The sequence below is a fragment of the Pangasianodon hypophthalmus genome, chromosome 7 (assembly GCF_027358585.1).
Source record: "Pangasianodon hypophthalmus isolate fPanHyp1 chromosome 7, fPanHyp1.pri, whole genome shotgun sequence".
NCBI classification, from domain to species: domain Eukaryota; kingdom Metazoa; phylum Chordata; class Actinopteri; order Siluriformes; family Pangasiidae; genus Pangasianodon; species Pangasianodon hypophthalmus.
Genome location: NC_069716.1, coordinates 4,964,796 through 5,036,884, shown reverse-complemented (window position 1 = coordinate 5,036,884; position 72,089 = coordinate 4,964,796). Strand labels below are relative to the sequence as shown.

Below are 72,089 nucleotides of genomic sequence, written 5' to 3'. Positions count from 1 at the left end.
AACTACATGCTTATACACTGCAAAATACTAAGACGTGTGTAAAAATCACCATAAAACAGGGACGTATTGGCCTCCAGATGCAAGGATAATAATCCAGGATCAGCATTCAGCAGTGCCTGCTCAGAGACACACATGCCTCATTAAAAAATGCCCACATTACATATTATTCTATGTTTATAGTCGACAACTCAGAGAGGCTGACTCGTTTTTTGTGCACTACTGTGGCCAGAGTTGAACATGGTGGAAAAAAACTGCTAGACGTTGCTGTACAAATCACACCCTCCTTCCAGAGAAGGCTATTTATTGAGCTCTAAGCAGGGCTTTATTTAAGGACATGAGCTTCCATGCTGCGTGCTCTCACTTCAGAATCAACAGTTTCAGCTGAGCTGTAATATCATCCACACAAATGCATTTTAAGAATAGGTAAGACTTCTTAAATATTAAAAAATGATACACAGATTCTTTGTTTATTGCACTGATTTAATTATTTTCATTTCATAAAAGCATTGAAGCTAGAAATGTAAATTGTAACCTGTTTATGGCTGTTAACTGAAGTGCAGTTTGATGCATTCTTTGCTGTTGCTAAATAAGCTTTTGCTTTAATTAAGGAAAAGACAACTAGTCGTCTACTGGTCGAGTAGTAAATATTATTAGTCATTTAACCCCTACATTACGTATTATTCTATGCTTGAATGTAACAAATGTAACAGTGTGTAGTTTAATGCCTATATATCTTACTGCATAAGACTAAAATGTGTGGAAAATTGGCATTAAATACGAACTTATTTGTTCATAAATGCAAGCTTGTATTTGTTTTTTTATATCACAGGCCTGTGTGTGTGTGTGTGTGTGTAAAACAAACCACCAAATTAGAAAATTGCTTGCATTTGTCAAGTCTCAGCGGGGAACTTGGCTAAAATCACTGTAAGAATATGTCACTCCTCCACTCCTCTTTCTGTCATTCCATCTCATTTCGTTGAAAACACACAGCCTAGCACATTCCGCATTCTGTGCACTCCTCACACCGTAATTCATAATCACACCCTCATTTATAGATCATTGTGAATTACAGAAAGTTATCCAGGTGTTGCATTACAATTCATAAACTTCATGATTGGTCCAGCAACGCATCATGAGCCATCACGAACACACTCGCACACAAAACAGCAACCAACTTAGCAATTAGTGAGCTTGTCACTCACAGTGCCTGGCGTGGAACATTTAATTTGGTATCTGCATGCACCATCTATCATATTTAAGGCTGACGTCTCTACTGCACTGTAACTCATTTGAGATAAACTCACATTAATTGCTCCTACTGTTAAGTGGCTCGCTTGGTGTGTGGCAGTAGAGCCATCTGCATGCTAATTCACTTCAGATTGAAGTCGTGATGAAAATGCCTGAGGCTTGGCTAATGGTGCTTTTGCACTTAAGATGCCTACATTGCAGTCATTTTATCCTGTTATCCTTAATTTATTTATTTAAATATTTTAAGGTTAATAGGTGTATTATTCTGCAGAGATGTGAAATACGTGAAAGTGCATGCATATGACTCCTGGTCTTTTGTTGATGCAGTGTCTTTTATTTTGTTGTTCGTTTCAGTGTTCTTATATGTTTTATATTTTATACTTCTATACTATCTTGGCATTTATTCTATTTTCTGCCTTTGGTGTCAATAGCATGACATTTGTGCATTTAACATTTGTACTGTAGAATGGATGTTTTTCCACACGCCATTGTTTACGAATGCAGAAGTATAAGTACTAGTGTTTCAAACTTCTGGTGAAATAGTGGACGATGGCAGCAAATACAGCTCGCAATCACTGCAGCGTCCATCAATGCAGAAATAATTAACTCAAACATCTGTACTTGAGAGGTTTCACTCATTTCTCACCGATGCGCTTGTGAAGAAGATTTTTTTTTTTTCTAAGAATTGTACCAAAGCACATTTACACCAGATAAAAAGTGTAAATATTCAACATGGTGACAGATCATAAAGCCTTTAGACTTTGAGAGATATCTCCTCTGTGAGGCTCTTCACCACAGACAAGGTAACAAAGAGGCATACTGTATCTCTAAGCGTTCTTTTCTTTCAAATGGTGAGAGAGCTGAGATACTGATGGGATGTACAGTATATGCATATCTATGTCTTTTTTTACCCTCAGCTGCTTAGCTGTATTTTCTGAGAAATGGAATTCTTGAAAAAGTATTTCTCATAACACTACACAATTTGGGAAAAAAGTGTCATTGATAATAATTAATTAAAAGTGTTGTTTAATAAATAAATTTAAAAAATAACAATCATTGGCAAATTGCTGTGGTATAAAGTGGTATAAAGTGGAATAAAACACTTCAGGATATGCAGTTATTGGAAAATAATTAACTTTTGGGGTGATAATAGTAGTAATTGCATTGCATTATTTTGCATTGCATTATTTTCCTATTCCAGCATCTCCTCAAGTGTTTTATTCCTTGCTTAATAAAAAATAATAGCAATAATGTGTACTAGAGATGAACACAAGTTATTGATCACATACAGAGTTGACAGAACGGCAAAGGAAAGAAACGTAGCAAAACACAGTAAGAGAACAAGATACACTCTCAAGTGCATTCTGAAGAGCTGAAAGCTGAGCTATATTTATTTATTTGTTTAATTTTTTCTTGGAAGTTTGTAAAGGGAATTTGCAGAACGAATGAAGTGGGAAATTGTGGAACCACCAATGAAAAGAGTGTGTTTTTAGACAATACACTGATAAATGATTATGGGTATACACTTGTAGTGCTGTTCCCCCAGACGGCACAACAGAAATCTTCAGGAGAATGCTTTCTTGCTTTTTTCAAAAGGCTTTTATTTCTGGTAGATTTAACACAATTTTCAGATTCAATGTTTCAGAGTCATTTTTACTTATTTACCCACAGTAACTAAATAAAAATGACTCAGAAACATTGATTCTGAAAATTGTGTTAAATCTACCAGCTTGATCTTCATCGTGAACATTTCTTTCCCATGATCCAACTTAAATCTGACATTTTTCAGGCCGAATACCAAATAGCTTCCTCTTCACTTTGTACATAGGATACGACGTAATGGAGATGAACTCCATACCTATAGGTTCAAGGTTCAAGGTTCTTTATTTGTCACATACATTACATACATGTGATGTATTAATGTAGTGAAACCTTTTTCCTTAGTGCCTCATCCCACAGTGCAACAGTGATATATAATAAAAGCTGAATATAATGAATAAAAAAAAAATAGAATCTATTAAGAGAATAGAATCTATTAGACAAAATACAGATGTTATATGTAAAAATGTCTGTGTGTGAGGTAGTAGTATGCAGTATATTGTGTTCTCTCACATATACATTTGAAATTCATCCACAGATGTACAGCTCCTTGTGTTTTTGGGTTTTGGGTAACTCATCTTGTAAAGATTGAACTCCAAATCTCTGTATTTTTATTAAAGATTAAGAAAAACCATGCTGGGTATCATGCTTACAGGCCAGCTCTTATAGAAAAGTCATGATTCACATGTGGGTTTTAGACACTTCGCATGTTATGTTTCACACATCTTTTCACATGTACTGCATTTGTTTTTATTTTCATATGTTATTTTTTTCACCATTTGTTATTTTCACATGTTCATTTTTCACATCTAGGGCACGTAGTTTAGTTTTTCAGATGTGATTTTCTCACATGATCTACTTATTTTCAAACATTGGGCCTCATTTATCAAGGTGGATACAAACGGATTTATTTGTGTGATTGTATTTGTTTGTTAATTGTTCATAGGAGCATTTACACTTGAAATTTGGTATTCATGGAAATCCCATAAATTAAAAAAAAAATGTTCGTATCCTATACATGCTTCTGAGTGTGTGTATATGCATAAGAAGACTAAGGTAAAACTTTAAATTATATAATTTGAGATGAGTTACTGCACTTTTATAGTTAAGTTACATTTTCCAAGTTTAAATAGCTTAATTATTTCACTTGCATGCACAAACTTAATGAAACTTGTGTGAAACCCAGTCATTTCCTATTAATGGCATTAAGTAAAGAAATATAAAATATGAAAAAGAAATGTAAGAAACACAAATCTGTATGATGCTGTATAAAAGGAAGATGGGCTGCAATGGTTCAGTGTATAAGTCAGTTCTGTTTGCCACGGCATTTTCTTTGCTGTGCAACACTTCATTAGAGTCAGCACTAAGTGACTGATAAGTGACTGATCTGGTATGTCTCAAGCTTCAATGTGCCATATACTCCTTAATGTGCCATGTGACTTCCCATGACACCCTTCTGCTTTTCCAACACAGTGTCACACAAGAGTCACTCGAGAAACTTTGCTCTGAATAAGAAAATTTCCCTGTGTGATGTGCTTGGTGTCCACCATCACCTGGATACAGTATATATTGTATTGTTTTTTTTCCATTTTCATGTCAAACTATTTTCTTTTTATCTCTTATGGAGTTTTATGGGTGTCACCAAATGCAAATCAGCTGTGCCATGTACACGCCTGGTAATTTACGTGTGATTGGAAGTCATCAGCATACTCACATGAGTACGAAGAAAATCAGTGTTTACGAAACTTTTCCAAATCCTGCAGAACTTTTTAGTTTGGTTTCTCTTATGCAAACGCTTACACACAACTTTACTAAAAGATTGACAAATGAGGCCCAACCATCCCATATTGTTTTCGTGTTAGGTCAGCATGTTACATAATCTGGATGAAATGCACCTAGATGTTTTTTTTCACATAAGAAAACTTGTGATACACATGTGAAATGTGCTTGATTTTTCCATAAGGAAGGACAATGATAGCCCCGGGTTGATAAAGAAGTGCTTTACTCACAGATCATAGAGCTCAGGATGAATCACATGTTACACATCCTAATGGAGGTGCAGTAGGAGAAGTTCTCACGGTTCTTGAAGTTCACTCTGTAGTTTAGTATCAAGAAATTGAGTAATGTGCATATTTACATTCCCCAATGCCCAGATGGGACAGAGCATATTGGATCATCTGCTGATCATAAAAGAGAAATATTTCCAGTGTAATATATGATTTGCTTGCCATAAACGAAATGTTCACAGATGGAACAAAATCACATGGAATAAATCGCATCAACGATCAAACATCAACAGAAGCCTGACCAACAGTTGGCATTCTGCATATTTCAGTTATATACTTAAAAAAGAAAACTTGAACAGTCTAAAATGATATCCATTTTAAATTATTATTCATTATTTTATCTCTGAAAAATGAAACAGCTGAATGGGTAAAGCCCCCATAGACTACAGTAGGTTGTAAGAAAGGTTTGTCAGTTTGTCTGCCTTTTGCATAGAATTGTATTTTATTTAAAAAAAAAATTATGCATGCCAATGTACAGAGCATAAAATCTATTAACTTACTTAATGCAATCATGAAATTCCATCTATGAAAACATATTGTAAAGGCAGTCTGTGTATGATACATTAGTCTCATGTTTAGTCTCAACTTTAGTAACTTTACTTTACTTTAGGCTATGGTGTTACTCATCCATTGGATAGTTTTTTTTATTTGCTTATTTGATTCTAAACCTTTTACATATTTTTAATCTGAGTGTACTTGACATGTGATTAATGGCTCTAGGTAAGCAGTCTATTTGCATCACAGCAACATATGGCTTATTGCTTTTTGAATAAAGCAACCCTTTAAATATCTCTCTATAACACTCTATGACAGGTACATGACATTTTTTCTATAGTTAAAGTAAAACAAGCAATCTTAATATAATCTTAATATTATAATATCATGTATACAAGACACAAAAATGACATTTTGACTATAAGTGAAATAAAGAAAGCACCTTTTTAACAATCTTGTCACTCTATGACAGGGTACATGACACAATAATGCCATTTTTCCATAGCTAAATTAAAGCAAGCTCCTTTTAACAATCTTAACACTCTATGACAGATACGTGACACAGAAGAGTCACTCGAGAAACTTTGCTTTGAATAAGAAAACTTCCCTGCGTGATGTGCTTGGTGTCCACAGTCACCTGGATACAGTATAAACTGTATTGTTTTTTGTCCATTTTCATGTCAAACTTTTCTTATTATCTTTTATGAAGTTTTGTGGGTGTCAACAAATGCAAATCAGAAAAACAATCTGAGCAGCTGAGAGAGAGAAAAAGAATCAGTCACTGAGAATTCATGAGGATCGGCCAATTACCAGTTTAGTACCAATCCAGTGTCATTGATTATCATAAAGCCTGCTCCTGTGATTGGGGAAATATGTCATTTTTAAAAGTGGAAATAAATACATAAATGAATAAATCAATATTCATTATATTTTGACTACCTTTGTCCTCAATAACTATAGATGACTGAAATATTGTCCTTGATTTGCAGTTTTCTAGAAATACAAAATTCTTTCTTTGAGGGGGGTTGTGTTCTCATTTTCAAAAATAAAACAAGAAAAATCCTTCCATTTTACTATTTCTTGTTCCATGAATTTCTGATTTCCTGTATCTATATATAGTGGGGTCCGAAAGTCTGAGGCGACATGGAAAATCGGGGATTTTTTTTCTTTTTAAACTGGAAATAAACAGAAAGTTTTAGAACAAAAAAAGGGAAATGTGCAACATTTTGACTATTCAGTATTCAAGATATTGCACTATTTCTAGGTCGCTATTTAAACTTAAGCAAATTTGTGATATCGACCATGTTAACTCCTTTGTACAAAAGGCCAGATTTTCCGTGAGTCTCGTCCCTTCCACTGAAGCACGTGTTCAGACGACATGATGGATTTGATCTAATATGGATCGTAAGGTTTTACACAAACTTGTGGAATCCATGCCAGCTCGAGTGTACACTGTCATTAAAGCAAAAAGGGGACATACCAAATACTAAGAAACTCTGAAATTCATGTAAATATTTTTAAGATTCTGTTTTTAACTCAAGTTATTGCTGATGATATCATTTGTAATGAAAACCTTTGTGTTAAATTGAAAAAGATTCCCAAAGAGAAGCATTTTCACTAGAAGCATTTTCATGCTCTCAGACTTTTGGACCCCACTGTATATATAAAAAATGGGATGTCACGAACATAGTCATTGCAGGTTTTAATCTCTGTTACCACATTTTGCCAATTTGTCCAGCTTGTTTATAGAAACGTAATCACATAATGTTGGAACAAGCATAATGTCGGAAAGGGTATGTTTCTGTGCTGTCTTACTTTTCACTTCACCCTACAGGGTCATAAGAGGGAGACAGGAGAACCATGAAACAGCAGAAAAACACACATCTGGAATGCAGAGATTGCTCGGAGGAATAAGACGTTCCTCTGTCTATTGTTCCTTAGCAAAATAACTACTGCATTTCAAACACAGTGTGTTCAATTCCTTCTTTTTTTGTCTATGAAAGTTTTGGAGAAACACACAAAGATCATGACTTATTAATAGAGAATTTGTGTCTTGAGAATTCAAATGCAAACTTAGATTATCACCATCTAACTTGTCACCTCTAGAAAAATGTGCAATCATTTCAATAATATAAACTTTAATTTGATATCAACTTCTGTGGTTCAGTCAGTGTCTTTCATTTTCTACAATATTGAATGGTACTAAAACTAACATTTGTCCAAATACTTATAGACATAAAATGGTTGATGTTAATACTTACAAATCTCTACAAAGCCACTTCATCTTTTAAGGATTAAAAGACATTGATATTAGCTTTCATTTTTGGCATCCACATCAAATTAATTACTTTTAACAAATGTCTTAATGCAAAGTATTTTTCATTATTATTTTTGTGAAACCAAGCAAAACAGCACCACTAATGGTCATGAGAAAAATACCCAGAATGATATGAAGAAGCGAGAAGCTGGTGCTGATTTCTTTCTAGCCCAGGCTGTAGATTCATGACAGTCAAGTCAGGTGATTACACAGAGTGACACGCATCTCGAGGGATATTTTTTTAGCTTACATCACCGACACATCCATAACACATCATCAGGAGTGATTGAGAAGCTGTGATTGTAATCAACACTATCATTACTCCCATCATCTTTGGCCTTCCAAAAATGCTAAGTAAACTTCTCCTCACAGAAATCAACAATTACACACATTTTTTGAAAAAAAATCCATTGACATGGATAGTCCACCATTACATGACCCCGTTTAGGTAGTTGCTATAACATGTTAGAACAAGCACATTTATAAAAATCTGTGATTAGCTAGAAGTTCTCTCAGTGCTGCTTTTATAGAAAATGTATCAACACCTTCTGACCAATCAGATTCAAAAATTTGACACCACTGTGGAACAAAATCTAAGTACTTCCAATTACCACATACTTATTTATAAAATACTAGTGCTGTCAAAACCAGCTTGTTATTCTTCAATCTAACCCTAACCCTAACCCTAACCTTTCCTTTGCTCACCCACAATGCAGTTCTTCCATTTCTGCAGGAATTAGCTTTCACCACAGTGAGACCAAAACAAAACGCCAAGATGCTCCCTCAGTCTCTCTGCTTTAACTTGCTTTTTTTGCTGAATGTACCATGAACATTCAGTGATTCACTGCAACGCGTTTCAGACGCAACAGCCTGGGTGCTAACAAACCATAGAAAGAAGAGCATATTGTATTATTCCCATGAGTAAACTCTCAAATGTCTTCTTCTCCATTCCTACTTTTGAACATGTCTCCTATCTGCCTCTCTATTAGGAGGGAAAACCAAGATAGCACAGAAAGTTCCTACGATCCATTCTCAGTCTCACACCTACTGCTCCCTTATAATTCTGCAAAAGCTCGACCTGTAACCTGAATCAGCAGTCAAGCAAGATTTCATTCCTATAATCCTGTATTTAAAGCTAAAGCTATTGATGTGATTGTTATGTCCTTCTTTATTCCTCCGTTACATCTCAGACTCTTTTTGGACTTTACACTAAGTTGCCATTTTATGCGGTTTTCCAAGTAAGGAATAAAACACTTGGGAGTGCTCTGTTATAGGAATATAAACAACAACAGATCCAAAAGTGTTTTATTATTCTTTACAATAATTTCCAATAATTCCCAATCATTTCCAATAATTACATTTTTTTAAATTTACTAAAGAATGACACATCATACTTTTTATCCATTTATAGTTACATATCAGCTATAAACAGTCATCCTCTCACCAGCCTCTCTTTTTTTTGTCTCTCTTAAGGTTTAATTACAGCTTCAATTCTGACTGTTACAAAGCACATAAGTTTGTTTTTTTTTTTACTTTATTTATTAAATAATGAAATGCATAATGGAATAATTCAATAATTAAATATATACAGTAGTTAAATGTGACAATAAATAAATGATACCAAAGTGAAATTAGGGTATATATAATTAAATGTGGCTCAGTATGTGTGTTTTTTTTCTGTTTATTTATTTAAGTATTTATTTATTTCAGTGCCATGAAAAGCTTATTAAATAAGCAATGAAAACAACCGACATGAAGGTTTGAAAAAACCTCTAAACAAAGTACTGACGCCAGAGGCTCCTTCTAAAAATGCTAAACTCTGTGCACTACTTTGTTTTTTGCTTGAGAAATGCATTCCCAGAATCCAGAAGAAGAACATGACGGACTAATAATGTTGTTTTGTCTCTGTGCTGGGCCTCATTTTTTACTAAAATAATTGAAAGAGCATGTTTTAGTTCGGCTGCTCGTTATTTAACCAGGAAGCTGAAGGATGTGGAAAGAGCCTGACAGACTCCCTCATTTGTCTTCCAGATGTGGATTAACTGCACCAAATTGTAATTTCCAAAAATATATATGTAAATATAGAAGTGTAAAACAGAACACCGACAGGTCAGACTTAACCAAAGCAGTAAGTGAGTTTCTACAGTACATTACATATTTGCAATATTTGTGATGTTTCACAATTCTGGTGCTTGTAGGTTGCTGTTGTATTTTCATTATTCATGTGAGAAAGTAGCGGTTGTGTGTTGGTCTGATGTCACGGACGGCATTGCTAGCACTGTTACCATTGTGTTTCATAGGAGAAAAAATTTCAACAATCTCACAGATAATGGTTTTGCTGTTCTCTCCTAAACACAAAAGTTTTTTTTCTCTTTGAACTAAAAAAGTCAGCTCAGAATTTAATTATAAAACACCAAGGGCTTTCTGTTTTAGTGGCGTACTATAAATGATAGCTGAGTTGAATACTTGATCAGTAAGAGAAAAAAGGTTTTATATTATCTCACTTTCTTTTTGTACATCATTCTGTTCTGTAAAGAGTCATTCCTGACACTACAAAAAGCTTTCAGATTCTTCAGTTAGCACTGACAGAGCTGATAATGGGCCGATTATGGAGAAGCATGTTCCACTTTACAGCAGTATCTATGCTCAAGAGCCTGGCTATTAAAAATAATATTTATATAATTTTTATTTTATATTTTATATTTACATTTATGGCATTTGCCAGATTGTTGTGTTTTATATTTTGTTTTATTTTATATTGTTTTATTTAATATTTTATATTTATATAGTAATGTATATTGTATTATTTCTTGTAGGTTATTAAATAAATAAATAAATAAATAAATAAACCTATTCATGTTGTTCACTTGGTTGTGAACTACTTTTATTCTGGAATCCATTGTAAGCAGTGTTGAAGGGCCTTTATAATCCACATAATATTTCACTCACATTCATAACCTATGCATGCATCTTGTATAAATAAATTTATCAAGGAATGTATAAAAAAATAATTCAAACCTTAATATGTTTTATGCACCATTGTCATTACTTATCTAGGGCTCAAATCTCAGTTGTAGCAGCAGCATTAGCATTTATGATGGTTATTACAGAATAATGTTATAAATTATACATATTGTGCAAATGCAGGCGGAAAAACATTGTCTTCAAGGCTATTTGTTAGCCCATTATTTGTTTTCTGACCAAATGGCTGTCACCTTGGAAATATCATTGCACTTTGTGACAAGGTAAATACATGGTGTTAATGAGTAGCTCTCCTGAAACATGAGTGATGTAATTTTAATCAATTGCCTTTTGTTTCTGCGAGCGGTGATGGGAGAACAGGACGTGGCCTATTAACTAGGCCTGAACACATTCATCTAAAGGGCATTTGGCTTTTTATGGAGTCAGAGAACAATAAATGTGGGGGATATTTTTACACGGACTGGCGCTTATGAACAGAAAACGCTGTAATTGGGCCTCCTTCTTGCTTCCTTTGCAGAATCTCATGATCGTGTTGTGTGAAGAATGAAACATGACATGGTGTGTTGTTAGAGAAAAATAATCAGAGTTACTGTTACCACCCCAATGTTGATTATTTCCAACAAAAGCACATCTCAAAGTGTTTTATTTCTCTTATACTCTGGCATGATTTATTAATGAATGACACATTGTGCTTTTTAATGATTTGTGATGCATTTCTGCTCACCATGGTTGTAAAGAGTGGTTATTTGAGTTACTGTAGGCTTTCTGTCGACTCAAACCATTCTCCTCTGACCTGCCACTGAGGACTGCCACTGGTTGGATGAAACTGTAGAGTAGATACTATAACATATTAAAACAAGCACAAGCATCCAGAGTAAATCACAGTAGATCGGCAGTTTATGAAATACTCAAACCAGTCCGTCTCCAGCAACTATGCCATGGCCAAAGTCACTAAGATAACATTTTTTCCCTATTCCCAGGTTACATTTGAACACTAACTGAAGCTGCTGACATGGTTTTATGTGTTGCATTACTGTCGAATGAAAGGAGCGGGGAATCAGTTGAATGCAAACCTAGTTGTTTGACGTTTTATTCGGTAAACCCACATTTATCCATACACTTCCATAGGCTTACAACTGAGACTGGCCCCTTGCAATATAGTAGATGCATTAGTGACATTAGCAACAGTGGCTAATTAAGCATTTAATGAACATTACCACTAGTTATCTTCACAAAGTCTTGGTTTTACATTGTAATATAAGCAAAACTATTCTTATGTCATTGTACTGCATTGCCTTGAAGCTAGCTGGGGCTTGTTGTGGTTGATTGGTTTCTTTTCCCTGATGGGAAGGAGCGTAACATTGGAATCCAGTACTCAGCTATTTCCATTTACAATACAGCGCAGTCATCCCAATTCCTTTCGAGTCTTTCTCTCTGCAATTGTTTTGGCCAGCTTCCATCTCATTCTGAGCGCTTCAGGGTTTGCAATTTCCTGCTTAACTTCATCAGCGTCTTTTCTGTGTTTTGCAGTATAATCTGCTGTGGATAGCCTGGAGGTGTTTGGCACAGGCTGTAAAACAGTAATAACCATTGTATCACAAGTATTGAAGAATTAATATGTAGTATGAATATATATATATATATATATATATATATATATATATATATATATATATATATATATATATATATATATATATATAGTGGTACTAATAGGATCCTGACTCCCTTCATACAGTATGTGTAGACCTGTGACCACATATTAAATATTTTAATTGATACTCTTACACACTATCCTAGAATTTCATGTGATGTCACACTGTGTAACTGCTACTTTTTTGAGGACTGAATTAGTTGGTTAATTAATTAGTTACGCAACAGAAATATCATGCAATGGAAACACTAAGTGCAGCAAATCAGACAGTTTACATAAGCTTTGCTGAGTGCTAGCATTTTAGCGTTATCAGTGTGCACCATCATGTAAGTGTCTCTATACTACAAAACCAAAACCATTACAAATTCAGCATTCTTGTAATGCTTGCACATTACACTGCTATAAAACCGAAGTTTATTCCTGATGGATTCCCCAAAGAGAACAGGAAAGCTATTTGACATCCTGTAAATAACATTTCTGTTCTCCATCCCCAGTGTCTTTTTTACTGATCTCAGCATGTTTTCCTTTGTACCAGCAAGAGTGAACAGAAGAGAAAGAGCTCTTGATATACAAGCAGACATTCAGAGATGGTTTAAGCCTTTGAGCTCAGACATGTGCATTAGTCATTTCAGAAAATATATTTCACCAAAAGTGAACATGAGCAAAAATACCCTCCAATACAGTATAGTTAAAATACTGTGCTCTGATTTATTTAGGACACTTTTACACTTGGCCCAAATACTCGAGTCTGCTCCAAGGATTGATTCTGGGCTAGTTTGGAGGAGGGGCTCATAATCGCAGGTCCGCTTTCACATAGAAGGATTCCTTCTGAACTGGAAACCCATTACACAATTCCATATGCCACTTTTGTGCATCCAGGTTTGCAACATGGTAGGCACTAGAGTCATACATTTGCTGTTTTTTTTTTTCTCTTTGGTAGCAATGAGGAAGAACAGTGCTTTTTGGATGCATGGCATGTCACCATGCAGGAATACCTACAAACTAGGAGCTGATCTCATATAAGAAGATTTTTAGAAACGCAGCCCCGCATAAGATACACATTTTTCACAATGCTCTCAGGGTGAGCACTCACACCACAAAGGTGAGTAATTACAGCACTCCAGTTATATAAAAAAGTCTTTGTTTAATATATCAGTAAGGAGCTCAGTCTCCTTCATGCCCATAACAACCCTTTCCTCACCTCCACAAAACCTGAAACAGGAAGTAGTATGCCAAGCTGGACCAATCACGTTACTCTGCATGCAGCACTGAGAGCAGATAGCTTCCACACCTCATGTGGACCACACCATGGTTTGGTGGAAGCAAGTGCCAGACCACCATTTTCAAGAGTACCAAGGATCAGGTCCCTGGACTGCTTCTGCAAGTGTGAAAATCACCTTAGGTCTGAAATAATGAGACACAAGATATGGGCAGAGTTGTGTTTATTTATTTTGCTTATTATGGATTTTTTGTGTTCATACTCTGATGTTAAAATGACGAGTACCTTTTTTTAAATTTTATTTTACCTTTCATATATACAACAATCAGCCATAACATTAAAACCACTGACAGGTGAAGTGAATAACATTGATCATCTAGTTGCAGTGGCACATGTCAAGGGGGGGTGGGGGATATATTAGGCAGCAAATGAACAGTCAGTTCTTGAAGTTGATGTGTTGGAAGCAGGAAAAATGGGCAAGAGTAAGGATCTGAGCAACTTTCACAAGAGCCAATATGCACTGGTTAGCAAATACCAAAATTGGTCCAAGGAAGGACAACCGGTGAACCAGCGACAAGGTCATGGGCGTCCACGGCTTATTGATGCGCACAGGGAGTGAAGGCTAGCCCGTCTGGTCTGATCCCACAGAAGAGCTACTGTAGCACAAATTGCTGAAAAAGTACAATTTGATAAAAATGCTAGAAAGGTGTCAGAACACACAGTGCATTTTATTACTGGTGTATTACTGGTATATATATATATATATATATATATATATATATATATATATATATATATATATATATATAAAATGAAAATGGAAATCACACAGATATACAATAGAGTCTGTAATTGACTTAATCTGTCATCAAAAACAAACAGAATTTTGAGTATATTTTCTTCCAAACAAGATTACATAAGTTGCTAATATAAGCAAAAATAGAAGGGTTTGACCTAAACGAGTACGGACAATAATACATAACATACAGAGAATACTAGTGGGTCAATATCATGTATTTACTGTTACTGTTACCTGATACAATACATCCAATACATACAATAAGAAAATGAAAGAGACAGAAAATGTATGTCTTCATTCGTTATGTACTGAATTCTGAGCAGGTAAAAGATTTAGCATGACATGTAGTACTAAGCATTTTGTGTTATCCTTATCATGCCCCCTCTGCTGTTCAGGAGGAAGGAAAAAGCAAGTGCATCGCCTGTACATAATCCATTTACTGTGCTTTGCATATTGAAGATGTTATACCACTTTGCAGGCATTGTCAAGTGTGTTGCTCACTCAGATTACTTTAGCATTATGCAGCAAGAGGAGTGTAGAAAGGAACAAGGATGGAAAAGGCTTAATATGGAAAAGAAAGAAGTAGAAATATAGAAAGAAAGATGGTTTGTTATAGAGACTGTTCAGTTTACACGGATATAAAGTTTACTGAACTTCACAATGCTTTAAAACGTTTCTGAAGAAGAATGTAGATTGACATGTAACGTTAATAATCTTATGAACATTTTCAAAGGTCTAGATAAAATGGAAATGGTGGCTTGCTACTATAGAGCCTTTTGGCATCTGTAAACAAAAAAGAGATGAACATGCAACCTGGCTGCAAAAAGACCTGAGTAGCCTCGCAAGCTGATGCTACTTGGTTATAATCTGACTGAAGAATCGATCAAGAATTCTCATTAGCTAAGATTCACATTAGCTAAAATGCTATCCACTTATTATTATGGATTAGCATTAAAACACAGGGATTGCTATTTGGCTAAAGTAACATTTTCAAATGGTGTAACTCTAAAAGCTCTTTAAGGCTTGGCGTCTTGTCAGTGGTTAAATGATGCTAAGCGGTGGTCTACCCTGCAGCGGCATTCATAAAACCCTGAGCATTTATACTAGAGAGAAACTGAACATTGATGCTTACAACTTTGTTAAAGACATTTAATGATTGCACCATCGAGGACATCGTGGCACTAAAAGTCGAGGTGCTGCCAAGTCAGATGCCTTAAATTCATTTGTTAGCTGAACAAAGTTGCTAGCTAACCACGTCCCAGATTATACACAACTCCTCAATAAGAATGTGACCTAGCTATCTACCGTTAGCTAGCTAGATTCTAGATGTAAATTTTAGGCAAGCTGTTCTTTTTTTATGTAGGTTTGTTAAAGCCATATCAATTAGACATGCTAGCTAACTAGCAAGCTAAGCCTGTTATATTTTTTACTGCTAACTTCACTGATATGACAGTTTGCTATTTAGCAACAAGCTGTTTAACGGCAGCTTTCTAGTGGTAAACCCCATCTCTGATGCTTCTATGCAATAATAATAATAATAATAATAATAATAATAACAATAATAATAACAATAATGATAATAAAAACACTGGCAATCCTGAAGGTGGGAACTACCCACAGGTTATTTGCATAATTTGAATAGGAAACCCAGAAAATTGACTTGACCAGGTGCATAACCTGAGTCTGAATACCAGTAACTTTCCTGATATAAATATTGACATACCTTTTACAAGGAGTGCTATGACTTTCAATTTTCTGCACATTTGCATTGAATTTTATTTCCTGTGTTGGTCGTGATAGTAAGATAATAGTTCCTCTGGCACTAACCTGTGATTGTGTCTGTCACTTGATCTCACTTTGGAATTGAATGTGAAACTTGATGGTAGGGTTGTGTGGAATTCCCACAGCACCACACTCACACCACACTCTAATGTCCATCTGCTGGGGTTGGATGACGCTCCCTTGTGGTCTGGGTCTGAAAGAAAAAATCAATCACACTCCTAATTTCCCCTAAAGAGGAGGTGATGCCAGATTAGTGTTGAGAAGGAAATGAAGGCTACAAATCCTTTGCAAATCCCTACACAATCAATTTCTCTCATATTTTTTTAATCTTTCTTTTATCTATGATCCTCTGATAGATTTGAATGTAGGTGTCATTTGTGGGCTATATTCACCGTAGGGTTTTATTAAGTGGAAATATTTATGTAATGGATTTTTATAAATGAGGTGCTTAGAGATTTTAGAGAGCTGTTTCAGATCAAGAAGCATAAAGAGAGTTATACAATACTGTAAAGCCTATAGGGATTTGTAAAATTCGTGGACGGATTTAACACACACACACACACATACACACACACAGATGACACATCGAGCCTTGTGACATTTTCTTCCAGGTAATAAAAAAATCTTTATTGCCCAAAGGATACATTATACAAGAGTAAGTGTAAATGTCAGTGTAATTGCATCTTCTTTATTGGGAAAGAATGTGCACGAATCTGTTAGCAAGTGCATATCAAAATGTAATGGTATCTGAAATTCAGACATAACATACACAAGGCCTGCACACACACTTCTCTGTGATCATGTGATCCTGTCTGTTCATTATTATCTGCCTGATGCTACTGAACAAAGCCCTGGGTGGAATAAGTGATGGATTTTAATGTGCATTGCTGTCCTTTATTTGTTCGTTCTATAAAAACATCTCACAAATGAGCCAAGTACACAAAATATTGACCTATTCATCCATCCACCCATCCATCCCATCCATCATCCATCCATCATCCATCCACCCAACCAATCCATTCAACCCATCTATCCATCCAACCCATCCAACCCATCCATCCATCATTCATCCATCCACCCAACCAATCCATTCAACCCATCTATCCATCCAACCCATCCAACCCATCCATCCACCCACCCATCCATCCCATCCATCCATCATTCATCCATTCATCCATTCATCCATCCACCCAACCGATCCATTCAACCCATCTATCCATCCAACCCATCCAACCCATCCATCCATCCACCCACCCATCCATCCCATCCATCCATCATTCATCCATTCATCCATCCACCCAACCGATCCATTCAACCCATCTATCCATCCATCCCATCCATCCATCATTCATCCACCCACCCATCCATCCCATCCATCCATCATTCATCCATTCATCCCTCCACCCAACCAATCCATTCAACCCATCTATCCATCCAACCATTTCCACAAAACAAGGCAATGTGTACATACAGACAGTATGTTTTTGAGGTACAGAACCATTTCTACCGTCAGATAAACTACAAAGATATATCTTGCAACAGTGACGTTGTTTCTCAGGCAAAGGCTGCGAAAAAGAAGTCTGTATGTTGTTGACTCTCAGCTTTCTACTATGAGGTTAAAAATTCACTATAGCATAGCCCCTCAGCTTAATTTTGTTTGAGGCTGTTGTTATCAATGTTGTCCTGCCCCACCAAAATCTATGGTCATTACCCAGGGCTGCTCAAGGGTTCTTTATTTGTTCGCTGTTTGAAAGGGTTGCCAAGTACAGCCAAAGCAGCTCAAACAAGCTAAGTAATCAATATATGACCCTTTCGATTTCAAAGTCTTTTCAAAAGAAAAAAGGATGCATATGTGGAACTAAAGGAAAGTGGGTTTTTTTTGTTTTGTTTTTTTCAAAAATTGGACATGATTGCCAAAAGTTGAGTGAATAGGAAAAGAACGTAATGGAAACATCCCAACACTTCAGACAAAATGGCTTCTAAAAATAAATGTAATGTCCTAGTGAATACAAAGAAGTAGATACAGCACTGTGTTTTATTCTCATAAAAACCCATTTCATAAAAGGCCAAGTGCTGTATTTACAGAGCGTATTTAAATGGTGGATAAGAACCATTATTGTGTCATGTAGCAATACAAAGAAACATTGTTCATTAGAACTTAATTTAGTTTCTGATGAACTGAATGCACACTTATTTTATTGTTTTTACTTGATAAAAAGAAATTGCATTTACACATTTAATTCGCCTTTAGCTTTTTCTGCTACTATTGAGGACTTTAAATCTCAGTGTTAGTTTGACACTTCAGCCCGGCTGCTTTGTGGTCTAATCTAATCTAATCTAATCGGTAAATGATCACTCTTTGCCTCGTCTTTACCTTTTATTTCCTCGCAATGCCCATTTCCACCTAATTGATTCAAAGGAGATTTTCATCATGTCTTTGAGTGTGGGCTCTTTATTGATGGCATTCGTTTAAACCCTCTTCAGATTGACAGCTTCTATTAACTTGTCTAATTAGCCGTCCTGATGTATGAGATGCCTGTGGATCTCTAGTTCCTATGGAGACAATCTGTTGGTTTAAACAGCGTAGGGTTTTTTCCTGCTTCTTCTCTGGCAGAGCACTACCCAGAGGCTGCAATACAGATAGACGGGTGTGGCATGGTAGTTGGGTATTGTATGGCACAGTTGTTGTTTGAGGCATATTTCAGTAGGGAGGATTTTGTCTTGTGAATGTGTCGATGTTTCTTCCATTATTTACTAAATCTTGGCTCTAACAATGATGCGCCTAATTAACATGATGCATTCAGCTCTTTTGTTTCAGTTGGCTGCCCAAATACAAAGCCTCTTACATGGGCATCAAATATGAATAAACACTCTATACTAAAAAGATCTTTCAGGATTATCATCATTACTTTTACTCTCCCACAACTGTATATGTTTTCTGCCTATTTGCTCATTTGCCAGTTCTCACCCACTAGCAAGAGAGCGCAACCAATTTTGTTCTCTAGGCCAGAGATAGCTGTGGTATCATTCGAACTTGCAATCTAAGACTCCTGGGATGAATACATTTTCAATTACACTTTCATTTACACAAACAATCTGTGTTTTATTGCAGTATAGAAACCATTGCTTATTTGTAGTTTCAACAGGAGTCAGCAAACAGTCAAACCCTAAAGAAAAGGTCAGTGTATAGTTTTCATTGCCTTTCCACTGGTTCCTCTGTCTGCTGCAGGTGTCAGATTCATCAGCATGGTGAGTTTCCATGAATCAATTAAACGCTGACTGAAGCATCGAGACTGAGAGAGAGAGTGAGAGAGGCAGACAAAGAGAGCTTTTGATGGATCAAAGTAGCTTGAATACATTTTACCAGCTGCTTGTCAAGATTACAGTTTGATGAATTCAAAACTCTCACTGTATTAGAAAATGTATTCTCCTTTTGAAAATTAAATGAAAAAAAAAAAGGTTCCCCAAGGATTCATTGGAGAGTAAGGGGTCAGGGTTAACTTCCTAAACTGGGTTTTACTTGGAACAGCTTACCATAGAGGAACACTTTCTTGCAGGTTTATACATAAACCAGGAGCTCTTTCGATCTATCCAAACTATCTAAGGTTCTTCTAGGCTTCTTTCAAGAGTCTATAAGTCCAAACAAAAATTGGACACAGCAGGCTTTTATACTGATGTATGCATACAAGAGGACCATGTAGATAATGCCCAAGGCTAAGATAGGAGAAAAACATGTGCAAGGACAGAACATCATGACCCAAGGAACAGACAGATGTAAATCATGAGTGAACAAAGACAGTTACAGCAATCACATCAAATTGAATTGATCTTAAAGCATGATGAATAAAGCATGTAGCCATTAACATAATAACATAATAATCACATAATAACATAATAATCATGGAAAAATAGAAAATAATCCCACATGGGAAACATTCTGTGGCAGGTTTCCCCCAAAATCAATCTACCAGTCAGACAATGAATCTATCTATCTATCTATCTATCTATCTATGGGGTTCTACTTGGAACTAAACACTGTGTTGCAGGGTTCTACATAGAACCTCTAAGGATTCCTGGATAGTGATTAATTAAATAGATGTAGATGTACATCTGTCTGTCTGTAGAATCCAGAATTTCACACAGTAGATGGTAACTTTAATTATTTAAAGCTGGGGATGATAGGATGATGAAAGAGCCTATATAAATTTATATATTTGTATTGCTGAAGGTCACCATTTATAAGATACATCTTCTGATGTAATATTTGGCTGTGCAGCTTTTTTTTTTTTTTTTTTTTTGCTATTCCTTGCCTGAAAACCTTCAGGAGCATCAAAAATTAATATGTGAAGGCAGTAGTATGTACAGGAGACCTCGAAAGCCATGGCATTATCTGATCTTTTTACAGCACTTTTACGGTCCAATGGTACATTGGGGAAAAATATAAAATAAACTGGGACAGCAGTAATTGGATGAGGATGATATGAAATTACGGGTGTATTTTTGCAAAAGCTATTTATGCCGATGCTGTTGGATGTAACTTTGTGTATTAAAAAAGGTTGATGTTATAATTTGCTTTCCGTGTAAATAGCCATTATTCCTAGTAGATAATCAGCGAATGTGGTATTAAGTATTCCTATTTGTCATTACATAGCTGTAATCAAGTTATATGGTCCAGAGATTTTGTTCAGTGATGCACTTTGAAAGGAATAGACAAAGAAGGAATATGAAAGCTATTATTTGGAGTCTATTATACATTATGTTGATGTTTTATAGTCCAGGACATAAACAATCCTATCCTCTATCTCATTGTAGTGTTAAAGTAGGAATGCGCTAATTATAATTGGGCATTTTAATGCTCTACTAATGGCCACTGGTCATTAATCTTCATAAACTTCTTAACGCCATAAACGAATTTGATAAATATTTAAAAAACTGTCGGTTTTAAAAGCATAATCGCTTATAACATTTTCCATTTGTCTTCCACAACGTGAGATGGCATGACAGAAACATTATCTAACCTTGAAAGATTGGTCTGCTTGGATAGTTTTCTCTGTTCTTGTCTATAAAACTGTCTCTGCATAAAATATGTCCACATCTGCATGAGAATCTATGGAGAAAGAAAGATTAGATGAAAGAATTGGAACCTCATTGTGTCATGTGATGATTTGCACTGTGAGGCCTACAGATGAGTTGCAGTGGCAGCTGGTGGTGAGATTAGGGTTGACCAATAGATTATATCGCAAAGTCTCATAAATAATAATAATAATAATAATAATAATAATAATAATCTGAAAGTAGATAAGGGCTTTCTGTTATTCTGTAAATGTAAATAATATTGTGGCAAATTATAACACACACACACACATACTTAAAGAAGATGGGGCTGCATTAGTGATTTATAATTTTTTAGCGTTTCAAGCCTATAATGCTTGACTGGGTTCATACTGCATTTTCCTCTGAATAACAAACAGAATAAACACAAAAGTTGTGACTCTTTTGTTCAAACCAAAAAAAACTACCAATCTTATGGTTCTGTCATACGTCCTTTTGTGTAAAGTGTGTTCAATCTATCAACTTTTCATTTCTCCTCCAAACACATTTTAGGATGAAAAGAATGATAGAGTAAATAATCCTCTTGGTTCATGTTCATTACACCCACGACTGAGTCTGTAACCACGCCTACTCATGACATTTCACTGAAACGTCACTGAAATGGGCTGAACGATATTAGCCCCCTGGAGCGCAAATCTAGGAGGCGTGTCACTCTGTGTAATCACGTGACACAACTGTCAGTGATTGGCTGTGTGAATCTACAGCGCTGGGCTCTTTACAGTTAGCCCACAGCCTCGGTTCATATCATTCTGTGTGTTTTTATTACAACCGCTGGTAGTGCTGTTTTAACTAACTAATCGAAAAAAGTATAGCATGTCATTCATTAATAAATGTATAAAACAAGAAAAAAAAAACCTTTGGAATGTGTGCAATAGAAAAATAATCAACTTTGAAGGTGGATTGATGTGACAAAGCTGAGCTACTGTTACCACCCTGACACTGATTGTTTTCCTCTAACAGCACGACCCCAAGTTTTTAATTCTTTCTTAGTGTATATTCATAGCACATTTAATGCAGTTTTTCGGACTGTTCTGTAAATGGTTTATACATTTCAAGCATGGATAATATCCATAATATCACTTAAAAGCATTAATCCCAAAGGAATAACAAACTGGAGGATAGAAATTTTATGAAATTTTCACCTCAAATACATAACCTAAAATAGTAATTTTTTAAAAACATAATTATTTTAAAAAAAATCAACTTTCAGAAGTTCATACCAGTTCACTCGTTCAGAGCCAAATCAAGACATGCTGAGTAGAAAGAGCTAATGAATTCATAATCTGCCATGTTTGTAGATTTAATAAACGAGATGGCTTAAATGTGATTTTAGATTTCACAGACAAAATGAACTATCAAAATAAAAGGAAATTCTGTGTTTCTCTTGCAAGTACATATATAAAACTAATTTCACAATGTAATCATTCAGCAGTAGGATGTAACTCTGTAATTTACCAGACAATTATTTCTAATAGGCTCTTCATTAGGCTGTCATGGAAAACAAATTCCTACTCATTATTTGGGATCTTAATTACTCAGAGCCTCTGTGTAAGAAACTTTCTACTGTAGTGCTACAAATATTTTCTTCAGAAAAATTTTCTTTTTGTGTATAGCGATGCCATTCCTTATACACAGCACATCAGAGACCCAATGTCTTAAATAAATTATCATTCATTCAACAGATTAACTGGTTATATACAGCAATACTGGTGTCCCATTGCTTAAAGTATTTGTCTATGGAAATTTAAAAATTCAGACAATAATCAAATGTATTAATAGAAGACGTGAAGCTTAATTGGTTTGTTATGTTTGGTGGATAACACAGCGCTGCTGTATTCTCCAAACTGGTCAGAAAGTGGTGAGGTTTTCCACCACAGGAGAGTCTTCAGAACTTGCTCTTTATTATTATTAATATTATTATTATTATTATTATTATTATTATTTGCAAATGAAATGTATTAATTTAAGAAAGAAACAAATTGAGGCTGATAAAGTTTACAGCTGCTGTGATAACAGGAACTTGTTTCATGGACATTTCTTAACATTAAATGTAACTATAAATGGATAAAAATTATGACTTTTGTTCTTACGTAATTGTAATCTTTGGCAAATTGCTATGGTATAATAGCAATAAAACACTTCAGGTTGTGGAAAATAATAAATATTGGGTGGGAAGAGTAACTCCGCTTCAAGCCACTCTAATATTGATGATTTTCCTATAACACTTCGCTTACATTATTACAGCTGCAGAACTTAGAAAGGAAAAGCCATTTTATTACATGAAAATCACATTTCACAGAGAAAAAAACAGCCTGTTTGGGAGATATTCCAAAAGTGATAGAAAATTCATTCTCCCCCTGCTAGCAATACACCGCTCTTCCAGGGAGCAGGGCAAAACGATTTCCAAGACTAATAGTTTAGATAAAGTGTGTCTATATATAAAACAATGATGTGGCACTATCCCAATCATCTAACTGGCCTTGAAAACAGGAAAATTATATATATATATATATATATATATATATATATAGGGTATAATTTCAGGGCATTATGGTTTTTCTGTTTCTTGCTTTGCTTTACTGAAGTTAATGTGTATGCAGAGAGCCAGCTGTCACTTACATAGTCCTCCAGGATAAGAGATGAGCTGGGAATTTCATCCGTTCTCTCCAAAACTGCAGGTATTTTCTCCAGATGGAATTCTTTCTAGGTAGCTCACTGATAGTATGTCCCATAAGCTCACAGCAAACTAATATATGATCCATTTTACTAGCTGTAATTAAATAAATGGCCTGGAGTTTTGGTTCATTGATAGGAAAAGAGACTGAAAAATAAAGGACATATTTGGATTATATCATAAGGTACAGGAAATGAACAAAGTGCTTTAGCAATGTGGCAAAGCAGCAAACAAGACATTACTTTTCTGTATATTTTTATGCGCAGTGAAGAGTAAATGGCTTTATATTCATATAATACGCTATGCTCACTATGTAGGGTTTTATGTAGCATTGAAGAACATGCAAGATGCACTATTAAAAATACAAAAAAGTTGGAAACAAAAGGCTTAGGCACTAAATTCAATCACGAGTACTGACTTGATTTGCATTCAAGACACATAAAAACACGAATGGACCAAAATGGAGGTTAATAGCAGGTCTGAAAGGGAACACTTACTCAAGTCTTACTCATCACATGGACCAGCTCTTAATATAAAACATTGATGTGGCAATAATTAACAATAATTAACAAACCATTCACCAATGCTAGCGTTTTTTTTTTTTTTTAATCAATTGAAGAATGACATGTCATACATTTTGTACATTTATAGTTACATTTAATATTGTGGAATATCCCAGAAACAAATTAGTTCCTGTTGTAACCAATGGTTATGTTATAGTTGTTCCTTCACCAGCATCTTGTTTTTCTCTCTCTCTTGACATTAATAAGACAAAAAAGTGCAGCATCTTACTGAGAAAACCTTTGGTGTAAATCTAAAAGTTACAGCCTTACCACTGACTGTTACGAAACTGGTATGAAACTGGAGACTCCTTCCAAAATCGCTAAAATAAACATGTCCTTACGCAAAACTTCACTATATCGACAATTAAATGTTTTTAAATCTGTTTATGTGGATCTTCTGCCATATAAGTCCCTGGATAAGTTGTTATTATAGAAACGATAATATATTGCAATGAATGCATTAATATAAACCTGTGGCTGCCGTTATAGAAGATTCTTCAACATCTTCTGACCAATCAGAAACAAGAATTCAACAGTGCTGTGGTAAAAATAGCATTGTAGAACACTGTGAAATTGCAAAAAAAAAAATGTAGTGGGAACTAGATGGATTAGTCACTGTATTCACGTTCAAGACAGAGCTCTTACTGTGTCTTATATTCATCACATGGACAATCTCTTTAAAGTTTCTTATTCTGTTCTTACTGATAAAGAAGTGAAAATCTCACACTTTTTCCCCCTTCAACTGTTGTCTTGTGCCACCCGCAGCACTGTGTGATAATGAAGCTGATCTGCATAAATTTATCAGCTTTGTTTCTCACTGTGTTAAAGGTCAATGCTAAAACTCTTCTAATGTATCACAGTGGAGTGAGAGGCAGAGAAAGGAAATGTATAGCTATCATCATCTTAGTTTATGGCAGGGATTAGAACACAGCTGTAGACGAACTGTAATCATGCCTGAGAGTAGGCAAACAAAAATGAGGTCAAAGGAGAAGAAACAGAGGAACAAATGAACTGGAATTAACTAGAAAGACTCACAATGGCAGCTTTGACACACGCAAGACTTTAAAGTAGTACAAGTCTCGGTCCACTTCCATGTGAACTCTAGCGCAATTTGAATGAGGAAGTGATTCATCTCTTAATCTGAATCACTTCAGAAAGTGATTCACACATGCTGTGTGATTAGGGTTTCGGCATTTTTTTTTTCTAGATGCACATCATGGAACTCAGCCTTGAGGCGCAAGCTAGTTGTAGCATTGCTCAAATGTGAAAAAAATATTTATATAATTATCTAACTATTTATGTAGCACTGACTCCATGTTTTCTGTGATTGGATGATTTCTATGTGCACTTGGCAAAAGTTTGTTTACCTGTTTCCCTCATTGTATTAAAGAAGGAATTTTACAGGTATGTTTTCAGCCATACACGACAGCCATCTGACATTTTTTTTAGCCATACATGAGTAAATGTTTTGTTTCAGCTACACACGGCACTCAGCCAGCATTTTGTTTTGTTTTTTGTTTTGTTTCAGCCATACACAACACAGCCAATGTTTTTGTTTTGTTTTTGTTTTGTTTCAAACATACCTCAGACAATGTTTTTTGTTTTGTTTTGTTTTGTATCAGCCATACATGTCCCTAAGCCAGTGTATTTTTGTTTTGTTTTTGTTTTGTTTCAAACATACCTCAGACAATGTTTTTTTTTTTGTTTTGTTTTGTATCAGCCATACATGTCCTTAAGCCAGTGTATTTTTGTTTTGTTTTGCTTATTGGTTTGTTTAATTATGTGCATTTTGAAACCAAACCAAATAACAACAGAACCGAAAGTATCAATTGCACGCCGATTCTGACTCCACATTCTTAAATTTCAGTAAATTTAGCTGAAAGCACTCTTAAATTTCAGTGACTTGGACTTTGGCCTTATCACTTACTGACAAACAGAGTTGATTTGTTTAACACTCAAAGTTTAGGACCTGAACCTTCATATGGGATTTGAGTGTCAAAATTTAATACTTGTTACTTGCAAAACAATGACTTGTTCACACCTCTGGTATAAATAAACGAATGATGACAATGTGGTGACAGCGTGGTTAGACAAACCGAAGAGGAAAAATAAAACAGGAAATAAACAGGAAATAAGTAAATGGCCATGATCTCTTCTAATAACCTATTTGAGTATTATTGCCTAAATAAATGTTGTATTATTAACTGGATAGAAAAAAAAAAAAAAAACTTCTAATATCTTACATGGCCCATGCAGCAGTACCTATTTATTCATTCATTATCATTAGCCTCTTTATCGTTGCAATTTCACCAATCCACCTACCGGCTTCTATTTGGCAGGTAGAATCTGTAGTTTCAATAAAAACCCCTGCTTTTGGCCGTGTACTCATGTATATTTATAATGTATTGCAGCCTAACATTGTATTTTGCATGTTACCTGTTTTAAATGGACACTCAAGAACATGTTGCTTCACAAACAGGGCTAACATTAAACCCAAATCCATTCCAGGACACTCTCTGTAGATCAGAAGAAAAGCTCAAATTTGCATTGCGTGAATATTCATGAGTGGAGAAGCCAGTGGGACTGTCTACTTTCTAATTTCTAATTTCAACAAGTCCCAAATAATTCAGACTTCAGCCCTAGTGGTGCCACTTAACAGATGCCAAATCAGACACATTCTTGATAGCAAACACAATGCTTTGATATGCTAAAGACCAAGATTCACGCTGAGAGACATCAGAAACAGCCTGTCAAGGAATTATTAGCATAATGCTAATAATACTGATTATAATTGAGGATCAGAGTTAACAAAACAGATTTTGTCCTGCCACAGCGGTGTAACTGATTTGGTCTCGGCGTATCTTTTACTGTGTAATGAGGTCTCTGCTGTTCCTTCACCTCGGATCTGCGCTTCAGTGATTTCAGCATGGCCAATAACAGCTGATTTCTCACAGGAAATAACGAAAATACAGCAGTGAGAGACTGGAAGCTAGATACTGTATGTGTGTCCGTGTCTTTTTTGTATGTTTTAGAATAAAACCAAATCACCAATCATTTTTTAAGATGTTCTTTTTTTACTTTGACATGTTTTTTTGTAATTAATCTGAAATTAATTATTTCTATATTACATTACAGGTTATAAATCATCATTTCTAAATAAATAGTGTCTTACAACGTATCTATAATGTTGAATAGTTTATTATTTACTTGAAGCACTCAGTGATGGAATTTTAAATGTTTATAATGTTACATAAGTGTTAATAAATATTACAGTTGGTTTATAATTATTCAGAGGGCATTGTTAGGGTTTATAAAAATACTTACATTGAATCATTACAAAGAATCTTAAGAATAGTTATAATGACTTCTGAATATGGGCTTCATAGAAAGCGTTAATAATAACAATTAATTAATAATTATAACATCCGATTCTTAGCTTCCAGGCAAAATTAGACACGTGTGTGTGTGTGTTGGTTCATGAAAGTGTATCATTCAAAGCCAAAATGATTTGGCCTTCTATTTTTTTTATTTCATCCTGAAATTAATAATTAGATTTCGCTGTTGCTGGCATCCAAAATTAAACTCGTTCACTGTGCCAGAAGTAAAGATGTTTGAAAGAGAGCGAGAGAGAGAGAGAGAGAGAGAGAGAGAGAGAGAGACTGCTGTGCCCTGCCAGGTTTCTCAGAGAAAGGCACAGCTGGATGAGATCTTGTGTTGCTCTCCTCTGCCTCTCAACATCTGTTAACGCTTTTTAATCTCATTTGCTCCCCGTGTTCCTCCTCTCCACAGATGTACAGTGATCAGTGCAGATCAGTGCGGTGAGATCAGCCTTGTGTTTTTGACTGGGACAGTCCTACTCACTGCTTCCTGTATGTCCTGTATGTTCCTGCTTTTTTTCTGAGACAAAAAAAATCCTTAGTAATCTAGAGTGACTTGCATAAGTATGGTGAACTAAGACTAATAATAAACAGATTAAAAATGGAATTTAACAAAGGAAAAACATAATAATTGTTGATATGGTGACACTTGCTATTTAACAATTTTAACAATTTTAACAGTAACATTTGAAGTATGGAAGGAGTCTCCAGTGTCAGTGCTTTGGAACGGTCAGTACGTTTTCCTCCATGGGAAGGTCTTCAGGACAGAGGCATTTACGGTTTCCAGTCATATGACAAGCTGCATTTTTTTTTTTTTTTTTTTTTGCTTATTAACTTCAAGAGGAGAAAAGTAAGAGGCATGTGAGGAAACGGCTTGTTTTGTGGACATTCCACAACCTTAAACGTAACTACAAACGGTTAAACATTGAAATTGTAGCCAATTGCTGTGGTATAAGAGGAATAAAACACTTCAGGATGTGCTGTTATTGGAAAATAATCAGCTTCAGGGTGGCATCTGTAACTCTGTTTCATGTGGGCCACATTCCTATAAGAGCACACCCCCCTTACTTAAAAAAAAAAGCAGGAGCTTTAAATCTGTAGCTGCCCGCATCAGATTTAAAACACTGATGCTCGCCTACAAAGCCAAAAACGGACCAGCACCCACTTATCTCAAGGCACTTATCACACCTCGAGCGCCACCACGCTCCCTCCGATCCTCTAGCACTGCTCGACTGGTCCCTCCATCTCTCAGGGTACGAGGAAGGCCTGCATCGAGACTCTACTCTGTTCTGGCACCGAGGTGGTGGAATGAACTTCCCCTAGATGTCCGAACAGCTGAGTCACTGGCAGTCTTCAAACGACGGCTAAAGATTTACCTCTTCATAAAATACTTAAATTAGCACTTTCACAAAAACAAAAAAAAACAAAACAAAAAAAAAACAAAAAAAAAACAAAAACAAAACAAAACAAAAAAAAAACTCCCAACAGAGTTTTGGACTGATGGTATTCCTAGTTTGTGACCTACCGAGCCAATATCAGAATGTATTTTTGATAGACTTCAAAGCACTATTGTAAGTCGCTCTGGATAAGGGCGTCTGCCAAATGCCAAATGTGTGTTGCATAAATATTCACCCCCTTTGCTGTGAACCCCCAAAATTACTTATGTAATACACTGTAACCAGTCTGATTTCCATTTCTTCACTCATTTCCTCAAAGCCACAATGGAGTTAATTAAAAAAACATTCACTTTTGTGTTAGTTTTTTTCCAGCCATGTAAGACCAGCACATCTGCTGCTCTTTCCCCAGGCACAACTTCTGTAGAGACAGAGTTACTTTTGCAAAAATAGAAAACACAACAAATCTCTGCCAGGGTAATAAATAACAAGTCCAGATGATACTTATCTTCCTGGCTCATTTAGGAACATGTGAAGGGACTAGGGATTAGAAAGAGTATAGTGAGAAGACAGCCAAAACAATCTGCTCTGCTTTTCCCATTCCGTATCTCTCTCAGGACCGATGCAGCTGTTGGATGACCGATACAAGCGCCTTATGTTTTCGCAGTAGCATGGACATTATGAGGGGATGAGTCCCTGCCTCGGGCTCCGCTCACACCCCAAGGAGCATCTTTTGTACATTTTTATCTTTTGTGCAGGCCACAAGCTTTAAAAATTTCCACATTTCTGCACAAATATGCATTGGAATGTCTTTATTTCAGAGTTTGATTGAAGGAGTGAGTGGTACTTTGATGAAATATCCTCACATATTTCCCATTGGGATGTGAGAAAACTCTGATGGTCTGTTTGTTACTTGTTTGCAGTATCAGTCAAATGGCCTCACAATTAATCATCAATGTCTCTAGTGAAAGCTAAAACTAGAGCTAGAAAGATTTCTATGTTTATGATTTCACTGAAATTACCAATATTTATATTCCAAAGTCCCTGTATCTCGAAAAACATGCTACTAGTTGGATCAGTGACTCTAAATTGCCTCAGGTTTGAACGAGTGTGTGAATGTGTGTGCATCCTGCACTGCGATGGACTACCAACCATCCCTCTCCCTCTCTCTTTGGGCGTCTCTCCCTTCACTCTATCTCCTTCTCTCTCTTTCCATATCTGTTTTTGTCACAGCTCCCTTCATCTCTCCCTCTATCTCTCTCTCTCTCTCTCTCTCTGTATCTATCTATCTATCTTTCCATCTGTATCTTTGTGTCTCTCTCTTCTTTGTCTCTCACTCTCTCTTTGTCTGTCTTTCTCTTCTCTCCCTCAAAATTCAAATTCAAAAGTTGCTTTATTGGCATGACAAATATTAACCTTTGTATTGCCAAAGCTTAGATACGCACTTTGAGAACACATCCAAAAAATAAACAGAAATAATAAAAAAAAGTTACAAATATTTATTTATAATAAATCTCTCTCTCTCACACACACACACACACACACACACATATATCCCTCAGACAGAGTGAAAATGATAATCCTTTTTTCTTTCACTACGACACACACTCACTTGTTTCTAACACGACTAATGAAAACAGCTCATTCATATTAAAGACTTAATGTACATTAAATCCACACACCGTTTTAGAAATGGATTCTCTTAAAAAACATAACAAGTGCAAATAAACTACAAGTGCAGAATCTATTAATCGCCTAACAAATGTATAGTTTGAGTATTCACTTCTACACTTCACTTGTGTCTGATTTCCCAGAGTGAAGAGAGAAAATTGGAAACGTAATCCCTTTACAGGGAAAAATAAATACGTCTGACTCATCCACCTTCAAACTGAAAGTAAAATAACTGTGCCTAAATGTCTTCTCCTTTTCTTTTAATAAATAACTGATTGCCTTGAAATTAACTCGAGTTTGTAAGAGTTTCCAATTTTCAGGAAATCAGTAGCAGCGAGGCTAAGATTATGAACTCGTCAAAACTGTGGGGAATGTGCTTTTTTCCCCCAATAAATTCATTTATTTTATCTGCATAAATTACACAGAGATTTGAGTTTTAGTGCTACTGCTCTGACATTACTCGCACCATCGACCATGCTTTATTTCAAGATAAATTAGAAATGGGATTCTGTTATTACCATTATCATTGCATTAGTAACACAGGGACGTGACCTCTATTTGACCTACGAGGGAAATGGCACTTAATGTCACTTACTTATAACATTACATTCATCAAAATGTGTATAAATTAAAGATAAAAGGCTTAAACATACATGTAAGTAAAATGTCCTTCAAAACAACCTATGTGCATGTTCAGATAGATAATTAAAATTTTAACTTTTAAACCTCTACAGAACTACAAAAAAAACACTGTAACCACACTTTACCTCAAAATATAATTATTAAAATACTTCTAAAATATTATTTTTGCAAAAAACGTATGAATCCATTTAACATCTCATGCTTGAAACATTCTTCTCCTTTTTTGAGTCGTCGACTTTAGTTTATGAAAAATGTATAAGTTATTTCCACTTAACCCTGTTACCTGAACACGTGCACCCCTCTGAAATATTTTGTCAGGTCTACTCCTTCCTTGAACTCAACTTCCCAGAACACACCACGGCATACAAACATGGCCGCTACAAACTACAATCCCCAGCACAACAGTCACGTTCATCATGTCCCGAGTGCTAATCAACCACACCTGTTTCCAATTACACTCACACCCTATATAAACAGACCTCGGACATTCATTTGGTGTGCAGTAATGCTCAGTGTGTGTCACCTGACTGACTTACCAAGCCGTTGCTTGTTTAGTGTGATCCTGGTGAATGAATGAATGAATGAATGAATGAATGAATGAATGAATGAATGAATGAATGAATCAATCAATCTGTTTCCTGGTTTCTGTGTCCTGGCTTTGCTGCTGTTTGCCTGCATCCTTGCCTGTTTTTTTGACCTTGAACCTGCCTCTTGTTTTGGGATTGTTTAAAATGGGACATTAAACTCTGTTTGCATCTGCCCCAGCCCTTCCACTGTGACATTTGGAATGTTCAACAGGAAGTTATCGTCCAAATTTCTTGATCATGAGAAGAAGAAAAGTAAGTTCTCATTCTCTTTATTTTAAATCATTAGAATGTCTTTAAGGTCTGTGTGCTATTAGCATGGATGCTAGTTAACATTTTGTGTATTTGGTAAATCTATGCTAAAAACACAACCCTGTTCATTTAAGATACTCATTTGCGAGCACAATGCAGCCATTTGTCAGAAAAGAAACCTTGTATAAAATGAAATTATCACCTGGTATGGGTTAACATTTTTGAAAGGTTAGATTAAATGTTGAAAAGAAGTTACAAGGGCTAAATGACACCTTGGTCATGGAATCTCTTTTACCACCTCCAGTGATTGCTAATTATTTAATGTTGACTTCATTAGTGTTCTGTCTATATACACACACTCACTATACAGCAAATACGTGTGTGTGTAATATTTTTTATATATATATATATATATATATATATATATATATATATATATATATGCTCTATCAACCAACTGGCCCATGTTCATCAGGTGCTTTCTAAAAGCATCAGTTTTGGGTAACGTGTGCTCACTGTTGGAGGCAGCTGTTGTGATTGTGCTCTTCTGCTTGCTATCTTTTCTTGGTTCAGTAATCAGTAAAGCTGTGTATTCCCACATCTGTCACATGTTTATGTCTAGTCAGGTCCAAAGCTTCCACTTCAGTGGCCCATTAGGCTTTCTCTGAAAGTCGTACTAACCCAAGCAGACTACAGGCAGGAAGAAAAGAATAACTATTCTTTTTTTTTTTTTTTTTTTTTATTGCAATATCAGCTTTATATGCATACTATCTTGTAATGTACATCACAACTCCTTTAACTAAACAATTTTTTCACTAGTGTTCAGCAAACTTTCGGGAAGTCAATCTGTTTCTCTCTTTTCTTTTTTTTTTTTTAAATTGCATTTTTCTAAAATCTAACAATTTTAACAATCAACATTTTGCAAAATTCCTATGTAATACACTTGTAATTAGGTATAGGAATGTGGATGTACAGTTGCAGGTCATCTAATCAGAAAAAAAAAATAGTTTTTAAGTTATGAAGTTTAAGATAATGTAGTAATCATGAGTGAACAAAAGAGTAAAATTAACACATTGTTGTTGAGTTTTGAAATATTTAGTATTACAGTATAAGACAAGAAATGTTATACACTTTATGCAGAAATCTAACACACGTCACTAGTGTCTTGCCTAAATCCTACTGCTCAATGATTTCAGAGTTAATTTTGAATTCTAGAACTTAACATCCCCCAGCAAGCTGTCATAGATGCTATATTTTCAAGCATGATTGATATTGTCAGAGTTGAACCGCAAGTAGCAAGACCAGCACTGAGAAACAGCCAGAGTGTTAAGAGTCTAAAAGGAAATCAAATTTATCTGCTGTCAGGTGCAGCAGATGCCTTAGTCCAGTTTATCATCTATCTATTCGTGTGGGACAGTTAGGGCAAAATGTCAGCATAATAATGCTTCTAGAATAAGTTGCTATATTTGGCATGTCTTATCCAAATGGAGGTTAGGATCAGTAAAAATAAAAACATGATTAATGTTGGCACATGGTTTAAAAAAAACTGATTCTTGCACTATCCCTCCAGTTCTCTTTGCAGAACAGACAATCCTTCCCAACCAATCCTTCCTCTCACTTCTATTTTTACTTGTTTCCATACAAAATAGTGACAACTGATTAAACTCAAGTAGTGTCAGCAGTTCAATGATTCTAAAATTTTGAAAGTCATGTAGTTTGTGCTTGGCTTTAAACTTAAATGCTACAGTTTTTTGGCAGGTTTTGACTGCCTAATATCTTGTTTAGATTATGAGGCATGTTTCCATATCCATTCTATATGGAGCTCTGACAAACGTGGTGGATATTTATTAATACAAACGTGGTCCATTGCAATTAATGTCAATTTCTTTGTTTATGTAGATGCAACAGCTTAGTAAAATCTATTAAAACTTCCTCTAACGCATCCATAAAACAAGTCAGCCTTATGTATACCTATATAGTGAGACAAGATGCCCTGTCTGAGCTCTCAGGACTATGTGAACACCAATAAATGCAAAACAATGGGTGGCCTAAATCTTCCATAATCCCAGAGGAAAGAATCAAGAGCAATCAGTCCAATTCTGCTCCTGATCACATTCTGGGGTCAGTGAGGTGTCGCTGCAGTCGCTATTGCGGTCCTGCCCTCACTCAACCGCCACTTACCGCTCAAACCCCAATCACCGAGATTGCACAAGTGTCCGAGTAATATTTGACCGATTCTGACAAATCGATACAGTCTCTGAAAGCAAAGATGGAGGTAATTGAATGGCAGGAGGGGTGGAGAAGGTTCTGTGCTCTGAAATAATACATCACTGGTTACATACCGGGTTTGTAATTAGGAAGTGTGTAGAGGCATTTAGTAACACCTGTTATTCAGTCGTCTTATGAATATTCATCAGCTCAGAAGCTTGCTTGTATACATTATCAGCTTTTCACGTACAGTGCTATTGCCTGTCTGCTACCCTTGAGTCAATATAATTAATTTCCTTTCTGAGCTTCTTTTTTTTTTTTTTTTTTTTTTTTTTTTTACCTGATATAAATTGTTTAAAGTACCTCTAAAATATGATACCATTAAGAAATTATGTACAGTAATAAATTGTTTACTGTCTGTTAAATATACACACCACTTTATTAGGAACACCTGTTCATTCATGCAATTATCCAATCAGCTAGTCATGAAGCAACAGTGCAATGCCTAAAATCATGCTGATACAGGTCAAGCGCTTCAGTTCACTTCAAACATTGGAATGGGGGAAAATGTGATCTGACCATGGCATGGTTGTTGGTGCCAGAATATTTCCAAAAATATTTAAAATAATCACAGAAGTAGTTTTGGAATTTTCATGCACAACTATCTCTAGGGTTTATGTAGAATGATGCAAAAAAAACAAACAAAAAAATATCCAGTGAGTGGCAACTCTGTGAGAAGTTGATGAGTGAGGTCAGAAAAGAATGGCCAGGTTGGTTTGAACTGACAGGAAGTCTATGGAGACTCCAATAAGCACTCTTTACAACCATGGTGATCAGAAAAGCATCTCAGAATGCACAACACAGCAAATCTTGACACTGTATATATCAGAACGTCTTTGTATGCTGGATTATATTTGGACGCACAGGCTTATTAATGAGCTTAAACAAATACGTTGTTTCTATAGTAACAACATGCACAGGCACTTATATGGTGCATGCCCCACATAACCAGATTTTTTTTAAAAAATGGGTAACTGTTGATACGGTGAAGTTTTCTGTCAGGAGAAGTTTATTTTACATTCCCCACAAGGGTACTAAGGCAGATCTTTCCACAGCACAATGCTCTCTAATCTAAGTTCGAGTTTGGATTGTGGTTTTGGTTGCCTATGCATTCAGAATGCTATCTCAATGACTTCCCTCCACATTACTTCCATCTCTTTTATTTGACTGCCGATTCTTTGGAGCCTGTGCTTTATCTCGGTCTCGCTCTGTCATGCATGAGTCAGCTCTCTGCACATTTTAATGTAATGTCTTTCAGTTTGAATGTTGCTGAAAGCAATTTAAAAGATTTGAACAGGATTGGAAAGTGAATTGATAGAAGCAAAGTGTTGCTTCTGTGTTGCTGTACATGAAATATTTGCAAAACAAGCATTACAAGGTACATTTCTTTATTATTCTTATAAATGTTTATTCTACAGACTTGCAGTGTCTTGCATAAGTATTGACCCCATTTGTAGTATTACAACACAGAACTGGAATGGACTTGCATGAGATCATCATGAATGAGCTCTGAACTTCATACTGCCCATCTCTCTCTCTTTTTATATATATAAAATCATCAAGAAGTTCCTATTCCATGTCATGACTCCATGTATCTAATTAGAGGAAGAATGCCAGGATGCCGCCAGAGAACCAGCAGAAGTGTTGTGAATTCCCATGCAGACTCTCCACCCTGCTGAAACACCACTCCTAATGAGGTCATTATAAAGGTGTGCTACCTGGAAGATGAGAAGGATCGAGGGAACTCGGTGCTCTTCTGCTTTCTTTAATGACTGTGCACTGATTACAAATTAGATCCTGTCCCAAATCCCTCCCAGTGCCCTGCTGTTGTTCAGGCCACATCAAAGAAAACCTCTCTCATTAACTCTCTCGCACTTTGCTACCATGGGAGTTTGTCTTCCAAAACAAGGTCTCTGCAGAAATACAGTAGATCTGTTGTTGGCTTAGGGTCCACTCCTTAGAGTTTCATTCCTTGTATTTTTTTTTTTCTTTTCTATTGGGATGTGACAATATTGAGTAAGCACATAGCACTTACTATATTGAGGAGAATAACTATATTGAGGAGTCAAGCATTAGAGCCAAAGATTTTTAAGTTAACTTTTGAGCCAAGTAATTAGAATTTATGTTAACTGCTGCAGCCCTGGTTCGATTCCTGGCCAGGGAACCAACCCCATCCAATAGTCTTTGCGCCGGTCCCATGCCCGGATAAAATTGGGGAAGGGTTTCGGCAGGAAGGGCAGCCAGCGTAAACACTGTGCCAGATCAAATATGCAGACCAATGATCCACTGTGGTGACCCCTAACAGGAGCAGCTGAAAAAAGGAACAACAATTAGAAGTTATGTTTCGATTCTTAGGAGTTTTATTGTCAGAACAAATACCTTACAACTGAATGTTTTGTACTGCTACATCAGAGGTGGTAAAAGTACAGAAATTCCTCAACTTAACTAATGGTGCAATTACTCATCTAAACATCCAAAACAATCATCTGGTAAAAGTTCTTTACTTAAAGTGGAACAAGTATACCTGCTTCAATTTAAAGTGTGAAAATAAAAGTACAAGAAAGAATCACAAAAGAAATGGCATCTACCTAAATTTTAAATCACACTGATTTTTAGTTCTTGATGGGCCCTGGTGGGTGCAAGGAATATGATTGCACCCCAGTATCCCCATGGTTTAAAAAAAAAAAAAATAATTCATTTCAAGTGCCCACCAGGGTGCCTTTACAGTGGAGAAAACAAGATGCCACATATGCAAGAAAATGAGATGAAGTGCACTCTAGGTTGTTCATCCAGTAGAGAATACATGATGCAGTTCCTATAGGGTTCCCCTATGTGCAAGAAACCATGATAAAGTGCCCTAAAAAAAAAGGTGATGGCAGCACCTCAGAGGGCAATTTATGTGCAACAAAAAAGTGAAGTGCCATCTAGGGTCCCTTTCCAGTGGAGAATTCATGATGCAGTGCCCTATAAGGTCCCTTACATGCAAGAAAATGTGATTAAGCGCCCGATAGGGTGCATCTCCATGAGAGAAAGCATGATGAAGTGCCCTCTAGAGTGCCTTTCCAGTGGAGGGTGTGTGATGTAGTGCCCTATAGGGTTCCCCTACGTGCAAGATGAGATGCCATTTACTATGGGTACTCCTATATATGATAACTTGTCCTCTAGGGTGCATCTATAGGCACATTCAGAGGTTAATGACCTCCAGGCATCCCTTTTTTTTTTTTTTTTTTTTCCCCTCCCTCTCTCCTCCCAAAGGTACCCTTGGTAGCAAAAAGTTTTCCACTAAAGGAAATCCTGCCCTAGGCAGCCTGTCTGCCCCTGCTGATGATAAATTATTGTCTTTATCACTAAGGAGCTAAGAAACATGCCAAAATATTAGCTAAAAGCTACCTAACAATGGCTTTATGCTAGCTAACATTTGAGAGATTAGAAATAATCATAACTCGGTACAAATTAGCTGATAGCCAATAGCAACAACATACAAAACAGATGACAGGGTAACATTTCTGCTAATGAAGTCCATTATTATGATTATTTTTCAGCCTGCATTTTAGCAAAACAGTTTTAATCTAAATACCAGAATTACTTAAGGAACAAAAAGGCAAAAAGACAGATGATGCAATTAGCTGCATCAATAGATCATGGATCAATTTCAATAGTAATTGAGCTGCGTCTTGATGTAGTTTTTTTTTTTTTTCTTTTTTTTTCTCTCTCTCTCTCAGATTAGAGGCCACTATTTTGTTCACTACTTTATGAATTTAACATTATACAATGACAAATACACTTTCTTTTCTGGGATGTTTTGTAAATTTTTTTTATTTATTTATTTTTTTTTCTCCAATTGTGCCAGTTGGATGCAGTTCTCTGCTTAGGGGGAAAGTCAATGGCCCATTTTGGCTAGAAAATTGAAAATCACATTGGCCTCATACATCTTTTCATTGTGACCTTTACAGATGTTGCCATCAATCACGCCAGTCAAAACAGACACCAGAGGTCACAGAGGTCAGCATTACATCTTAACTGGAGTCTTACTTCCTGGATAGAGATTTGTTTCCTTTTTCCTCTGTGCTTCTCTTACTTACTTCACCTCTACCCTGAAAAGGCTCCCTAACTCGCACACAGTTGGAAACTTTTTCAACTCTATTCTACATATTTTAGTAAAACTATCACAGATGTTTATCCCACAGCTGCTCAGTTTGTGAGCTTGCCTAGTTTGTGCCCTCTAGGTCGCCCTTCCCATGGAGAATACATGATGCAGTGCCCGATAGAGTTCCCCTATGTGCAAGGAACCACGATGCAGTGCCTTGTAGATCTCCCCTACATGCAAGCAAATGAGATGGAATATCATCTAGGTGCTCCTAATGCAACACTAAGGGACTTTTGAGCTTACCTCCCAATGCAGTCTCAGCAGGTGTGTGGTCTGTAGTTTCCTGCCAGACAGATTTAATTGCAAAGCAGAACTTTGGTATCCAACTGTCCCAGTGCCATCTGTCCATCTGTCCCAATTGCTTTAAACTAGACATTCAAAATATATAAAGGAAACACAGCAGCACTTACAATGAGTTGTAAGAACAATCATGTTCCTCAAAGTAGTGCAAAAACAGCAGTTTGGCACAGATGAGATGAACTCGTGGCTCCTGCTACAAGTACAGGGTTTCATTGTTATTCACTCCCTCGTATAGATTTAATCCCTGACAGTTAACTTCCCTGACTCCTTCTAGGGGCTGGCAGGAGAATTACAACAACCCCAGCATCATCAAAGGAAAAAAAATCAGTTAATCTACTCATTGAAATATGTTATTGTTTCTATAGTAACATCTTGCATTGAGACTTATGGTGGACCCTCCAAATCATCGAAGGCTAATGATAAAAGGATGTGGTGGTGTTTAACAAATAAAATCATACAGTATAATCATGGATATGGTGAAGTTCCTTATAAGGAGAGGTTTATTTCACATTTATGGAAGGAGTCTCCAGTGTCAGCACTTTGTAACAATAACTTCTGCTGCAGGAATTATTCAGGACAGAGAAGTTTGTTTTGCTGTTTCCTGGTAACAGGACAAGCTGCATTTTGTTTTATTAACTTCAAGAAAAAGGAAAAGAGAGGCTGATGAAGGAACAACTGTTGATAACCTAAGTTTTTGTGACATGGTGTTATAGGAAAATAAACCACTTAAGGGTGATAACAGTAACTCCGCTTCTCATCGGGCCGCAACAAACCACCCTAGTGTGGCTAATTTTCCTGTAACAGCACTCTCCATCATTCATTCCTTGCATATTCTATGTAGAGTAAGGAGAGGTGTGTACAGGTCTGAAAAGTCAGGAATCAATGGGAATATGTCGAGTAAATAGTATGTTGATGCAAATATGTTGAGCAAAAATCCACAAAAATGTGTGTAAGGTGATCATGTAGAGCATACGGTGTAAATAATGAATACAAAATGAAAAATAGGTAGTTTTATTCTCACTGGTTACTGATTTTTAGGATATGCTGTAGAGTAGCAGATAAAATAAATAAATAAATAAATCAGAAAGAGAACCAAATGATCCTAAATCACATTTCTGATGCATCCCTATATTATTCAGCTGCTCAGGATGTGTGAAATACAGAGAGAGAGAGAGATACAAACAACAAAAATTTCAAAAAGGAGGAAGATTAATTTAACTGGAGTATTACACGCATCTCTCCTCCTCTTTTTATTGTAAGCTGAACTGAAAGAGTGCGCTCCCTCGTGCGGAAGTGGCTGGACCACAGGCTATCAGTTACGGGGTAAACTTTCAAAGCAGTCCACATTCTTGCTAGTTGTAATGAGAGGATTCCCTGCAGAGGGTGTTGCGCTCCTGTTTAAAGTCTTCATGCCAAAGTTGTTTCTGTCTGTTAGTATGATTGACAAAACACAGCTCCAAAGTGAACTGTTGTGCAAATGTGTCCAAACATCATCTTAGTTTCATATAGTGCTGCCATTTCAACGTCAGCATGCTGGTTAAATTCTGGCTCTGAATTTAAACCTCCACAACCCTGACCAGTCAGTTACTAAAGATAAATGAAGGAACTCATCCCACGTTCACATTAATAAACATGTTTATTTGTTCCACGAGCTTTATATCTGACCACTCATCCTTTATATCTGACCACTCATCTATATATATATATATATATATATCAAACCATAGTGTGCCTCCTATTCATATCTGTATTTGTATCTGTTTAGAGTGTGTTATCTGCTCAAGCTGAATAATACATTTCTTACATCCCTAATACACATGTGGTGGTCTGGGAAACCCTTCTAGCTTTTTGTAACTGTATATAATGAAAAATGTCCAAAAGCTTTATAATGTGAAGGGTTTTCCCAGGCTGCCACACTTATTTCAGACTCAAACACTGTATTTCAGAGTGGAGACTACATAACACCAGCCTCAATTTATTACTGGCTCCATTCATCATTTAAAAACACGCATATTGCCTGGACTCTTGCCTTTCCCCAGCAGTTCACTCCTGTGCCTTAAGAGCAGAAAACAGCTGTCAAGTGTTTGTAAGTAGAATGCCAGAGATATTGCAGTGCAACCACAACTTGGTTAGGACCCTGATGCAGGAATCCCTATACCCCTATTAGTGCTCTTCATCCTCTTCTCCAAAAGTGTCTCATTGAATTTGGTAGACTTTCCTCTCGACTAGGTCATGATAAAATGCTCATGGGTCCTCACATCCTTAATGTCTGACATGGTTTAATTTTTTGTCCAAGACAAAATATCCCAGTTTAACAGACATTGTCAACAGACCACTCATCATCTTCAAGACCATGATCTTCCTTATCAATCCAAAAAAAGTGATAAAACATGACATAATAAGCAGGGTGTGTGAGAGCCAGTGTGAAACACTTCCTCTTTCATGTCTGCTGTCTGAATGGAGCTTTGTCACAATAATGAGAAAAATCTGCCACAAAGTTTTAAGGAGACAATGCTGTTTTAACTAATTAGCCAAGTAAGTGTTTAGAAGAAACCAGAGAACTTTAACAAATGATTACATGAACATGAGCACTTATGAAAATAAGCAATTAAAATGTTTTCTTCCAATTTCTACTTCTGATGTCTAGGGAAAATATTGTTGATGAACTGGATTAATTGTTATTTATGCCACGATGCTGCTGAAATCCAGTTTCTGATTGTCAGAAGGTGCTGATTAATTTTCAATAACAGCAGCTCTGGCAGTATGTCAGCTGTGAGGAAAATCGCAGAGTTATATTAACACGCTTGTTCTTATACATTATCGTTTCTATAGTAACAACACAGGAACTTGTGTAGATGAAGTGCCATGAATACAAGACTAATAAAAAAAAAAATGGATTAAAAAATGTGCTGTTATTTAACAAAGAAAAACTTATGATCCTTAATATGGTGAAGTTTTCAGTAAGATGTTTAACATTAATGGAAGGAGTCTCCAGTGTCAGTGCTTAGGAAGAGTCGGTACTCTTTAGTGTATGTCATACTGCTTTTTTTTTTTTTTAATTACCTTTTAGGAGAAAGAAAAGAGAAGCTGGTGAAGCAATGACTGTTTATAGCTGCTATAACATAAGTGATAACAGGAAGTAACTTGTTTTGTGGATGTTCTAATAATCTAATATTTTTTTTTAGATTATAAGTATGTGTGTATTTTAATTAATATAAAAAGTGGCAAATTGCTGTGGTATACGAGCAATAAAACACTTCAGGACTTATTATTTTTGGAAAATAATCAGCTTAAGTTTGATAAAAGTAACTCCACTTCTCAGCTAGATCATTGCTTATTTTCCCATAACAGCACACCATGAAGTGTTTTTTGTTCCTTACATAATACCACGTAATTATATTGTAATAGTATTTCATACCAAATTACTTAAATTTATTACTGGATTGAGTACTTTCTAAACACTGGCACTGTTAACCAATTGTTCACAAATTACTTTTTTGCTATGACTGATAAAACAGAATGGAAGCAGTCTCCATTTCTTTGCAAAAATGACACCATCGTTAGCCTTTATATGCTGTACTAGCTGTGCTCAAACACCCGAACATGACCGAATAAACCCGTAACAGAGTTAAAAGAAAAGAAGAAAGCACACTGCAATCCTTCCTGATCTTAAATGGCCCTTCTCCTCCCTCTCATATCCATCTTCCCTCTATATTTGTTCTCCAATTTCAGTTTTTCAGATGGTACAATAGACTGGAAAAGTGGAGTAATTTAGACCCATAAACTGTGAGAGTCTGTGAGATACGTTGATAAAAAAAAAAATACACCAGAAAATAAGATTAATGTCCCTATTCTATTGTTATTATATCTTATATTAGTCTGGGTTTTTACTGCAATGCTGAAATTGACATCGATTTTTCAGAGCAACCTCCATATCCACTCGAGCTGTGATTCATTCCGAAGAGCAAACCCACATACCAAATGTTTTTGAAGTTGCCTGAAGTTTGAATTAAGCTCCAGACTGTTTGTGTGAGCTCAATTTATGAGTGAAGTGGGACCACACTATGGCTTCATCAATCTGAATAAGAGTGCTGCTGAATCAGATACACAGAGAAACAAAGGTAAGCTTTCTGAATGGTAATTCCCATCTGTCATTCATCAGCAGCAAACCTCTACAGTCTTACCTAATAAATTTATTTATTTAATTATTTTTTCTCCAGAAAATATGCTGACCTTTCCATTTATATATCATATTTGGGAAAGAAAGTTGGAGCTTGGAATTCTGTCATTTTCGACTTTATTTAAGATACAAAGTGGGGTGGGGGAACCTGACTCCGTGTTTGACTTTTTAAAAAAAAAAAACAAAAAAAAAAACAGCATTTCCAAATAATTGTAATGAGTAATATATATTTTCCTCCTCAGAACAATGAACTATGTAGTCAATGTTATAGATTTAATAGGTTAATATGGCTACGTTAATTGATCTAAAGCTAATACCTGTATATACAATATACCTCATTTAATGGTAAGAAGTGCTACTTTGTTTACTGTTGATGCTCAGAGCATCTTCTCGTTCTGAATCCCACCACCAGCTGCACTACACACATCAGCTGAATGCACAGTCTGATATGGTAGAACAGTCTTCCCTAGGCGTAGTAAATAGCATACATGGATGACAAATAATCTTTTCTGAATCGGGAACACACAGCTATTTAGAAACACTGATAAAACAGAGCAAAATGAAATGCAGCGCAAAGCCGTCATATAACTCTCCTACTAGCAAATTACCATACAGTCATCTCTTGCTTAATTATATAGAGAGGAAGTAAAACCATGGCAGCTAGCCAGACTGATTAGTATCTTTTACATGCAGTGTGATAGCTGCAGCGTTTGCGTAAGACTTGCTGACTTTTTGTCAAGTGCCCAAACACAAAGTCTTTAATGTGGCACATTGTTAGTCTAGTCTATTCCTGTTCATTTTCGTTAGTATATATTGTTGCATTGCTGCACTATAGTAAAGCAAATCTTATTTTATACTATATCCGTGAACCTCCGTAGCTGTCTGTTACTTGATGTTCAGTGTTTGGGTTTTGTTTAAGTGTTATTTGTTAGTGTAGGATTGTTTGTCTGCGCCAGTATATGTTATGTCTTAGTCCAGCACATTGATTTATTTCACCCCTTCTGGTTTTCCTCTCTCTAGCCAGGTGTGTGTGTGTGTGTGTGTGTGTGTGTGTGTGTGTGTGTGTGTGTGTGTGTGTGTGTGTGTGTGTGTGTGTGTGTGTGTGTGTGTGTGTGTGTGTGTGTGTGTGTGTGTGAGACCACTTCTTGGTACTGTGCAGCACACTGGAGCTTTTATTTGCCCTGTGGACTAGTTAATAAATGAAAAATTCTTCCAAGTTTAAACAAGTGAGGGTAGTTAGATTCTTGAATTGCGCAGATTGTAAAAGGGGAAAAAGAAAAAAAAAACTCGACTCCAGCCCCTGATCTTAAACAGTGTAACTTTTCAAACAAACTGAGTCATGCAAACCAGTTCTCCTGGGATAGAGTCCGGATCCACCATGTTCCTGACCAGTAAGTGGTTACTGAAGATGGATGAATGAATGACATTATTATGACTCACAGTTCCAGGATACCTGGTTTGATCCTGATTTCGAGTTACTAACAGTATGAAGTTTCAAATGTTCTCCCTATAGACCTGTCGGTTTCCTCTGGGTTCTCCAGTTTCCTCCCACTGTTCAAAAACAGGCAGGATGGAGGACTGGCTAATCTAAATTTCCTGTAGGTGTGAGTGGGTGAGTACATGGTGTTCTCCCAATCCCGGGTGAATTCTCCCAACTTTGCCCAAGTGCTCCCAGGATAAGCTCCAGATCCATCATGACCCTGACCAACATGTGACACTTCCTGAAGATGACTGAACGAGTATATTTGCCCATATTGTATAATAGCATACTAGTATAACTCAATGTTCCTCTTCAGTGTCTGAACAAGAAAAAAAAACAGTACACCTTGTCATTCCCTCCCACTGTCACAACACCAGTCCAAATACTCATCAGCTCCCACCCACACAACCACCTCTTCCTTCCAGTGGGCTTATGTGTTTATTTGATCATGGGGATATGTTCTCTCCTCTAGAGCTCCAAGTCACTTGTCATCATGTCAGCGCGCACAGGAAGCAGCAGCTCACACACCTCCGATATAATAAGAACCAACAGTCTTCTGTAAACAAACCCCTGACAGTCTTCGACTCCATACCTGCATACTCCAGAGAGTGTGAGAATCACAAAGTATGCCTGGAGAGCATTCTCGTGGTCTCTCGCTCATACACTGCTCTTTACTTTCTGGCACATTGTGGCTTTTGTGATTGAGCTTGTTTAAACATTTCACTTCTGCAGTTTGCCTTGTCTAAAATCCGTATATACTGAAAGTCTCGGCAGATTCACATTCAAACTTTGAGACTACATTCAAAGCTGAAGCATACACTGTCTCATTTCCTGACACTCTCAAGGTTTCTATGAAAAACACACCAACTTGGCTACAAATAAAACAGCGTTCAAATTGACATTGTATGCTGGAGCGGATTGGTGAAAGGGAATGTTTTGCAAATCATAAAGCAAGTGTGACTGCTAAAGTTTGTGCTACTGTTTGTGCTAAAGGCTATGTCTAATTTTCCATACTACTCTTTGGGAAAGACAAGCTGTGACTGTTTTTCTTTTTATATCAGTCTCTTTTTTTTAATATATTTTTCATTTTTAAATTCTCATGCTTATGTTAAATCATATTAAATGTAAAATGCATAAAAACCGCTGTCTTCAGTCTGCATTTTCTATCCCTTGATAGTTTTTCAGGCTTATGTGATTTGATTTTCTTTCTTTTTTTTTTTTTTTTTAAAAAAGGCAATGGTCTAGATGCTACTGAAAAACCCCATCTCAGACACATCTTCTATTCAACAAAAATCTCACAACGAGTAAAGCACGCACTTCATGATTTGCATAATCTGAATGAGGTGTCCAGAAAATCGACGTGCATAACCCATCTCTGAATACGAGAAACTTTCTCAGCATAAATATTGAATTCAATATATAACTTTTGGAATCAAATTGGCAACTCTGGATATGACCCTATAAGCACACAAAGGGTGAAACCAACACATTGACAGTGTTGACTGAAATTGTCAAGTTAATCACCCTTGGGAGATCTGTTCTATTAGAATCAAGCTAACAATCCCATTGGCTCTTTAAATGTTACTGCCGTCTCCCCTATTAATAAGAACCTTCATCTGAGTCAGCTAGCAGGTAATGAGTTCTTTACTGCGGATGCAAGAGAGCTCAGATAAAGGGACACAAGGAAAAGTGAACAAGGAAACAATGTCGGAGGAGGAGAGAGCAAATGAGATTACAAGTGAAAGAGGACATAGTAGGTTTGCAGATCCCAGTGGAGAAGACATCTTGGTTTGAAAGGAACTAATAGAAAAAAAGGAAGACTGATGCAATAGATTTCCAAATGCAAATGTATTCTAAGACTCCACTCTTAGGGGAAAAAAAATTGGTTAAATCTAGAATGCTTAAGGTTTTTCTTTTTTTTTTTTTTTTCTTGAACTCTACAGTGTTTTCTTATAAGAGAGGGTTCCTAATAGGAAGCTAAGCACCCTTTACTGTCCAAAGAGCCCTTGAAAAATTCTTTGTATGTAGGGTGAGGGTAAAATATTGCATTCCTCTGAGATTTTGAATGGAAAAATGGAAATTGTACCTCTTTTTTTAAGATGTCTAAAAATATATAATTCCTAAATGATTTTAAAAAATGAAATGCATTTCCAAAACCAGACCCATTTTTAAAAAAAAAAAAAAGTTTCATCATTAACCTTTAGAACTGGTAGCTGAACCAAAAGCTGCTGAGACAACATGAAAGATGTTAGATACAGTTATGCACTAGATGCTTAGATCAGATCCTCATTTTAGATAATAGCATCTGCCAAATGAATAAATATAAATGTAACTGCAGATATTTATATTTGCATTATTATATTTCTGTTCGATCCCCAGTGAGACTTGTTTGGAGGCCAGACGTTAGAAAAGGGTGAAGGCTTTAGCTCACAAATCATCCATTTCCAGATGGTTTCCGATGCTCTTAAACATGGCCTAAGAACAGTGTGAAAGCATGTGGGATGTAGTTAGTGTGTGGATTGACATGTACTCTTGCACCCTGAGGAACCAGTCAGGGAATTCACACACATAGAGGGAGTGAGGGAGGGTGGTGAGAAGCTACAGCACTGAGCTGTGCCATTCTTGGGTCATAAATTAAATATGGTTAGATTTAAAATAGTTCCTGTTCACATGTGGTCAGGCAATGATAACGGACAGCAATGGAGAGTGATGCACGTCACGGTGTGGTCTGTATTTCTAAAAGCAAGTGTGCCTTTAATAGTAATAAATTGACACTGGAGAAAAAATTGACATACTACAGCAGTCAATTCTCAAGGGCAGAAGTTAGTGATGCTAAACAGATCATAGCACCATTCAATGATCCCTTTATAAGCAATCCATCAAAGCAGTAGTATAAGGAACACATAATGAGGACATTTTGTAAGACAAATTTTATCGCTGTCCATAACTTTCACCATGCACTTCACAGTTCAGACTTTTTTTCTTTTTTTTTTTTTTTTTTTTTGAGTTGACATTTCCAGCTGGAGAATAAGTTGTCATGTGGCACTGCAGACAGAAAGGGAGTTGGATATCGAGGGATCTTGTGTCTTGAATCCTTCCCTGTTGAGTTTATTGAATTAATTAGAATCTCAGAGGCCTGTGCTGCTTCTGAGAGGGGGAAAAAAAGATCAAGCTTCCCTTTTCTTGGTTTCATTCTTATGGGCCTGATGGCTGATTCATGCTTCATTTGAAATTAAAATGCACACACACATCACTTGAGACTTCTCTCACAGTTGGCGTGAGGATATTTGTGGCAGATTGTAAACCAATTCTGTGGTAGTCTATGATGAAAACCTGGTGTCTGGGGATACATTAGTTTCAGAACAATGAACTCAAGTCATTGGAAATTCTGAGGAAAAATGGATTTGGATGGCATCAGTGGCACTTGGATCGCTTTCCTTGCTGACCTCAGTGTGAACTGTGACCAAGGTATGAGTGAGAGATCTGTCACTAATGTGTTTGTTACCCTCTTGGTTTGTAATAAAAGAAAGAGATTGGACCAGGGTTGTATGGTATGCCAAGGTACTTAAGGGCCATTACGCTCCTCTAACACACATGAAGGAAGTCCAGAAAGATCTTATGAGGGGGGAAAAAAGAATTTGAACTAATCAACTATGGTGCAACCATGTAGGTCACTGATTGGTTAGATGAGTATGACAATCTCACCAGATGTCCTGGTGGGAAACTTATTGGAGATTTAGGGCCAGTTGAGTGAATATCTTTTGAAAGACGGTGTTTCTTCACTTTAGTACAGATGCTTGCCAACATGCACTGAAGCTGTTCCCTGGATGTGACACCAGTGCGCATGCATTTGTACACTCTTTAACAACTAGGGGAAATTTGGAGTATCCAATCCACATACCAATGAGATACCAGGGAATACACCCCCCCCTTCATTTTCTCGCCAATTTGGTCACCTACAAATTCCCACCCACCAGCCAGCTATCCCATATGACACCACAGCTACCAGTTTTCTACAACTTGTATTCCATCATACACCAAGTTACCAGTTTATTAGTTACTAGATTAATTAGTATACCTTGTATATTAAACACTGTATATTCCCAGTCACAAACAATCAGTTTAAGATGTTTTTCATAAACCCCTTTGTGTTTTGAGAGGGACAGGCTAATCAGAGGAAGGTACAATCAAGTGTTGCTAAAAAGACGTGTTGATTTGACACTTTAGATCTAGTGCTTTGGGCTATACAAGAGCTCTCAACAAGATTGTGCCATAGTTGCTCTTTTCAAGCTCAAGAGTGTTCATTTGAATTGAATGCTGAAACTGTCCACTGATTTCATATATTTTTTGCTCATATTTTCTTGTCAATATAAGTAAAAATAGCTTTGAGACGTAGAGAATGTCTACTGTGTGGAGTGCAAAGTGACTAAGCATTGTAAGCATAATTAATGAAATAGTTAACACCGTATTTACAATCAAGGACTATAAAACCTAAAAAGAAGTGCAAGAGTTCAACATCAGCTACTATTAACCTAACACTTCTGTATAATCATGGGTTACTGTGAGCCGGAATGTTTTGGAATGACGTTCTGGCGCCCTCGGTAACTTGGAGAGGGTTAAAACAAGCATTTCCTGCTTGTACCTGTGGCGTAATGGATGGATGTTCAACAGGCTTGTACTCATACTGTGTGTCTTATCATCTTACCTTTTAATTATATCCTAATTGTGTCCAAATGTGTTTATCAGGTTACATGTTAGTGTAGCTTGTTGGCGTGGTGATGAGAGTATTTAGCTAGCTAGTCTAATCTGATCTCTCAAACACAGATTTGATGCTAGATGTGCAAAGGTCTTGATAAGTGAATTAATTGAATTCTGCCAAATCTGGCAAAGGAAAATTAGTTTATCAGATCACTTGTAAATGTAGCTAGCGTGTTGGCATGGTGATGAGGCTTGGTGATCTAGCTAGCTAGTCCATAATCTAATCTAATCTCATAAACACAGATTAATGGTAGATGTGCAAATATGCTAGTTAAGTGAATTAATTGAAATCCACCAAATCCACATAACAAAATTTGTTCATCATATTACAAGTAGCTTGTTGGTTTGGCGATGAGCTTAGCTAGTTAACTAGTCTTCAAACTAACTTGATCTGAGAAACACAAATTTGATTCTAAATGCGAAAAAAAAGCACTAAGTGAATTAATTGAAATCCACCCAATGGTATTAACAGTATTCTTCTTCACCTATTCTTTTTCACCTATGTTATCCCATTTTTTTTTTTTCAGGTTACGTGTGAATGTAGTTTGTTGGCTTGATGAGTTTACCTAACTAGCTGGTCCATGTAGTCTTATCCTGAAAACACAAATTTGATGCTAGATGCACAAAAAAACAGTAGCTAAGTGAATTCTTAGAAATCTGCCAAATCATACACGATCATTTTCCAATGTTTAATTTGCCTTCCACTTATCTCAGTTGACTTTATACGTGGTGTGAGATTGAATTGAATTAAATTAAGACTCCAACCTCCACCCCCAGTCAGAGTTCCACTACACTATACATCCAACCCCTGTGTATAATCAGTGATACATTTTGCTGAGTGTTAGTGAAGAGCTGTATTATGCAAATGGCATTGAATGTTGGCAAACGTGGACCAGCTGTAAGCAACCACACAGCATTTGGAATCATGTCCAAACATAACCAATCGTATCTAATCAGCCACTTCATTTCAATTGTGAGGCCAAAACAGCCAGACTGTAGGTTCTGTTGCATGTCATGCCAGAGACATGATATAATCAAGGATGCCTTTGGTGGCTAAGTTGTGGCCACAGAGTCACAAGTTTATACATTTACCTCATTTACTTTTATGGATGCTTTTATCCAAAGCAACTTAAGCCTCATCTGCTAAGCTCAATTTTAAGAGCCTAAACAGTCAAGAGCCCAACAGGGGCAGCTTGGCAGTGGTGAGATTTAAACATATGCCCTTCTGATCAGTAACCTAAAGCCTGAGCCATCACCACCAGTGCAATGGCCATGAATTCAGAATCAATTCATCATGGTATGTGGGATTATTTCACTAAATTCGTCCAGCTACCATTATATCAATAGTGCCATTTAACTCTGAATATTAGCTACTAAATGCAGTGTGACTAAAAACACCAGGGTTCCTCTTAGGGCTATTTTACCCTGTACTCTTTTTGCAAAGCATTATTATAGACTGAGTCAGGTTTTTTCCTTTTTTTTTTTTTTTTAAATCTTTCTATAAACACTCTTTCACCCTTCAAGCAGATATTCCTGACTAATGTAATGCTATGAGCATATTCCGAACAGTGCATACAGGTAATTTTCATTTTAATAATCTGGGAAAAAAACAAGAGGAAAATGAAGTTAAATATCTGTTTAGCACGTTTCCATCTTTCTACTGATGTACACTATATTGTAGACACATGATCATCACACCCATATGTGGTTCTTACCCAAACTGTTGGCACAAATTTGGAAGCACACAATTATATAGAATGTCTTTGTATGCTGACAATTTCATTGGAACTAAGAGGCCCAAACCTGTTCCAGCATGACAATGCCCCTGTGCACAAAGCGAGCTCCATGAAGACATGGTTTGTCGATATTGAAGTGGAAGAACTTGAGTGTTCACAGAGCCCTGACCTCAACCCCACTGAACACCTTTGGGATGAACTGGAATGCTGACTGCACCCTGACATCAGTGCCTGACCTCACTAATGCTTTTGTGGCTGAATTAGCACAAATCCACACAGCCACGCCCCAAATTCTAGTGGAGAGCCTTCCCAGAAGAGTGGAGCTTATTATAATAGTAGAAGAGGGACTAAATCTGGAATGGGATGTTCAACAAGCTTATATAAGTGTTATGGTCAGGTGTCCACATACTTTTGGCCATATCCTGTAGTGTATCGTTTGAACTTAATTTGCCAACTCTGATTTTCTAGCTGCATGTGCCCCAAAACAAGGTGCCGTACCTCCAATGAAGAAAGTGACCAGCTGAATTCCCACTAGCATCTGTAGCAGCATACCCTTTCAGCATACAGGTCACTCCAGATGGTTGGACACGGCTGCTGAGGACAACACTATGCAATGTCAAACACTTTCAATTATGCAGAGACACACACTGGGATGAAAGAGGCTTGTAGGGGGGCGCTGTATAAATCCTAGCAGGGCTGACACACACACACACACACACACACACACACACACACACACATGCATCCTTCATGAGTGAAATTCACTGACTATGTGGGATAGAGGATGTGTTTGGAATATAAGTTGTGATTGTAGGGAATTCTGGATATAAAGGCTGCTATAAACAGTTGAGAGCAAAAGTTTGCACCCCCATTGTTTTTGGAATGGAACGATTAAAATGTGCCTCTATTTTATAATGTATATCAGAAATCAGCAAATAATTAAGTCAAATCCAATATATAAAACATAAAATGTGGGTATATATGAGGCATCTTTTAGGTAGAAATGCCCTAAAAAAAATAAAAAAAAAAAAAAAAGTAAAAATTTTAAGTATGACATGCAACACTGGACAACACGTGTTTTATTCATTTGAAAGATTCAATCCTCAGCAAATCTTTTCAATAATTCAGCTTGCACTTTTTTGCATGTGTTTTTTTTTCACATGCAAACCTACAGTAAAACAGGGCTTAAATGTGTTTAAATGTTTTATTACTCTTATACCACATCAATTTGTTAATTGTTACATTTTTTTTTAATCCATTTATAGTTATATTGTTGCGGAACATTCACAAAAGTCGGTTCCTGTTATCACTTATGTTATAGATAGAGAGATCAGTTTATTAATCCCAGAGGGAATATCTTTTTTTGATAGATAGATAGATAGATAGAATAAAAAACTGATCAAACAAAGTAATGAAATAGAAAGAAGAAGAGTTTAAAGAAAAGGATACATGCTAGATACACAGTAGGTAAGTAGAAATATCTAATGTAGCTGGAGAAAAAAGTCTCTAGAGATGCGGGCTGCTGTAACCGGCTGACACTGAAAATTGAAATTGGAAAAAGCACATCCTCTGTCCTGAAGAATTTCCTGTGGCTTTCTCATACACGTTCACAGAGTGCTGCCACTGGAGACTCCTTCGATAAATGTAAATAAACAATACTTTTGTAACCAAACGTCTCCTTACAAAAAGCTTCACTATATCCATGATATTTTTTTCTGTATTAAATAACGTAACTATTTTAATCAGTTTATTACTAGTATTACCAGAGCACATTAAAATAGACCTGTGATTTACTGTATATTGCAGCAGGAAGTACTGTCAGAGCTGCTGTTACATAACATTAATCAACACCTTGTGACCAATCAGATTAGAGATTTCAACAGGACTGTGGTATAATGAACACTTAATACAATTGGTCAGTTATCTGACCTGTGTTAAGACGATCTCATGGGTTTCAAAATGTGTAATTTAATGTAACAATTGAATAAAAGGTTATAATAATAAGAGGAGTGATAGGGCTGTGATGAAATGGCCACATGCGCACATGCATACACACACACACACACACACACACACACATGGTTGACCTTCATTCCTCCTGGAAAGAAGCAGACACCAATTTATCTTTTATTCATTCTGCTATTTTTGTGCTAGGCAGCTTTTCTGTCACTCTGGCTTGTCAAAGTAGGGGGCACTGCATGATGAGTGGCTTTCTGTTGCTTAATACAATGTCCACTCTTTTTATCTAAACCACACACACACACACACACGGTTTACTATCCTTTCCTTGTGAGGACCTCCCACTGACAAAGTAATGCAGATAATTAAAGGAAACCTTATTTAAAATAAAATCTGCAATTTTTTCTTGTCCCCACAGATATTCTTATCCTTGCTGGGATATTTGGTCCTCACCAAGATGTAAAAACAAGCCCACACACACACACACACACACACACACACACACACACACACACACACACACACACACACACACACACACACAGTCTCATTAGCCGGAGCGGATAAAACAGTCTTGTAAAGACAAGCTCTGACAGCCTTGACGTCTATCAGTAATGCCACTCAGACAGGCCAGAAAAATCCAGCTCCTCCTCCGCTTTCCTTTCTTACTCTTATTTTCTCCTTTCTTCCTTCCTTTCCTTTTATACTTGTTCTGCTTCCTGAACCATACAGATAATAAGCAGTAATGTGTTAGTCTAATGACCTTGGCTGGTGCTTTTCCTAAATAGCACTATACAAAATGAGGGAAATATTAAAACTGCCTCAGAGGATTATGTGGCAGGTTTGTGATTTGCTGTACCTATCTAACAGCAAAAGCTATTTCTAGTAACCTAACATCTGCCTTGTATGCCTGTTCACTTGGTTACCAGAAATATCTGTACACCAGGGTGTGCTGTTATAGGAAAATAATCGACTACAGTGTTGCATGATTCATGAAATATGTTTCCTATAACAGCATGTCCTGAAATGTTTTATATCTCTTATATCACAGCAATTTGCCATCATTTACAATATTTATTAAATAAAGTATGTCAATCTGTATATTTATCCATTTATAGATACATTTAATGCTGTGGAATGTCTGCCAAACAATTCCCATTATGGCTTACAATAGAGCAGCTATAAATAGTCGCCAGCGTCTCCTTCTTTCTCTCCCGGACTTAATAAAAAAAAAAAATACAGTTTGTCACATTTCCAAGAAACCACAAAGCCCTCCATCTTGAAAACTTACAGTTCCAGCTTTATCTCTGAATGTTACAAAGCACTGACACTGGAAACTCCTTCCAAAAATGCTAAATAGACGTCACCATATCAATGATTATGCACGTTTTTAAAATCTGTTTATATTGTTCGTTCACCAAACAAGTCCTTGTGTATGTTGTTACTATAGAAACGATAACATGATCATGTGAACCTTGCTGACACAACTACTGCTGTTATAGAAAATAATCAAAAGTCTTCCAACCAATCAGAATCGAGCATTCAACCGTACATTCTGTAACACGCAGCATTGTTATCCCTCAATACAAACATCAATTTTCTTACAGATACTAGACAAAATGATTCTCATATACATAGATCATATGTACAGATGTGACTATAAACAACAAAATATATGTGTAAATAGTGACTACATACTGTAAGTCACTGGTAGAAGTAGAAGTAGAAGTACATAGCTATGGTAGAAGTACATAGCTATAATACAGACAATGGCAACAGTTCACAAAAATTAAGGCTGACGTAATTCCTTGATCCTTTAAAATGTGAAAATGTGGGATTTCCACTGTATTGCAACATCTCAGGAAACCCCTTTTAAAGCTGCTCCATCGCAGTTTGATGTCCATGACTTGTAGTGGTTTGTAACTCAATGCACAAATAGTCCTTTAAGAATGAAGAGAATTAGAGAACTATCAGGAAGTCTTAAGAGAAAGAAGAAACAAGAAGCGGCAGAAACGAGTGAATCAATGACAGAATTAAAAATTATATCTCAACTCTAAGCAAAAATTAATTTACATTTAGGCAACCAAGCAGCTGGAGGAATTAGCACTCAGTTTGGAGCGTGACATTAACAATTTAGTTTTCCTTTTTTTTTTTTTCTTTGCAGAATTAATTATTATACCAGCTGTTGCTCAAATGATAAATGAAACTTCAGCAGTGGTGCTGTTTTTTCTTTCTTTTTTTTTTTTACGTGATGGTTTATCTGTCAATTCCGTTCAGAGTCTGAATGTTTTGGATTGGTTGTGTCATTCTCCAGACACAGCTCAATATAATTCTTGTAAAATTACAGTTAGATTTCAGTTTTGGGGTCAAAGCTGTATATTAAATCAGAAACAGGGTTTTTGATGCTGATTAAACTTTAATGGTCTCTAAGGTTAGTTTATATTAATTTATTAAATGCCTCCAAAAAATAACATGGAAAAAAATGGCCCAAGGCCAAATAGAAAAAGTGAGAGAGGAGAGAGGTTAATTCATGAGATTCTTATTCTCCCAAAAGTATAATTTTCATTCTTTCATAAGGCGCAAGGTCTTTCAAATAAGATGAAACAAAAGAAAGACATATTCGTGATCATTATGAGGTTAATAAGAGGAAGTGATGTGAATTTCTGAAATAATGAAATATAAAAAAATGCAGTATGGTGTCCCACATGATTCTAGTTTTGGCACTCTATTTTTCTTCCATTCCATTTTCAGCCTTTTTGACATGCAATGTGCAAACACAATGTTGGCTTTCACTTTTATCATTCTGATACACGGAGCCATTTGGTAAGATTAGACAACACGCAAACTAGAAGACTTTGACTATACATAAACAACGAATTATAAATTCTGCAGAAATTCATTTACTGATATTGGGTGCTACACTATATAGCCAATGGTTTGGAGCGTGGCTATGGGGATTTGTGCTCACAGGAGCATTAATGAGATCAGGCAAAGAGGCTTGGGGTGCAGTCAGTATTCCAGGTGTTCAGTGGGGTTGAGGTCAGGGTTCTGTGCAGGACCCTCGAGTTCTTCCACTCCAACCTTGGCAAACCACGTCTTCATGGAGCTCACTTTGTGCACAGGGATATTGTCATGCTGGAACAGGTTTGGGCCTCTTAGTTCCAGTGAAGGGAAATTATAATGCTACAGCATACGAAGGCATTCTATATAATGGTGTGCTTCCAACTTTGTGGCAACAGTTTGGAGAGAAACCACATATGGGTGTGATGGTGAGGCATCTGCATACTTTTGGCCATATAGTGTATCTCTGCTATAGAGTTTCTGATTCTGACCCAAAAGCTACAGTTGAGACCCTCGATGTAACCCTAGAGAGTAAATTAGTTTATGTTTTCAAAAACTCTTAATCACGATATTTCAGTGACTATGATGTCTGAAATAACTATAACTTCTATTTGCCAGCAATCAGTCATTCATGAAAGCAGGGATCCTGGAACTGTAAGATTGCAACACAGAAAGACACTGCACCATCACAATGCCCGAATTCTTCATTTAGATATTGATTTTTTTTTTTTTTTGATTGATTGATTGACTTACCTGTATATTTATTTTCAACATCCCATCATCCCATCGTTTGAAGCCTTTACAGCTTCATAGCTTTCTATGGTGACATTTTTAATGTATTTTGATTAATGTAACATAAAATCCATTATGTTTGGAATCTTTAGACTTGAGATAAAAAGTACACACAAAAAAATTAAGATGAAAATAAGTAAGGGAAATAGCTAATTAAGTTAGCATTACCATTCCCAGTTATCAGAACAGACAAGCACATAACTAGCAAGCAGAAATGAAATGAGCTACCAAAGAGATAATTACTCTTCTAAATTCACAAGCAGGAGAGGAGGAGAGCAGACTTGGCTCACTAATAAAATTACATCCTGAGTTTGTTATGGAATTGCAAACTCAAAGTTTAAGGTGTAAGGTTGTTATATCACAGCGCTGTCAAATTTTCAAATCAGAAGGTGCTGAATAGTTTCTATAACAGCAGCTCTGATGGTAGTTTTGGCTAAAAGGCAAATCATAAGTTTGTATTAATGCACTCATTCTAATATGTTATTGTTTCTATATTAACATATTAATTAATATATGTTAATATATATTAATTCACTGGGACTTGCATGCTGAGCACTCCATGTAATCTAAGCCTAATAAGGACAAATGTGCTGTTATTTTAAAAAGGAAAACATTTAACATTTTTAGAAGGAGTCTCCAGTGCCAGGGCTTTGTGACAATCAAAGGTTGTTGAAATCTTCAACCATAGGAAAGTCTAATGATGGAGTACATAAGTACAAATGATGACAAATCTCTTGAGGTACTGTATTTGTTTAATAACAAATATTGAAATGATTAAGCAAAGCCTTGGGGCCAGATGAGGAAGATGACCTTATGCTCCTCTCTCTCTCTCTCTCTCTCTCTGTCTCTCTGTCTCTGATTGTCTGAACTTTCACTTTTTATTTCCTTTTCAGTCTCGTCTGACATTTGAAATTCATTCAATATTCACTGACATTCAAAAAGTTCGTAAGCGTCAAAGAACAGAAATGCAAAAATGAAACACAGTTGCCTTTATTACTTGCGAAGTCATATTCCTATTAATTTTTCTGATTATACATCTTTTGAAAATTTTTCAATAAAAAACTGCATCTAAAGTACATCCTCTGATCATCTCTGTAACAAATTTGGTAGAAGTCAAAAACAATCTCATTAACACTTATTTAGTTTTTCCATTATTTAGTAACCTTTACCATTTCAAGGTTAGACAGATTTTAAAATACACCCTGTTATGAATGTGTGGTTTCCATTCTGATCTTGAGTTGCATTCTGGTGCAGTTACTTTTGTTCCTTGCCAAGGTTCCAGTGTTGTCTTCTAATAATAGTGAAAATTCATATGTAGTATATTGTCATGCAAATAAAGCTCTTGACATATCCAGTTGAGAGAACAGCAAAACCATGTTCTCTATTTAAAAAAAAAAAAAAAAAAAAAAAAGAAAAAAAAAAAAGGGTTTTTTTCCTTCATGATAAAAAGCATTTTTATGAGATCCTGGAAGAATAATAGTTGTTTTTGTTTTTGTTTTTTTTCCCACGCCTGCTTGACAGTTTCTTGGAAAAGACATTTAAGTGCATACAGCCATAACACCCACTTACAGTTTACATAAGCCTTGCAGAATCTGCAAAATGTTAATGAGGGATCATAAAATTGCATTTTGTTTTTTTAGTTCTGCCCTGAATAAGCTATTTCACATTACAGAAGTTTACATATTGTCCACAAGACACAATAATAACTGAATTTACACAAATGAACCAGTTCAGAAGTTTACATACACTTGATTCTTAATACTGTGTGTTGTCACCTGGATGATCAGCGACTGTTTTTATGTTTTGTGATAGTTGTTCTTGAGTCCCATGTTTGTCCTGAGCAGTTAAACTCCCACTGTTCTTAAGAAAATTCCTCCAGATCCTGCATATTTGACCCCTTTCCAACAGGGGCTATATGACGTTGAGATCCATCTTTTCACACTGTGGACAATGAGAGACTCGTGCACAACTATTACAAAAGGTGCAAACATTCACTGATGCTCAAGCTGACACACTACATTAAGAGTCATTATTACTGCCCTTCAGAAGCTACATAAGATATTTATATGTTTCCCAGAAGACAAAGATAATAACAAAATCTTTTTCTAGTCTTGTTTTCTTGTTTTGCTCCACAAGCATGACAAGCATATTTTGATCCCTGCAATAGACATATGTGTCTTGGACCCTTCCCAACATAGACTATTCTATGTGGTGCTTTTCATTTGTGTAAAATGTACTTTTCTTGTGTATAGATTAGGGGTGAGTTATAAGTTGAGGTGGGAATTTTGCTGAAACCTGGCAACCCTCCCTATGAGCTTCTGTGTGCTGTTCTTTAAATCTTCACATTAAAGTAAAAACCTTGAGTGCAACTTTTTTGGTTTTGTCCTCCAGGATCCTGATGCACATACCTAGTCTGAAGCCTTCTGGCAAGCTTTCTGTAAAAATAATAATAATAATAATAATAATAATAATAATAATAATTAAAAAAAAGAATATTCTGTCTATTGTTTGTATCTGTATCTGTATTCATTCAGGGCGCATTATCTGTTTAATTGGAATAATGTATTTGTATTCGGTTACAGCCCTAGCATTGGTAAGTTAAATCAGTTTAAAAGCTTGTTTAGACCTTAGACCTTTTTTTAACCCATTTTCGATACACAGACTTAAGAGTCAGTAAAAAAGTCTCCATTTCCAAAATATATGGTGGTTTATATAATTTTTTCCAGCACATATAAGTTGATGATACATACAAACCTGTTGCTGGATAACCAGATTTATGATTGATATAGATACTGACTAGCAAAACATATGATTGGTCAAAAGATCTTATTTGAAAGCACTTATAGCACTTACAGCTTGACAATCCAATAGCGAATAAATAAAATACAAAACTTTCTTAGAGGTTTTTCAAAGGTTTATAATTTAAACATAATAATCTCAAAAGAATACTGCCAAACTGAAAGCTTGAGTGCATTCTCAATCATGATTGTTCATTTCTTTTGAGCCACGTATCTTTGTGACAAGACACACACACACACACACACATGCACTCACATACAATTTCTTTTCTTCCTTTCTGCTTAACCTTCACTTCTCCCTTGCAGCTGTGCACTCTAAAGCATGCTAAATGAGTTTACTCAGATTCTGGGCCTTGTCTCGTTCTCTCGAGGCATTTTCCTCTCGCTTCAGGGGTGCCAAAGTGTGCCTGATACTTTCAAGACTGAGAGTTGATAGTGGGGAATAGTGGCCCGGTTTATTCATGGCTCGCTGCACGGCAACAATTAATGGATCTTCGTGCTTTTTGGAGACTCTGTGCCAGCTGTGTGTGAGCATCACAGGCTATGGGGAGGAAAGCTAGAATTTTGGACTCACAATCTTTGAGAATCAAAAACTTTTATTAAATCAGATTAAAGAGAATTTTTGCTGCACATTGATCAGCCTGTAGCAGATATGTTCCTGGCATTTTCATGAGCATCTGGATAAGAGTAGTTTATAAGGTTATAAACTAAGGTGGGATTAGAATGAACACATTAGCAAGAGTTGTAATTGGTGATATTCTATCAAATCAGCCACTTTAGAAAATGAATGTGTGCCAGCAGCATAGTGCAGTGATGTTTTCATAATGGAATACAATATTTCACTTATAGATTTCACATTAATATTTTATTGGTAGAAACATCAAAATGGCTGACAAAACTTCACGAAAAAAATAGGTTTTATAGTTTCGTATGTGGGAATGCATGCATGAAGGAGCCATAAAGGCTAAAAAAGTGTTGGCTTGTTGATGCTCTTGGGAAGACTGATGGCCTCATGAAGTTCACCAAGTAGCAGGATATCGTAGCCTAAAACCTGATCACTTTTTTGCCAGGAGTTTCAGACTTGGCCGCAGATGATTACCTCAAAAACACGGAACTGGTTCAAGGAAACACATAGTCAATGTTTTGCTCTAACAATTTCTGTCTCCAGATTTGATTCTGATTGAGAACCCAAGGTCTGAATTGAAGAGAAAAGTCTACATTCACATACTTCAGAATATAAAGAAGTCTGAAACATTGTGAATGGAGGAATGTACAACATTCTTGTACAAGTGTCTCCATCCTTGTTAGTTGTGTATCTCTGGCCATTGTCTCAGTTTTTCAAGACAATTAATATATCTTCATGCTTTGTGAAGACTCTGTGCCAATATCTGGTCGCCTTTGTGAGGAGGAGCTTTCAAGAAGATGATGAGTCAAACATACTTCCAAATCAACACGGAAATGGTTAAAAAACACATAGTCAATATTTTTGCACTGAACATCTCAGTCTCCAGATTTGAACCTGTGTTGTGAATTGAAGAGGAAAGTCTACAAACAGATTCTTCTACAAATGTCTCCATCTTTGTTAGGCTCTGGCCCTTGCCTCTGGCCCTGGCCATTTTCTTAATGCTTCAGGGGTGTCACAGTGTGCCTGATACTTATAAAGACTTGCTTGTGGGCAAGGCTGGATCAGCTTATTCATAGCTCACTGCACAGCGGCAATTAATATAGCTTCATGCTTTGTGAAGACTCTGTGCCAGTATCTGGTTGCCTTTGTCAGATTCTGGGCGTATGTTTGGTTGTCTGTGCCAGGATGTTCAGACATGGCCATAGACAAGAGCTTTCAACTTATATCAAAGTAAAGAATCTCAATGTTTTGTAATGACAATCTCAGCCTTTGGATTTGAACCCGATTGAAAACCAGTGGTGTGAACCGAAGAGGGAAGTCACAGAATCTTAAAGAATATAAGAATGTAAAAGAATAGCACGGAGCTGGAAATGTTGTGCCTGGAGCATGTTGTGTCTCCAGCCGTGGTCAACATTACAAGGTGACTCACTGCTGTTATGCACCAAATATTAAACGCCAATCTTGAGAAACTGATCATTTGATATTGCTCTATGCAAGAACAGGGTCCCTGGTTCAATCCTGAGCTTGAGTTACTGGCTGTTTAGAGTTTCACATGTTCTCTCCATGTCCATGTGGGTTTCCTTTTGGTCCTCTGGCATGCCAATAAATTTATCCTAGGCGTGAATTAGTGTGTAAATGTGTGTCTGTATGGTGCCCTATGATGGTCCCATCCATGATGAATTCCCGCCTCATGACCAGTGTTCCTGGGATAGGCTCCGGATCCATGTAACGTTGCTTCTCAAAATATTAATTTCACACATTTATATTTATGGTTGCCAGTAATTCTGCAGTTAATGACATACTCCAATATTTTAGATCACCGAAAGTAATTGGATAGTTGGTCAGTTTCTAGTCCAGCTGTGTGTTTTCTAACAATGAGCTCCAGATGAGGAATTTACATCTAAATTACATTTACACTTTAGGTGGAAACATTTGAGCTACAGTTCTGGCCACATACCAAATTTCAAACCATCAGCGAGACAAGCAAGTCAGTTGGGGAAATGTAATAGATGAGCAATAGCTGGCTGGTTGGCAGCCATATGTGCAAATGTTAAGTGTGCCAAATGGAGTTAAAACCATAAAATCGTGTGTGTGTGTGCGTGTATGTATGTGTGTGTGTGTATGTATATATATATATATATATATATATATATATATATATATATATATATATATATATATATATATATATATATATATATATATATATATGTGTATATATATATGTGTATATATATATATATATATATATATATAGCATTCTTTTGGAAGATGAGTTATAGGGCTTGCAAGCAGAACACATGGATAAAGGGAACATTTGTTCAGCTTGGATGAAAGACAAAAGAAAAAAAAATACTGTATGCAACGGATAATATATACCACGAGTGTGATTATTTAGTTTTGCGAGAAATCTAACATCGGCAGAACAGATGGGTATGCAACAGTGGATTACACAAAGCCTGCAAACAAACTGAGGCTGGTAAGTTACATGGAACTGGAGGAACATGTAAAAAAAAAAAAAGATTGCTTCGAATCGCATATTGCAGCGGAGGCACAAAGCAATTTTTGATGTCTCCCCATTCAACAAGCTGTGCTCAGATTTCTCTCTTTGGGCAGCACTGATGTAACATATGATCAATTTAAGAGGAGGGGAATGAGCAAGTTTAGAGAAACAAGCTCCTCCGTTACATGGAGAGCTTCAATCTAAAAGAAAGCATACAATAAAATGCACTGAAAATGTTAGAAAAAAACGAAGCCAATTCTCCAGTCAACTGCACATTGTGTAAGATCAAGCTAGGAAGTCTTTATTTTATTTTCGTTTGGTTTAATGGAATGTTACCACTTTTGGATCATACTTTATAAAGTGTAAAGGTGTGCATGGGATTGGGTTTTTTAATCCCCATCCCAGAGGAATTCCAAACAATCCCGCAGTTATTTTTTTTTGTTGTTATTATTTTGTTGTACAACTAGTAAAAAATGAAACAAATAAAAACCTATTTCTATTTTTTTTTTTTTTTTTTTTTTTTTTTTTAACTAATTTCTTGATTAAAATAATCTTGTACTATTACAAGAGTTTTGATTCTTTCTAGAAATAAATGCTTGACATTATAAAAATTATCTGTCAAAAAATAAGACAAGTTCAAACTTCAAATAAATTTCTAGAAATAGGCTTAATAATCTTATATTTGTTTTAGAACTATCTAAATATTACATTAATGCATATACTATTCAGGGTCATTTTTTACTTGCACAGACTGGGATATATCAGCGTCCTTGAAGGCTCGTCCCAGAGCTACAGTGGAGATCTGTTTCATGGAGCTGCATAAAGCCTCAGTCCAGTTTATCACAGTTGTGTCACATCGATTAGGTCACACTCAGGATTCAGTTCTTATTGCCCTCATCCCTTTGCAGAATGGAGGAGTGATCAAAGAGGATTAATGGGGTTATAAATACAAATGACAAATGAAGCCAGTTGTTTTAAAGCTACAAAACCACTTCTACTTTCTTTCTCTCATTTGTACAAACACATTTATAAAATAAGAAAGCTAATTTATCTTCCTGAGGGGCAAAGAGATTATATTGTTCAAGGAAGATACAGTTATGTATACATTTACTGAACTTCCATAAATTCAAAGCTCTACTGTAGATATAATAATTAATCTCATGAGCAATATGATACAGTATATGTTCCAAATTCAAGCCATTTGTAGTTATATGAGAAGACATTTCAATTTCTGCGATGTCCTCTGAGAAACTGAATCTAATCATTTCTTTCCAGAACAGATTTCCCTTGAATTCAAAAATGGCTTGATGGATAATTTTATTACATAGTTTGGTTTGGGGCCAAATTTGTTCATACAACACTAAATTTAACATTTTTCCAATTGAAACTGAGATTTTCTCAGTCTGTAAAAATAAATAAATAAATAACAACCTAATAAAGTATTGCTACATATGCGCTGTATTGAACCTGTAAAGTTTTGATAGAACTGTTATGCAAAGCTAGCCAGCTAAACATCTTGGCTAATGTGTGTATTAGCTAAATGATTTGTCTAATGATTGACAGGTCTGGCTGCTGTTAAATGGGTTCCTTAGGACTACAGTAAAATAAGAAAGAGAGAAAAAAAAAAAGATTTATGAGTTGGGCTTGCTGATGAGTTTATCAGTTGGAAAATATATCAAGCTAGCTAGCAACCATGAGCTACCTAGAAAATTAAAAATCCTTTAAATATGGCATAATCTACCATTACTGTAAATGAGAGTACCACACAGGCTGCAGGATTGACCCATAATGCACGCTTAAAGTATTAGACTAGTTTGAACACTGTATTTTATTGTAGAAATGAACAAATATTCAAAGTGGCACTTGCTATTTTTGCAGTAACTATATACTATGTCCCTTTTAATCACATGAAGTTAGCTATCACCTCACCAGTCTTTTTCTCTTACTTTCTCACTGTTTCTCTCTTTGTGCGACAAGTGATGTAGGATTTTCTGTAGCAGCACCAGGAGTAAGTAATGGCGAACCGAGTCCACAGTAAATCAAAACTGCTCTCCAGCTCAGCTCTAATTACACACTGCAGTTATTGGTGGCAGTTTGTCCTCAGGGCGAGTCCACCATCTCCTCCACATGGAGTTTGAAATGAAAGTTCACACTCTACTGCCTACTCACCACTCACCAGCACATATCAGAAACGGCAGAGTGTATGTGCAAGCACCTGCCACTGCATTTCTTCGCTATGCCATCTCTGTTTAGACTACATGTCATTTTTATTTCTATCTACTATGACAAGGAGTGCTCTCTCTCTCTCTCTCTCTCTCTCTCTCTCTCTCTCTCTCTCTCTCTCTCTCTCTGTTAGCCAATTTCCCTGTTTCCATCCCCTTAATTTCCCATTTCAATCTTACGAGACATGAACACAATGGCATGACTCATTCTACAGCACATTACAAAAGTACTAACATGCAAAGGGATGTAAATGGTTGAGCGGTTATGTAGAATGTTATCAAAGATATGAGATGGTGTCAGTGTGTAGACTATGCCATGACGTATAGGTGCCAAAATTACTAACAAAAAAATTGCTAGAGGGCAGAAAGGGGAAAAAAAAACAGAACAAAAACCTGAGTGTATGTAGGTGGTGCATTTCTGTTGAGATCACGTATTTAGTCTGACCTCTGTTTTAGCCGGAAAAGAAGAAAACATCATTTTCAGGTGGCTCCTGTATCGCCGTAGCAAGGGGTCAAAATCATAAATGCTACAGCTAAACCGTAAGTGTTGGCTCCCCTGTTGTTTTGCCTTCTCTGATTCCCAACACTTAGAGGCAGAGATGTGCAAAACATACCCAAAGTGTATCAAATGGTATGTAGTACAAATCAAATGTAAATGTATCAAAAACTACTGTGCATTAAAATTACAGAAATACACTTTTGGAAATATAGCGTAACTTTAACATACAGTTGCTCTGAGATCATAGCATCTTTGCATCTTGCTAGCTTGCAAAAATGATGAATAAAGTGTATTATTGATCATGTGACATAATTTACACATTTTTCATACATTCATGGACTGACGTCCCATCGAGGCTGTATTCCTGCCTCATGCCCAGCGTTCCCGAGATAGGCTTCAGATCTACCAGGACTCTGACAAGGATAAAGCGCTTGCTGAAGATGAAACAACATGGTTTTAGCACTTCCTCTCCATTTCCTTTCTGACAAATCAAGCTTTCAGATGCTGCTTCACTGTCCATTAACTGTTTGGGAGCATTTTGATTCAAATTTGCATATTGTCTGTATTTCCAGAAAAATCAAACATGGAAAAAAAAAAAGACAAAATCACATTTTGGGTTTTAAAAACAAATTTCAAATAGATGTAGCAACAATACAGCCCAATCTTTCCAATACAGAGGCATTTCCATCATCTGAACTTCAGGACCTGCTCAGAAAGAGACACAGCTGTCCGTCTCCTCTCTTGCACAGTACTACAGACTCTGCCTCCTCCGGCACATTGGGAATGCTCTTTGAAGGAGAGCTGGAAGGAACTGGTGCTCACAGTGCTTTCTTCCTTCCCTTCACAGTCTTTCAGAGAATGGACTCACATCCTGCCTGTCCTTTCGTGGCCTTCCCTGATTATTGGACCCCTGCTCCTCACTCCCGTTCACTGATCTGGATCCAGCCAGAAAACCAAAGTGAATGTGGTGTGAAATCTGGGGTGATGAAGGTGCCTAATTTTTCTCTTGAGCTGATGGCAACTCAATTAAAAGGAAACGTAACCGCTAATTAACTTTTAATGAGGGAACGGCAAAGAAAAATGGCTGATCACACAGAAGCTTCTCTGGGGCTTATACTATGAATTTAATTATTTTGTCAAAAATGAAGATATCAAGCTCTGTTCATAATGTAATTCTAACACATATTATGTATTCATAATTGAAACTAATTGCTGAAATTGGCATGGGCTCCATCACATAGCAAACAGTTACCAGCTTTAAGATAAGTTATTTGTGCTCTTAAAAAACAGCAACATATAAAAATCATTAATTTTTGATTGTTAACGTTCATTTTGGACACCTCTATGATTTTTTTAAAATAATCTTTAAGGAATCAAACACTTGGGGTGTGTCCTGTGATAGGAAAATAATCAACAGTGGGGTGGAGCTACGTTTACCACCCTGAACCTGATGAATTTCCAGTAACAGCACATCACAAAGAGTTTTATTCCTCTTATACCACAACAGATTGTCAAAACTAAGATTTTTTTATTTATTAAAGAATGGCGCCCCATACATTTTATCCAGTTAGAGTTACATTTAATGTTGAGGGACACCTATGAAACACCATCAAAACAAAACAAAACAAAATATGAAATTATTGAAACAAATGTCCAACATCAAGACAAGTTTAAGTACAAATGGCAATAATTCCTAGACCAAGCCCAATACAGAGTACTCATGAAAATGATTTTAGGCAAAATCTAAGCTTTGGTCATACCCATGAATTAAATTCCCAGTGTCCCTTGAAGACTCTGAGCAAGTCAAGCTTTGTTCTATTCCACTTCCCAGCAGAACTGAGACCTGAAACAGAATAGCACAGTAGAATTGCTGAGGATCTTTACGGCTGACATCAACCTCTAATCCTGAAATATTTACTGCACAAATACAATTTAGGAAACAATGAAGGCTCTGTCATAAATTACTCTGGTGTAATTGGTGTAAATCTCTGGTGTAATTGGTGTAAATCTCTGACTCATTCTGGCATAGGCCTTTAAAATCCCGGTATTCAGTGTGCACCAACATTATTATCCTTTTAACAAAAAAGATATGACATTCATTATTGCAGATTATAGTGGAACAATTCAGTTAAAGGTAGGCTCTAATTTAAAAGAGGATTACATTCTGAAATTGAGTTTGGTTAAAAATGGTTTTAGGCCAAAGGAGAAAAATCAGATCCTTATTACATGCCCTCTGTAATAGGCTGTTGGACAGACTGCCTGTTCTACGTTTTATATGAACAGCTGTTGTTCTTCACAACCAATAAAATCCTAATTCTTTAAGGATGAAAAAAATCAAGAAAACTACCAAGGGAACCATAGAGAAGAAATCACAGTGCCCATCAGCACCATCATAAAGTTCCTCATCGAGTCATGACAAAGGTAATAAAGTAAATTTGATGCCTTTGGCTTGATTGATATAGCAATATTACTGGCTCCGAAAGCAATGTTCATGCTGAGGGAACTTCCTCAGCTCCTCTTGTAAAGATTGAAAAAAAAAAAAATAGAAAGAAAAAGAAAGTTTTTGTAGTCAGGTTTATTTACATTGATGAATATGGCAAAAATAAATAAATAAATCAATTCTCACAGAAATCAGGTTAGCTTCTACTGGCCAGCTAGCTGGTTTTAGCATAGAAGCTCATGAACATTAATGAATGAAAATCCTCTCAGCAATCATGTCCAATTAGCTTGTGTTTACCAAACAGCTAGTGTCTGAAGTCATGATTATTAACATTTGATGAATACAGGAAAATCCTCTCAGAAATAATGTCAGGTTAGCATCTACTGGGCAGCTATCTGGTTTTAGCATAGAAGCTCATGAACGTTAATGAATGGAATTAAAATCCTCTCAGCAGCGATGTCCAATTAGCTTGTGCTAACTGGATAGCCAGTGTTTGAAGTCAAGCTTATTCACAGTGAAGAATATAGCTAAAAATACTTTTAGAAATCATCTCAATTTAGCTTCTGCTTGTGCTAACCAGATAGCTAGTGTTAGATGAATATGATTTAAAATTCTGTCAGAAAATCTGTCAAGTTAGCTTATATAAGACAGCTGGGTAGATTAGCAGTAAATATTATGAACATATATAAACATGACTTAAAAATCCTGTCAGGTTAGCTTGTGTTAGCTAACTGGCTAACAAAATCTGAGAAAATACATGTGAATACAGTATATGAATGACAGTTAATTCTTTCGTCCTACTGAAAACTTCAATATGTTGCCTCAAATGGTGTGTTCAAGTAGAATTTGGCAATTTATGTTTTCACATAGGAAGGCAAACACGCTTTACATTTTCTCCTCAGGTATGTGGGTAACTTGCACAGAAATATTATTTATTTAGACTGTAATTACACATCTGCAACAAACCACACACCGATGGCTTCTGCCATATTGAGAAATGTCAGTTTCGCATCATACCCCTGAGCTTTCAGAAAATTTCATCATCTGAAGTGGGGAATACTACAAGCCGGGGCCATTCATCTCATAAACATGGTGAAAACATGGCTCCATTTTGAATGTCCTTCATTCACATCTATGGACTGGCACTGCTGTCATTAAAATACACAAGGAATAAAACACAACAGGGTGTGATATTATAGGAAAATAATCAACCACGGAGTGGTGTGATACCACCCTGATGTGAAGCAGAGTTACTTTTACTACCTTGAAGTTGATCATTTTCCAATAACAGCATGTCCTGAAGTGTTTTCTTCCTAAGAATGCGAACTTTTGAACTTATTAATGGAAATCATACTTTTAACTATTTATAGTTACATTTAATGTTGTACAATGTGATAGTTGCTGTTATCACCTACCTATAGTAACCTTACATATAGTAGCTATAAACAGTTATACCCTCAACAGCCTTTCTTTTATCTCTATCCTGAAGTTATGGGGAAAAAAACAAACATAAAAACAAACATACAAACAAAAACTGGAAATTGTGAAGATCTCACATGGCAGAAAATTTACTGATGGCTACGAAGTGCTTAAACTGGAGACTACTTCTGTAAATGTTAACTATACGTCTCCTTACAGAAAACTTCATCATATCAACAATTATTTATTGCTCCTTGTTAAATAACACTTTTGTTTACTCATTTTATTATTAACCTTATAGCCATACAAATCCTGGTTAATTAGATGTTACTATAGAAATGATTGTTAAATCAAGCAAATCAATATACAGTAAATGTGCTATTTGGATTCTAGTCATCACTACTGCTATTATATAAAGCTAATTTGCCAGTCAGATTGGAGAATTCAACAGCACTGTGGAATAAATATAAACTGAGTTTACATTACTATAATCTATGTGGACCCACATCTCCAGCGCCACGTTCACCTGCATCTAATTAGCACCTTTAATATACATCTAATGTAATTTAGCTAAAGCAGGAAAGTGAAGAAATACTCTGGTGGCATTCAAAAGGATTTGTTTGTAATTTCTGGGTGGCACAAAGGACCAGCAAAAGTTTTATTTATGTTCACTTAATGATAATTACACTAGTAGATTATCGAAAATGTCAAACTCTGCATTGCTGTTATGATTTAAATTCTACTACATACTGCCCATGAATTTCCATGTTACCTCCATTATACTTTTATGTCTTTTAAACCATGTTTATTCTGCTTCTATTGTGCTCATCAGATACAGAATGGCATTTATATTTACAGCATTTAACAGACATTTTCGTATTTACTTACTTACATACAAAAGTACTTTTTAGTCTCTATCAAAAAAAAACATCCTCATGCTACCAAAAATAGGCAGTGTAAAGGCAAATGTCCTTTCAAGGAATTTTTTTTTAGTTATATGGCACGGCAAATGATCGCTTACAAGGCACCACGAATGCAGCATTAGCCCTTGCTTTCACCTCTACCTAAAGAGAGCCATACAGCGGCGCTTTAGTCCTTTAGCCTGTCCAGCAGTGTCACTGCTCCAACGGATCAGCATCCACCACTTTATCTTTCATGCTAATACTGCTGTCAAAGCCATCACTCTTGGCTTTGCATCTCATAGATCGCTAACTTCTGAGCCATGTCTCTGCTGTAACACTTGCATTGTGGGGTATTGAGTTCACATTGAGTTTGCGCCAACATCTCCACTGATTCTACATTAGATTTCTCATTAATATGATGTTGGATGTCGAAAATGATGAGTGAGAAAACAAGCTCTTTTATTTTTGTATTTTTTCTAACAGTGAAATGTAAATGTTATGACTGGTATATTTGAGATGGTTGAATTATATTCTTCTATTAAACACCATTGTAACTGTCATTAGTGTGGCAGATAACCATGGGGGAAACAAAATGAAAATAAGCTAATCACCAACCAATTACTTAGAACCACAGAATCAAAATATTTTTCATATATGAATATGTTTAATGTGTTTCAGTATGGATGTGTCCTGTAATGATATAACAATCTATAAAAACTAAACTGTATCCTTTGGGTATATCAGAATTATAAGTATATATAAGAACTTTCCTAATAGGTTCTGGCTGTACACCAGTTGCTTTGCCTAATGTGAAAGAAGCATCACTCCTTGGAAAGCTGTTGTCAGTGATGTGTGGCTCTTTCCTCACTTCTAGTTCAGTGTAACTTCAATTGTTTGCTCAGTTTCAGCTCGGTGTAACTGTTGTTCCATGGTTTCTTCAGCTTTAGCTGTGTTTAATGCCACCAGCTCCCCGATCACAGGTCTGCTCATCACGTTTGATCATTACACGCTTCCAGGAGCAGAACTAATTCAGTTAGATCTTCCTGTCCACCATCATGCTTGTTACACTAAAGAGAAGAGAGGTAAATGAAGGGAACATGTGTGTGTGTGTGTATGTGTGTTTAAAAGTAAAAAAAAAAAGTAAAATCTGATATGAAACTGATATGAAACGATGACATAGCCAGAGTTGCACTTTCATGCTTAAAAAAAATTCTTAATGACATTATCAATCCTGTTAGTCTTCTGTGTGTTTTCTTTTGATGCAAACATTATTCTGTGACATCCAGAATGTTCCACTGCATTCAATCAATCGTGTGCATGTTTCCATCTATATGAGAGAGCGTTGCTTATTGGATTTTCCATTACATTCCAGTCCATACATCCAAACATCCACTCCTCCTATGGTGAGCTTCTGCAATAAGATCAGCGTTCTGTGTGATTTTGAACTTAAATCTATAATACCTTAAAAAACATAATGTCTAATGTGTTTCATTATAATGCACGCCTCTTTTTAAAGGAATTTGTGTTTCTTGGCTTTTTGTAGGTGGCAGGATTTAACATTTCGGGTACGGAATGTTTGTCATTATCCACTGGCATTTATCGGGCCATTTCCCATATTTCCTTTGTCTAATCCGATTTTGTAATAGCTTTCCACCTCTGCTAGTGTGGAAATGATAAAGCATTCCTCAGGAAGGGGAAGATGAATGTGCATTTCTAGAATTCTCGAATTGCTGACCTGTTCAGGGAATTGGATTCAATATGTAAGGAATAAAACATGTGAGAGTGCTGTT

At 36.3% G+C, this 72,089-nt stretch overlaps 1 long non-coding RNA gene across 1 annotated transcript; it reads left to right on the top strand.

Annotated features, from left to right (window-relative positions):
* The first annotated feature begins 32,101 nt into the window (after positions 1 to 32,101).
* On the top strand, positions 32,102 to 45,928 carry LOC113542844 (uncharacterized). The gene is made up of 3 exons (XR_003404357.3): positions 32,102 to 32,433; positions 43,068 to 43,266; positions 45,278 to 45,928. It is a non-coding gene; the product is annotated as an uncharacterized LOC113542844 (long non-coding RNA).
* The last annotated feature ends 26,161 nt before the right edge of the window (positions 45,929 to 72,089 follow it).